Below are 60,948 nucleotides of genomic sequence, written 5' to 3'. Positions count from 1 at the left end.
GAACACCATCTTATAGAGAAACCACCACTGTACTCGCTAAAACGGCCACGGAGCTAAAGTAATCAAAGCACACTGTGCTAGAATCAAGAGCCTCATCGACAGGCAATAACAGATGAGCTATCATAGATATAGTTTTTCATTAAAGTGTCCTGCATCATAAGATGGTCTTGGTGTATGTCCACAAAATGGACATACACCAAGATATACCACAAACAAAATACATGAACAGTTACTTATGGATTCTCCTGCCATGCCTGCAAAAAACTTAGTGAAACAGCCAACTTAACATACAACATTCAGACATCCAAAACAAATCTGGATTCATATCCTGGATTTTTTTTTGTCAAATAATCATAGTACAGTGGACATAATGGAAAGGAAAATAAAACTCATCCTCCAATCATCATGTGTATTATGAGTGAGACCAGAGGTTTAAATGTGTCAAACATGGATGCTGCTGCGTGTTAAACCTTTTTAAGAAGCTTTCAAATGGATCTGGTGTACAAGGCGGGGACATAATATCACCACCATCTACGTGCACAATCCAGATAACACACACATACAATCTACTCTAGCGGTTGCTGATGAAAAGGAACAGAGAAAACACAGGGGTCTACAGGGGGGAGTCTATTCCCCAACGCTGACAGAGTTGATAAGGATAGCTCTCAGAGAAAATCCATAGAATTGATTCCGCACAGGTGTTGGGAACAGGTCAGGAGGGCTTTAAAACCATAGTGTAACTAACAAAAAAAATGTTATAAATAAATAAAAATATGTGAAATACAAAACAAAAATGGCACAGTACAGCACTATACAATTGACGTTGCATCCAACGCATGAGGTCTTTACATTGTAAAACATGAATGTGTGTTGAATGATTATAGAGTGTTGTGATGGTCATGCAGCTCTATACGTCAAGCACCTTCGTACGAAAAAGCTCATACAAAACCATTATATTGTTTTTCATTGTATCGTTTTGTATTCGCTCGCCTCGGACACAACCTTTTCTGGGGGACTCGGAGCATATCTGGACATGACTATAAAGGGGGAGGGTCGGCAATTAGTGCTGCACAATTAAGCGATAAATGATTGAGATCTAGATTCAGACACCGATCTCATTTCTAAGAATCATGCAGCATTGGCTGTCATTTGAGTTAATCTTTAAAGAGAGGTTCAAGTCAAGCACTTTGATGTTGTCTGTGTAAAGCCACAGTAGGTGGCTCCATGTGCCACATTTTGAATGTAGTAATGTTGAGTAACTATAGACATAAAATATATTCATGAATTTTTTTTGAGTGGTGATAGGCAGCCACTCCTATAGAGCGTCGCAGTTGCGTCCGCCCCCTTTCATGACGACGCCAGGCCCAGGAAATAATTCCCAAGGCATTTTCCCCATAGACATTTCAAAAAGTATTTATTTAAATACCTTTTAAGCGTCGTACGAAGCCAACTCGAGTCGTGACAAATCATGACAACAAACACAATATTTTGGACCAAACAAATAATTACAAAGAAGAAAAACCACAAAAAAAGTCTTGCCGTTTTTTCTTCTTTCTAATTATTTCTCACGACAAGAGTTGGCTTTGTTCATGGCGTAAACGTCTTTAAATAAATACTTTTTTAAAACAAAATGAACGGGGGATTATTTTCCGGGTCTATCGAGGGGGCAGGACTGCGACACTCTATTGACAGCAATGTGTGTCCCTATGTCTACGTACATACGTATGTGCATGTCTGTCTGTCCGAACACAGAAAGCTGAAACATCTCGTCAATACCACTGGATGGCACTGTTGCGCAGCGTCTCTCACACACACACACACACACACACACACACACACACACACACACACACACACACACACACACACACACACACACACACACACACACAGGTCTGGGAGGAGAGCTTGTACAGTACAGTACAACAGCACGGGTACAGTACAGCACCAATCAGTTCAGGCGGGTCTGATTTTAAGATTAACATTTGAGCAAGAATCGTACAGCACTACTCAGCAGTCTGTCTGTCTGTCTGTCTGTCTCAGCACGGACAGCTGCAGTAGTGCTATGTGACCTGGGGACCTGGCACTGCTGTGTGGCACACACACACACACACACACACACACACACACACACACACACCCATTGCCCACTGCAGAAGCTTAGCAATGTTAGTTACAGTTAGTACAGTACACACATTTACCAGTGACCACTGGTCACTTGTCAATTGTACAGCAGCAGTACTTTACTACTTGTACTACAGTACAGTACATATATTTATTCACATCGTGGCAAGAGTTGCCAAAGAACTCTCTATGACCAACAGACACAGACAGTATTGCCCAGTGTCCACCAGTGGGGAAGTCACTTGAAGTAATTCAGGACGCAGCGGCGTCAACTCCGGGGGTGCTCAGGCGCAGAAGCACCCACGGTGCGGCGCCAATATCAATATGCAGAAGCAGAATATGCACCCACTGTCCTGACTGAAATGTCCCTTCCTCAGTGGTTTCATGCACGTAGTCACTGTAAGTCACATACCTTTACGGGGGGTTGTGGGCGCTTGGGCCAGATAGGTGTTGGGCCGCCGCCCATGGGCATTCAAATGCTAATAAGGTGGCTTTTGTTCTGCTGCCAGGTAGAGCGTATAAATGTTGTATACAGTACAGTACAGGATTAATTTCCATTTGACTACGATGATGAAGCACCCTCCAGCCAAGAAGAGATTCGTCCAGTCCATGCTACAATTCGGCGCCGCCGCCGCCGGCTAAAACATACCCTAACTAGTCCTTAATATCTACGGAAAACCCACCAATAAGCCCTTATCCACAAGTAAGACGCGCAAACGCGTGAAGCGAACGCAGCTTGTGTGTGTGTGGTTGTGTGTGCGTGTGTGTGTGTGTGTGTGTGTGCGCGTGTGCGTGTGCGTGTGTGTGTGTGTGTGTGTGTGTGTGTGTGTGTGTGTGTGTGTGTGTGTGCTACAGCTGCGCCCTGTGTGTGTGTGTGCTACAGCTGCGCCCTCTGGTGGCGGGCGGGTGGTGTAACAGTGGGACAGACACACACACAGACACACACACAGACACACACACACACAGACATTCAGCCCTTGCTGTCATAGTAAGTGGCTCACTGCGTTCGCAAACACAAATTAACACATTTTTCTCAAGCCGCACAATTTCACTGGAGCGCAGCTCTTATATGCACGCAGACAGCACATGATACAGGCCTACACATGTCCCGTCCCAAACACTGAGGACAATGAGGAGGTAAAGTAAACTTGTTTATAATGTGGCAAGAAAAATATATTCCAATTACTTTTCGGTGCGCACTCACCATGAATCCAAGCAGAGGTCCTCACAAGTATAGCCGCCACAGTCCCAATGGCACCGAGCAAAAAGTTGATAACTTTGGCTATAATCAGCCAAATCTCAACCGATTGGCATAATTCCAAATGGTATACACTCAATGAAATTTATATTTTCCATTTTTCATGGGTGTATAAGTCATAGAGCCAGAGAAAGGAGAGATATGGTAGGGGAAGCACTAACCCCTGTTAGCCATGCAGCCTATATGTTTCATGAGCTGTGGTGGCTTGCACTCTCTCAATTAGGGATTTAGTGGTTAATTTCACTGATGTGTACAACCTTTATTCAAATAGTTGCAAATGTATTAATTAAAAGACTGAGCATGTATGTTTGATATAAGGCCAAATTTAGAGTATACTCTTCATTAGCAAACTGTAAATAAAGTACCAAACGGAGAAAAAAAAAAAACGTTTTTCCCCACACGCGGGGGGGGGGGGGGGGGGGGGGGCGTGGCTGGGGGGGGGGCTGCACCCACCGCCGTTATAGGAACCTGACGCCTCTGTCAGGACGGGAAGCCCTTTTGGTGTTTTAAGCATCATGTTGCATTATGTTATACTTTAGCTATTGAAAAATAGCAGATCTACAAGCTCATAGCGCGACACTGAGTGGCGAGCTACGAGCTTGTAGATCTGCAGTTTTTTTTTTATCGTGAAAATGTGTCGCAAATCTTGAATATATATTCTTTCAGAGCGAACGTTTTTAACTCAAATCTTTGCTTCTGGGGGGTCCCTGGAACTACATATTTTCAGACGACATATTTACAGATAATTCTGGGGGTCCTTGACATGAAAATGGTTGAGCAGTGCCACTTAGAAACAGGTTTTTCAGAAAACCTTCAGGATTTGGAAAGTCTAAATGGGTTAAACTGAATCAACCTGGTCAAAGACGTCTCACAGTTGTCCCTCCTACTGTACCACTATGACAATCAATGTCATATTTGACAACACAACAATAATGGGTTTTCTAGAAAAACAACAACTAGGTAGGTAGGTAGGTATGAATGTAGGTAGGTAGGTAGGTATGTAGGTATAGGTAGGCTACTAGGTAGGTAGGTAGGTAGGTAGGTACAGGTAGGTATGAATGTAGGTAGGTAGGTAGGTAGGTATGTAGGTAGGTATAGGTAGGCTACTAGGTAGGTAGGTAGGTACAGGTAGGTAGGTATGAATGTAGGTAGGTAGGTAGGTATAGGTAGGCTACTAGGTACAAGGTAGGTAGGGAGGTACAGGTAGGTATGAATGTAGGTAGGTAGGTAGGTAGGTATGTAGGTATAGGTAGGCTACTAGGTAGGTAGGGAGGTACAGGTAGGTATGAATGTCGGTAGGTAGGTATGTAGGTATAGGTAGGTTACTAGGTAGGTAGGTAGGTAGGTAGGTATGAATGTAGGTAGGTAGGTACAGGTAGGTATGAATGTAGGTAGGTACAGGTAGGTATGAATGTAGGTAGGTAGGTAGGTATGTAGGTATAGGTAGGCTACTAGGTAGGTAGGGAGGTACAGGTAGGTATGAATGTCGGTAGGTAGGTAGGTATGTAGGTATAGGTAGGTTACTAGGTAGGTAGGTAGGTATGTATGAATGTAGGTAGGTAGGTATGAATGTAGGTAGGTACAGGTAGGTATGAATGTAGGTAGGTAGGTAGGTATGAATGTCGGTAGGTAGGTAGGTAGGTATGTAGGTATAGGTAGGTTACTAGGTAGGTAGGTATGTATGAATGTAGATAGGTAGGTACAGGTAGGTATGAATGTAGGTAGGTACAGGTAGGTATGAATGTAGGTAGGTAGGTAGGTAGGTAGGTACGAACAGGGGTGGGTATAAGGCAGGTGGTAGGCAGTAGATAGATAGATAGATAGATAGATAGATAGATAGATAGATAGATAGATAGATAGATAGATAGATAGATAGATAGATAGATAGATAGATAGATAGATAGATGTCTCACTAAAAAGCATTGTATGAATTGTGCTTTATAAAAAAGAAACTTGACTTATCTTATCTTGCACAATTAGGCTAGTATAGCCTAGTATAGACTACAGGCGACCTACAAAACCTTTAAAAATAAAGGCAATTCCAAAATATGTCGGCCAATGGTAGCCTATAGTTTCAACATTATCTACTATGTTAAACTATTAGCTTATAGAGAAAACTTTTAGTCGTCATAAATCATATCAAACAGGGCGTGCTTTATTTTCAGTTTGAGTGAAAGACATTTCCACGGAAGGTGCCCCCTTGCAGACCCGGTCAGTTCGACTATATCTGCCCTTAAATTAATGTGCATGGATATCAACAGTCATTAATGACTGTCAACACCCTTCACGTGACAACTTTGCCGTGCAACAAAATAGGCTTAAATTGGTCAGTTAACTTAAATAATTGTATTTTTCATAGCAGTATAAGAACGTAGGCTACCTGTAGTAGGCCTAATGCTGGCTAATTTAAAATACGTGAAACACATAGCCTACACAGTACACACTATACACAGTAGATACTGCAAAGAGATGTTGCTCACCTGTGGCGCTTGCATGCAGTTTGGAAATGGAATTAATGTCAAAATGTTGCTGCTTTTTTACAGCGTCTCAGCAGGAGTTCAAATCAGAGCTGTTGTTGTTGTCTGCTGTTCTCTCTGAAGTCTCAACACAGGACATTCGCGCTGTCAACTTGTTGTGCAGCAGAAACGCTCCGAGATGTTTCTCTTTCTCGTGTGAGTGAGACAACAACACATTAAAGCTCTCATATCTTCCTCCGATGTGCTTCCCTGCACTCCGCCGCGCTCCTCGCTGCTCTCCAAATATGGCCATAGGAAGTGCGCGGCGCGGCGCGGCACTTTGAGCGCCTCGAGCTGTTGTTGCTGAGGGATGTCGGAAGGAAAACCCTGCCTGCACCCACCTGCTGCCACCATCCCAATCTACTTGTAGCCTATCAGTCCGTCTCATTAGCCGACCTATTCAATTAACCACTTAAGCGCTATAGCCATTGTTATATTGAATAGGCTATCATCAGGCTATGGACCCCAATGGAAACAATGAAGCCTTTCTTTTAAGGCTTTCTTGGGTTTAACAATCCTTTAGCAAAGTAAGCAGACCGTCTATGGAACTGAGGGTATAGGCTACTTTGCTGTGCTTTTTTGTGTGCCAAAAGTATTCATTAAATCAATCAATCAATCAATCAATCAATCAATCAATCAATCAATCAATCAATCAAAGCCAAGTGTTTCTCAACCTTTTCTTTTATTTCAAGGACCCCCAGTTAGTTTGATTAGCCCTTTAGCTTAGTATAGCCTATAGGCCAGTGGTTTTCAACCAGTGGTCCTGGGACCACCAGTGGTCCTTGAGGGGGTTCCATGGAGTCCCCAGCTAAATGATGATGGCAACCAAATGGACCCTTATAGATATTTAATTCTTGAGAGTGGAAAATGAAACTAAATGGACCCTCTCAGGTCCATTTGGTTTCATTTTACCCTCTCAAGAGTTCCATTATTGACTGTTACACAACAGCATTACTTAATTTACAAGAAGTTTACACATAAGTCTTCTGCTTTAGTTTTGGGTCTGCAAGGCTACATCTCATCAAATGGTGGTCCGTAGCTCAATGCAGAATAAATAATGGACCTTGATATGAAAAGGGTTGAAAACCACTGCTATAGGCCTATATAACACAATCTTTAACTCTGAGTGTATGCCCTACCCTCACAGACCAGAGTATGGGTCCATTTGGACCCCAGATTGTCCCCGACCCCCAGACCTTACATCGAGGACCAGTAGGCTATAGGCCTACTGTCTATTCGTTTCCATGCAGTGAGATTTTTAAGTGGTGCAACCACTTCATTACGGAGCTTTGTGTGTCCCTGGCTGGGTCTGTCCCTAGCAGCTGGCTGGGTCTGTCCCTAGCAGCTGGCTGGGTCTGTCCCTAGCAGCTGGCTGGGTCTGTCCCTAGCAGCTGGCTGGGTCTGTCCTTGGCTGCCTGCCTGGGTCTGTCAGTCTGTCCGAGCACGAAAATAGTGTTTGGTTGGTTTTCACAACCAAGTGTCACTGTAGCGCAGCCTAACACACACACACACACACACACACACACACACACACACACACACACACACACACACACACACACACACACACACACACACACACACACACACACACACACACACACACACACACACACACACACACACACATTATCTATATGGTTTTGGGTGTGACAGTACAGTACAGTACAGTACAGTGAAGAGGGACCCCCGGGGACCTCCACACGGTAACTCTGTCATTTCTTGACACGGGGCGGCTCACCGGAACCGGGCCGGCACCCTGGGCGCGTTCCTGTGGGTCTGGAAGTTCCGGGGACCACACACGGAGTTGCACCATTTACTTCACACAGATGTGATAGATTATTCTTTTTTTTTTTTTTTTTTTTTTATGGACTTGAGTTGATGTGACAGGACACAGGACTACTGTAGACCTACATTAATTGTATAATTCAAATCAGAAATGTTTTAAATGATGATCCTCATCTTTTTCTATAGCAAAGGTTTCCATACTCATTATGTTTGTTTGGACATTGTTTTACTGGGCATATCTTATATAATCATATTTTCTTATACACAATGTAGTACTTAAGTTAAGATTCTCCATGTACAGCATAGCACAAATCAGCAGGTTGAGGATATAAGTATATGAGGAGTCAAGTCTGCCTTGACTCCTCATAGTGAAGGGTAGGCATAATAAGCTTCACTGCTTCAGCCTACACCTTTTTGGTGTCACCTCTGTTTATGTAAACACAACAGAAGTATTTAACCATGTAATTGTAAAGCACCAAAATAAACTTTGCATTCATTCATATACTACAGACTAGTACACTGTAATGTACTGTATCAAGTGATCAAGTTCAACACTGAGGATTTTGCAGTGTGCATATCATCACTCTCTTCTCTTTTGCACATCAAGACATGAGGGGCACGTGCACAGATTCTATAAATAGGTATATGGGAACATTAATTACATGCTTACAGGGTAAGGCTGCCTTTGTAACTGTATACTATATACATTATTCCTTGACAAAAGCTCCAGCACAATTTGGTACATGACGGATGCTTTCTGAATGGAATCAGACAGCTGATCAACAAAGCCCAGTCTCCTTTGTGTTCAATAATTACGTATAAGCTACATAAGTATTTCTGAGGTGTTCTGGGGTGAACAACCCCAGAGTGATTTTAATACATTTGTAGAATTCTGCTGATTATTGTCAGGTGACATAAGCTCAAGATTGTGTTAAAATGTGAACTGTCTTTGACAAAGACAAATTGCTATAGAAAGCTATTGTCATGTTGATTTCATAAACCACCACAACCCTACAACATCACATTCCATGCATACTGTATAGGCTCATCAGCTTTGTTCCATACTTCTAATCAAAGAACACATGTTCAACCACAATTAATTATTATTATTACTTGCACAAGCAGAGTGCGCAAGTACCATACATGGCCTATTTGTGTGCAAAGCGCAAGTTGGAGCTCGACAGAGCGCATTTCTAGTTTACTTTTAATTCGACTACAAGCTGGACTGTTGGCTGTTGCAACCTTTTTTGATTTTTAAATTGCTGCCCTCAGGGCAGCAATTTAACATTGGTGCTAGAACAGAATTTAGCAAGTGCTACTTTCATTTAGCTAATGTTTGCTTAGCAAGGTGCTAATTTCATTTAACTAATGTTAGCTACTGTAGCTATCTGAGACCAGCATTCAAAAGCTGCCCTCAGGGCAGCAATTTAACATTGGTGTTTGTATAGAATTTGGCTGCCCTGAGACCAGCATTCAAAAGCTGCCCTGAGAGCAGCAATTTAACATGGTTGTATGTATAGCATTTAAGCTGCCCTGAGACCAGCATTCAAATGCTGCCCTCAGGGCAGCAATTTAACATTAGGGTATGTATAGCATTTGGCTGCCCTGAGACCAGCATTCAACATTGGTTTATGTATAGCATTTGAGCTGCCCTGAGACCAGCAATTTAACATTGGTGTTTGTATAGAATTTGGCTGCCCTGAGACCAGTATTCAAATGCTGCCCTGAGAGCAGCAATTTAAGTGAGATTCCACAAACAATCGGATGGATATTGAATTATCTTTATTGAAAAGAATAGGAGAAGATAGCTAAACCGAACTTTTTCGGTTTAACTTTGTTTCTGTGTTGTCTGGTTCGGTGGTTCCCTGAGCTGGCTTTGCGCGTGCACGAGCCGTCTTTCACAGATGTTGTTTCAGGAAGGGGGCGGAGCTATTTTCTCCTATTCTTTTCAATAAAGATCATTCAATATCCTTCCAATTGTTTGTGGAATCTCACTTGTATGAAACAGTGACAACATGCACTTATAAAACACAGTCAGAATGATGTTTTGATAGTCTGTTATGACATGCTTGTCAGAATTTAAAAAGAAAAAAGGAACTGAATGAAGGCTTTTCTGCATAGGCCTACAGTGTGACCCTCTGCTTTGTTTCCATGGACACAACTTCCCCAGCTGGCTTGAACTGCTTGATGAGTCTCTGAAACAGAATCTTTCAAATATCAATCGTCCATATAGTATGCATGGATAATTAATTAATTAATAATTTTAATAATGGAAAACCTGAACGAAACAGTATAGATAGATAGCCCAAGTGCAGATATGGAGTGATTGAACGTACTTGACATTTTAGCTTTAGATTTTTTTTTCTTACCAATAAAATGCAGTATATAAAATATAATTTATGAATTCATGAGATTCTATGAATATATTGACCAGGGGTATATAGGCTGCAACATTGGGCATGGGTGCCATCATTGGCACAGAACCTTTTTTTTCTTCTTTCTTTCTTTCAAATATCAAGCATACGTCAAGGCAGAGTCAATACAACGTGATGTGTCCAGGTATAGTAGACCATCACATTTAGAAATAAATGATGTGAATTCTGACCTCGCATTGGCTGATATAGGCATGCTATGATGAGTGCGTCAACCTTATTTACCTTATACCTGTAACCTAGCAACGGCCACCAGCTGCTGTTAGTAACAATGTAGTTTTCATTTTATTATATATATTTATATATTCATATAGTAAATAACTAAATATAATTACATAATGCAACAGTGGTATCGTATTAGTAGCCATACACTGGAGGTCGGGCACAATATTGACAATGGTGTTGTAACTGTTGCCACTATGAGTAATATAATTAGTTTATTTCTCTAAGACAAAGTTCATAATGAAGAAGTTCATAATTAAGTTACAGTTATGTTAAAACATTATTTCATTGCTTTTCTTGTCAAGTTGTTGTGTCTCGTTTGGTCTGCGCATGTCAATTGGTTACACAGAACTAGCCACAAGCAGCAAGGTGCAGCAGCTCCTGCACTGGTCACACAAAGAGACGTTAAAGTTCACAAGAGACTGTCTAACTGTCATTAAGCAAAGGTTACAAGGACCCAAGTCTGAAGAGATTCCCTTGCTTGTTATGCACGCAGCCAATGAGGTATTTGTTGTTTGTTTTGTCTGTATTTTACTCATGTGAAATGTTTTGCATCTACATGCTGGTGTGAGGGAGGAGGTAGGTTGTCGTTCAGACCAATGCTCCGTCGGATGAAAGTACTGCACTCCACATTTTCACGATTTTTCAAATAAATCAGTAGAGGAAACCACATGTGTCCGTCTGTGCTCGGAGGGAGTTACAGGTGTGCTTATATGGCTTTCGGATTTCGGCCTTGGGCTTTCGGCCTATCCGGCACCGTGGGCACGGCTTGGGGTATCCGTGGATTTGCACGGCTTTGGACATCCGTGGATATGCACCTGGGAGGATATGCACGGCTTGGGATACACTGCCATGTGGGAATAGGCATGCATGGCTTGGGAAGCCGACATCCGTGGATATGCACGGCTTGGGATACACTGCCATGTGGGAATAGGCATGCATGGCTTGGGAAGCCGACATCCGTGGATATGCACGGCTTGGGATACACTGCCATGTCTTCCTTCTCAGAATGCATTTCTTTCATGTGGATTCCAATTCCAAGGGATTCGATTTCCCAAACTGATCATCTGACAGTGCCTGTTCCTCTCCAACGCTGATGTGCATCACTTCAATCAATGTCCACAACTTATATTTAGCGTGGTGACTTCTCCTTGCACCAGCCATCCAAATACACTTTCCAGTGCAACTAGTGTTATATTTAGTAAGTGTGACCCAAGTGCACAGCAAGAGAGGAGGCGTAGTTCAGGTTTAGTTCAGGTTTATTCACAAAGGTTTGTATGGAAGGGAGTGGGGTAGTAGTGGATCAGTGGCTCTCCAGGTTGGCCTAGCTCAGCATGGGATTCCAAACACTGAGGAGGAGAAGGAGAGGAGGCGTCAGTCTTCAGAGAAATAACAAAGGCAGGAACTGCAACCGTGTAAAGCTGCACGGCTGGGCAATAGCTATGTAAGGCTAAAACAATAACTAGCACTATACTCAGTTTAACAACACATAAAGGCTTGAGCTGTACTTTACCATACATGTAGACATGTGAAGCTCTGGCGTGGAATGAAGGGCAGACTGGGTTATTGTAGAGGCAGTGCTTGATTGCAGGATGGAAGACAGGTGCAGAGGATTGGTGCAGGAGAGCAGGTGTGCTGAGTAGAGCCATGGAGTAGTCAGTGAGGGGGGAGTGGCTAAGCCGTGCTTGCATGTGAAGGTGAGGAGGAGTGAGCCGTAACAGTACCCCCCCTCCGAGGGGCGCCTCCTGGCGACCTCCCGGGGGCGTCGGGGTTGGCCCTGTAGAAGTCCCGAAGGAGAGAGGGATCCATGATGAGCTTTCTGGAGATCCAACTGCGTTCCTCGGGGCCGTAACCCTCCCAGTCCGCCAGAAACTGGAAACCTCGACCTCTGCGCCGAACCTTCAGTAGCCGCCGAACCGTCCACTGGGGATGCCCGTCGACCATCTGAGGTGGCGGAGGAGCAGGGGCAGAGGGCATGAGCGGGCTCGAGGACACAGGCTTGATCTTGGACACATGAAACACGGGATGTACACGCAGGGAGGCTGGGAGCTTGAGACGCACAGCCGCCGGACTCAGGACGTGGTCAATCTCGAAGGGACCGACGAACCGGGGAGCCAACTTCTTGGAAGGCACCTGGAGCGGTAGATCGGCAGAGGAGAGGTACACACGTTGCCCAGCCTGGTACACCGGAGCAGGAATGCGGCGACGGTTGGCCCCACGGCAGGAACGCTCGTTGGAGCGAAGCAGGGCGGCGCGGACTTTCTTCCACACGCGCCGACACCGACGGAAGTGGGCCTGGACAGAAGGGACAGAGGCCTCCGACTCCTGGAGAGAGAACAACGGGGGTTGGTAACCCAGAGAGGCTTCGAAAGGGGACCTGCCAGTGGCGGCACAGGTAAGGGCATTGAGTGAGTATTCCACCCAGGGTAGATCCTTGCTCCAGGAGGTGGGGTGGAGAGCAGAGACACAGCGGAGGGCAGACTCCAAGCTCTGGTTGGTCCGCTCAGCCTGACCGTTGGACTGTGGGTGGTATCCCGAGGAGAGGCTAACGGTGGCGCCAATCTCCTTACAGAAGGCCCGCCAGACCTGGGACGTGAACTGCGGGCCCCTGTCAGAGACAATGTCACTGGGAAGACCATGAAGACGGTAGACATGCTGGGTGAGGAGTGCAGCTGTCTCCGCCGAGGATGGGAGCTTAGGGAGCGCCACTAGGTGCACCGCCTTGGAAAACCGGTCCACCACAGTGAGGATGATGGTGTTCCCATGGGAAGGGGGAAAACCGGTCACAAAGTCCAAGCCAATGTGAGACCAAGGGCGGGTGGGTACAGGGAGTGGGCGAAGAAGGCCAGCCGGTGGCTGGTGTGACGCCTTGGCACGGGAACAGGTGGCGCAGGCAGCGACAAACTCCCGGACGTCAGTCCTCATGGACGGCCACCAAAATCTCCGGCTCAGGAAGGAGAGGGTGCGCTGGTACCCGGGGTGGCAAGCAAACTGGCTGGAATGGCCCCACTGCAGCACTCGAGAACGCACCGAATCAGGCACGAAGAGCCGGTGACGAGGACCATCGTCTGGGCCCGGCTCAGCTTGTTGGGCCTGTTTGACCTCAGCCTCAATGTTCATGGTGACCGCTCCTACGATACAAGCAGCCGGAACAATGGGTTCAGGCTCGGCTGAGGATTTCTCCGGGGCATGTTGTCGGGACAAGGAATCAGCCTTGGTGTTACTGGAGCCAGGTCTGTAGGTGATGGTGTAGCTGAACCTATCCAGGAACTGTGCCCACCGTGCCTGGCGAGAGTTGAGGCGCTTGGCCTCCCGGATGAAGGTCAGGTTCTTATGGTCGGACCAGACCACCGTGGGCTCTTCAGCACCTTCCAGCCAGTGGCGCCACTCCTCAAAGGCTGCCACCACAGCTAGCAGCTCCCTATTCCCAATATCGTAGTTCTCCTCGGCTGGGTCAAAACGACGGGAGAGAAAGGCACAGGGGTGTAGCTTCTGGTCCCTTACTGACCGCTGGGATAAGACAGCCCCTAGACCGATGTCAGAAGCATCTACCTCCACTATGAATGGCCTGGAGGGGTCTGGATGGAGAAGGACCGGGGCTGTGGTGAAGTGCTCCTTGAGGGCAGCAAAAGCGGCACCGGCAGCAGGCGTCCAGACGTAAGGATGCAGAGTGGAGGTGAGTCGAGTAAGAGGGGCAGCTATGCGGCTGTAGTTCCGAATGAAACGGCGGTAGAAATTAGCAAACCCTAGGAAACCTTGGAGCTGTCTGCGGGTTGTGGGTTGCGGCCAGTCGACGACGGCTTGGACCTTGTGGGGGTCGGGACGGATACAGCCGTCCTCCACAATGAGTCCAAGGAACTCCACAGAAGGCGAGTGAAAGACACATTTCTCAGCCTTAATGTACAGCCGATTCTCCAAGAGACGCTGGATGACCATACGGACATGCTGGATATGCTCCTCAATGCCCCGGGAGAATACCAGGATGTCATCAAGGTAAAGGACCACGAATACCTCTAGCATGTCCCGGAGCATGTCGTTCATGAGAGCCTGAAAGACTGAGGGGGCATTTGTGAGACCGAAGGGCATGACCAGGTATTCGTAGTGTCCACCGGGTGTCTTGAAAGCGGTCTTCCATTCATCCCCTTTACGGATACGCACAAGGTGGTATGCGTTCCTGAGATCCAACTTGGTGAAGATAGTGGCACCGACAAGGGGTTCAAAGTTGGAGCTCATGAGGGGGAGAGGATATTTGTTCTTGATGGTGATGTTGTTGAGCTGCCTGTAGTCTATGCACGGCCTCAGATCCCCACCCTTCTTCTTGACGAAGAAAAAGCCCGCTGCCACCGGGGATGTGGATGGACGTATAAGACCCTCAGCCAGACAGCCATTAATGTAACTGTCCATAGCTGCCTTCTCAGGTAGTGAGAGGTTGTAGAGGCGACTGGCTGGAAGCGGAGCGTCAGGACGGAGCTCGATGGCACAGTCGTAGGGTCGGTGAGGAGGAAGAGTGCATGCTCGCTCCTTACTGAATGCCTCACCCAGGTCGTGGTACTCAGGAGGGACCTTGGAAAGATCAGGAGGGGCAAGGCTGGGTCGTTCAGGCAGAGAAGGCGTCTGGGCAGACCGAAGGCAGCGGGCGTGGCAGGGAATGCTCCAGCTGAGAATGCGGCCCGAACTCCAACAGACGTGAGGATTGTGGAGCTCCAGCCAAGGTCTGCCTAGGATGAAAGGTGTGTCAGGAGAGTCGATGACGTAGGGGCGGATGCTCTCTACGTGATTTCCTGAGACAGTGAGGGTGAAAGCCTCGCATTGGTGTGTGACAGGACCCATGGGGTGGCCATCCAAAGCGAATGCAGAGAGGGACTTCTCCAGAGGCACAATGGGGAGGCCTACCTCCTGGGCGTAACGTTGGTCCACGAAGCTCTCATCAGCACCAGAGTCTATCAGGGCAGGAACGGTGAGTGTGTGCCCTGACCAGGCAAGAGTGACAATGAACCTGGACTTGCTGGAGCGGGACAGGGGGTCGGACAAGCGGCTCACTCGGAACCCCCGAGCGGGTGAGCCCTGTCTTTTGGCAGTCGGCCTGAGGAGGCTCTGGAATGCAGGATGGGGCAAGAGTCCACAGAGTGTGCTGAACCTGCACAATACATGCAGAGTCCCCGTAATCTTCGGTGGTCACGTTCAGCAGAGGTTAAGCGGGCTCGGCCCAACTGCATAGGCTCCTCACCGGCAGATGTAGCGAGATCAGGAAGGAGAGCAGGCCGGCTAAGGCTGGCTGAAGGTGAGGAAGACGGCCCAGCAGCAGGGCGAGACTGGTGAGCCTTCTCACGTTTGCGTTCCCGGTGACGCTCATCAAGGGAAATAGAGAGGGAGATGAGTTGGTTCAACGTGCAGGGCTTCTCTCTCCCAGACAAGGCATCCTTCACGGGCTCTGCCAGGCCCCGCCGGAAAGCACTGAACAAAGCAGGCTCGTTCCACTGGCAACGAGCTGCAAGGATACGGAACTCTGTGGCATACTGCGCCACAGAGCTAGAACCCTGCTGGAGGGTGGAAAGGACTGAGTCTGCATCCTGCCCATGGACATCATGATCAAACACAGTTCTGAACTCATCAGAAAATGCAGCATAGTCATGCATGTAATGTGCCGAGCCCTCACGACTAGCCATAACCCACCGGCGAGCCTGACCGGTGGTGAGATTTGCTATGTAGGCTATGCGGGCGGCGGCAGTGGAATACATGCTCGGTTGAAGTGCAAAGACATACTCACACTGCATGAGGAATTCACGGCAGTGGGCGAAAGACCCGTCATAGATAGCCGGTGCCACCAGATGGGGCTCTCGAGTGGCTGGCACGAGGGCCGGGTCTGGAGCAGGCCCAGATTGGGCAGAAGCAGGCACGGGGGGAGCCGTGGGTGGAAGGAGTCGAGCACTGAGTGCAGCAACCTGGTCAGCGAGATTCTGGACCACGGCAGAGAGCTGGTCCACCTGGGCTTGCTGTTGGTTGGCCTGGGACTGTTGATGAGCAGAAACCCCTTGGAGATCCTCTTTAATACTTATGACAGCATTGGAAGCCTCCTTTAATAGGCGAGAGTGTTCATTCAAAACTTGTCCCTGGGCCTGAAATGTCTTCTCCATGCTGGCTGGGTCCCGATGGCCAGAGCTTACTGTTATATTTAGTAAGTGTGACCCAAGTGCACAGCAAGAGAGGAGGCGTAGTTCAGGTTTAGTTCAGGTTTATTCACAAAGGTTTGTATGGAAGGGAGTGGGGTAGTAGTGGATCAGTGGCTCTCCAGGTTGGCCTAGCTCAGCATGGGATTCCAAACACTGAGGAGGAGAAGGAGAGGAGGCGTCAGTCTTCAGAGAAATAACAAAGGCAGGAACTGCAACCGTGTAAAGCTGCACGGCTGGGCAATAGCTATGTAAGGCTAAAACAATAACTAGCACTATACTCAGTTTAACAACACATAAAGGCTTGAGCTGTACTTTACCATACATGTAGACATGTGAAGCTCTGGCGTGGAATGAAGGGCAGACTGGGTTATTGTAGAGGCAGTGCTTGATTGCAGGATGGAAGACAGGTGCAGAGGATTGGTGCAGGAGAGCAGGTGTGCTGAGTAGAGCCATGGAGTAGTCAGTGAGGGGGGAGTGGCTAAGCCGTGCTTGCATGTGAAGGTGAGGAGGAGTGAGCCGTAACAACTAGTCTTTCATTCAGTCTCTCCATTTTTCCTGTGACCATTTTCCAATATTGGTCTCCAACTCCTAATTCCACTGCATCCATCCCTGATGGGTACATCTGCTATGGGCATTCCTTTTGCTTCCAAGTCCCTCCTTATCTTTCCGTTTGGCGCTTTAATCTTTAAAGCTTTAAGAGCTCAACTTCGGTATTTCCAATAAATGGACATCAATGCTTTTATTGTTCTTAATATTTCTCAAACGAGCCTTCACTTTCCGGGGTTGTTTTGGATCCAAAGACATACATATTCAACGTTTCTTTACCTATAACTGGCAGGTTAAGAGCTCCGGAAATATCCTCTTTAATGAAACTGCGGGTGCTACCTGCATCTAAGGCACCTCAGATGGGGGTAGCACGAGCCACGAATTGCACGTCCTCCAGCAAGCTGCAGACAAGTTGGACATGCTCAGAGGAGACATATCGTCTCTTCGTGAAGGTTTCCAGGCACTTTGGGAAAAGACAACTGCAGCAGCAAGGGAGTTGGGCATAAACCTGCCAGTTATAGGTAAAGAAACGTGTATGTGTTTGGTTCCAAAACACCCATCATAGGGATAGGTGCAGTGGAATTAGGAGTCCTAATTGGCGGAGACCAATATTGGAAAATGGTCACAGGAAAAATGGAGAGACTGAATGAAGGACTATAGTTGCACTGGAAAGTGTATTTGGATGGCTGGTGCAAGGAGAAGTCACCACGCTAAATATCATAACTGAAGTTGTGGACATTGAAGTGACATCAGCGTTATAATTGGAGAGGAACAGGCACTGCAGGCACTGTCAGATCAGTTACGCAACTTTTGGGAAATCGAATCCCTTGGAATCCACATGAAGGAAATGCATTCTGAGAAGGATATCCACGGATACCCCACGGATACCCCATGCCGTGCATATCCACGGCTTCCCATGCCTATATTCCCACTATAGCTGAGGAAGAAATGCCACTTGACAGTTTTCAAATCAGCCTCATGGTGGTGCTACAACAGGACAAGTTGCGTCTCACACACACACACACGCACACACACACACACACACACACACACACACACACACACACACACACACACACACACACACACACACACACACACACACTCACACACACACACACACACACACACACACACACACACACACACACACACACACACACACACACACACACACACACACACACACACACACACACACACACACACACACACGCACACACACAAACCCAAACAAACATGTTTAAATTACTCCTAAACATTTTGCCAAACATCACACACTCTCCTATCCTCCTGGTGGAGACCTGTGCCCAGAAGGGCACTTTTTCTAGTTAATTTCTACATCTCTTAGGGCCCATTTAACCATATAATGCACGTTTAATCAGTGGCACCGTTTCCATTGAGGTTCAATCATCCAGAAGATAAAGGCATATAATAACATCAGTCCGTTAAAATGTGAGCTAAAAGCACGCTAATATGTTTAAATAACTATAATAAAGGATACATTAAATATAATATCGCCTGGTGCGACCATCAACAGCCAATTCAAAAGGCCGTAAAATACACGGACCCTCCTCGATCCATGGCTTTATTTCGAAGCATCCTTGAGCAAGACACTGAAACCACCCTCTGCATACTTGAGCATCCTGCAGTCAATACCTTCTGTGGTTGCTTGCCTCCACCACTGTGTGTGAATGGGCGAGCGTACACACACAGGTTCCTTCCAGACAGGAGCGGAAAAAGATTTTGCGCTGCCGACAGAAAAAGCTGTGACGTCGTGTGCGCGGCTGTTTTTAGACAGCTGGTGGATGGGAATTAAGCTCCACCTCCGCCGACGATGGAAGCTGAGGAGAGCGTCAGATGTAAGCTGGCCGTCGCGGAAGTCGTCCGCGGAAGTGGAGCATTTTCTCCATCCACCAGCTGTCTAAAAACCCGTTTCTTCGGCTGCCGACAGCCGAAACTGTCGGCAGCGCAAAACGGGTTTCCGCTCTGGTGTGGCAGTACCCTCAGGGTGCCGCCACACCAGCTGTTTTTAGACAGCTGGTGGATGGAGAAAATGCTCCACTTCCGCCGACGACTTGCGCGACGGCCAGCTTACATCTGACGCTCTCCTCCGCGGCAGATGTAAGCTGCCGACAAGCATAAAAATGAAGTGTGTCACCCGGCAGTGATAGGCGCTAGCCAATGGAACAGATGCAGCCTGCAGCCCATCCACTGGGCGGTTATTCACTTGTAGTTTTCTTCTTCACAGAGTCAAACGCCCCCTGGGAGGGAATTGTGAAGCCATGTCGCGGGATACAGGTAGATATCTGGGCAGTGGGCACCTCGAAGTAACATTCTGTCCAAAACAAAACATTGAAAACTCGTCTGAAGAAATGTAAAGCAGTGGTTCTCATGTTTGCTTCAGATCACCCCTGTAATCTTTTCATCCATGGCACCCCTGGCTGAATTACATTGTCATTTACTGTAACCCTGATCCTTGATGACATTGAAAATAACTTTATACTTTATAAAATAGCCCGTTCTCTTCAGCCTCCACAGCCCTTCTCATCATCATCATAATAATCCTTCTCCGTGGTGGTCTAGTGGTTAGGGTTTGGCGCTCTCACCGCTGCGGCCCGGGTTCGATTCCTGGTCAGGGAACACTGTTTTATGATGAATTCCTGTTCTGTTCTTTAACTATATAGAAGTGTCTATTTGTACGTCTTTAATGTTTTGATGAATTGAACAATGTGGACCCTGTTGTAAACAAGTGTAATGCTTAATTGCGTCGTCCACTCACAGTTAACAGTCTTTGTATTGAGTTTGTGCTTGAAATGTATTGTAATTCTGCAAACTGTTAATAAATATTTAAATCAATCAATCAAAAATCTCCTTCTCCTTCTCACCGCCGGGTGACACACTTAATTTTTATGCTTGTCAGCAGCTTACATCTGACGCGGAGGAGAGCGTCAGATGTAAGCTGGCCGTCGCGCAAGTCGTCGGAGAAAACAAAACTAGTGTAGCCTCGGCCGGGAGGCGAACCCAGGTCCCCCGTTCCAATGGCACGTACGTTAACCAGTCGACTAGAGAGTCATGACTCGATAGCCAAGTAGCAACGCAGCACCATATAGTCTACACTAGAATGCGCCTTTGTCTGTGTCAACATCTTGTCACTCAATTGTCACTCTCACGCTAGCCTGAGCTAACGTGTTAGGTTTCTGGTCTAGAGGGGCGGGTCGCGGCTCAGATTTGCGCACGCCCTGATTGGATCTCATCGATCTGTCCGTCACCCCCGGCCCCTCCTCTCCCCCCTAGTGCAGCGCTATGTCACATCATTTGGAGCGACGCCCACCCGGAAGGGTTGACTCACACTTTTAGACCAGAGCGGCCAATGCGTTCCTCCAGGCTTTCAATTTTTGCACCAACAAAACGTGTGCACATACACGCACACGCACACACACACACACACTTGCAGTTAGCTGCTTTGGATAAAAGGTGATATAGAAATGCAGATTTACAAGGGCTGAATATGCTGTGAAGGTTTCATTCGCTAGTAGGCCTAAATGAGCACACACACAATGTGAAGCCAAACTGACATATTTTATTAGCTACTAACTTTCAAACTGTTCTCTCTCCTCCTCTCACTTTAATTTATTTCTCTCTTTTTAAAGAATGATAAAAGGTGCTATAGAAATGCAGATTTGCAAGGCCTGAAAATAATATGCAGTGAAGGTTTCATTCAGACATGCTATAGGCATGTCAGGTAACATTGTGAAGCTGCATACTAAATACCTTTTCCTTAGTTCTCACTTTCTCATTTTCTTTCAAGAATTTTCTAATTCTCTAAACCAGTGGTTCTCAAAAAATGAATAGAATCTTGGAAAAAATAAAACAGAAGACAAAATAATAATTTAGAATGGGGGAGTACTGACACAAAACATTTTCTGTTGTAAATCTTCCTCTGCTTAATGACCATGCACTGCACTCTGTCAAACAGAACTCCATCTTCTCAATAATTGAAGGACTCACTCATATTAAGTACCCTGCGGCTCATCATTATATCTCAGCCAGTTGCTTTACATCATATTTATTTAGGAGAATGCAAACTAGGAGAGACTCCAGTTGTGAGAGGGGCATGGTTTATTTTTCAAGTGTTGATTGTAGGCCTATTTATATCGACATTATATGAATTATTATCCAAATACCTAACCCATTCCCAGATAGACAGGAACTCTATAGCAACCAAGTCATGTCATCTTGAATAGATTGCTGTGTTTATGACCCCAAAATATATTACTGAAATGTATTTCAATGCAATGCAAAACCTTGATACAGCTGTTTTGCAGGATCTTAAAAGATTTTGAGAATTGAAGAGAAACCATACACAAAATTGAATGAATTTTGAAGATATGGTGCCCCCTGCAGCAAATTAGTGAACAGTGCAACCGGAAGTGGCCAAAAATGTATTGTTTTTTAATCGGTAAAAGGGAATTTATTTTCCGATTAAATGTAAAAAGTAGTAAATAGTAATACACATCATCAATCATCAACCAAAACAGATTTCCAAACCAAATCGTCCTTGTCAAAATTAAAGCATTGATAATATGTATTTTATTTCGCTGCCTACTTGTCATGATATAATTGACTATTCACATGATGTGAAGTGAATGAATAGTGAATTATACCGGTTTGAAAAGATAATATGGCTGGTTGTTTGTTTTGTTATTTTAGAACGAGTTATGTTTGTCATATAAATAACTCTTGTTTTGAAATTCCACTCAGACCGGACGTTTGCACCGTGTTTTTATTTTATTTTTTTGCCACTTGATATCCTTTTAGCCCAGCAGACAGATTTATGTCTCTCTTTAAAAAAAAATCATGTCAACATTAGAAAGTCAACCAAATCTGCGCATTATTTATTTTCCCGCTGCAGGCTATTGAGGAGGACACAGTGTCGTATCGCGGCGAGTTTTCATAATTTTATACGGAGAGACCTTTATGCGGAGAGAGAGAGAAGACTGTGAGTGTGTGTGTGTGTGAGTGGTGTTGTTATTGCAGCGTTAGCATCGTAGCTAACGCTGCTAGCTGCCAGTGTTGATTGATGCCGCGGGGCGGCACAGCGTTTTACATACAGGCAACAATAACTGGGTAACTTTGGAGTACGAAAACAATGCTGCAGAACAAGTACAGAAGAATTCTGGGGTCGGTGTGAACGGGTCGCTTAGTTTGTACGCCATGCAATGTTACCCAGCAGCAGCATATTAGTCACTGGTTTGGCTGCAGTGTTGTTACTGCTTGGCAAGTTGATCAAATAAAAGCAAAGTCAGCTACATGTTTTGCAACGAGCCACCTTGATGGAGATGTTGCTAGCCAAGGTTAGCTATAGCTGTGCACGATCTTCTGCTGGGTCTGACAGACAGACTGACTGACAACAACAGCAACATTTCCCCAACGTTAAGTTCATTTGAACGTGTTGACAATGATGATGATGGACCACCAGAAGAAGCCAAGTCGATAGCAATGGCTCTCATAATAATACCGCACAGGACATCTTCGTGATATTGTGCGAGTTTGTTTGGTTGTTGTTGTGCAATTTCGGATCGGAGGAGCAGCAATCATGTCTTGTAAATCTGCAAGCAAGGACAAGAAGTCGAGCTTCAGCAAGAAGCTCTTTAGGCGGGGTTCGGTGCGCTCTGTGAGTAGTTTTATGAGCAGGGTGCTGAGGACCCTGTCGACGCTGTCTCACTTTGTGTCCGAAGTGCCAGAGGACGACAAGGATGACGGGGGGTTCACCACCTTCACCAAGACTGGAAGTAACAAAGATGTGCCCACTAGCGTGGAGGATGGAGACATCGGGGTCTTCCTACTCGGGGAGAAGGTGCCCGGGGTGTCTGGTCTCAAGAACCACGGGAACACCTGTTTCATGAATGCCATTCTGCAGTGCCTAAGCAACACCGAGCTCTTCGCCGAGTATCTGGTTCTGGAGCAATACAAGGCCGAGGAGATGGGCGAGGAGAATAGACCAAAGCCAAACGGTTTAGGCCTACACCTACAGAGGAAAGGTGCCCCGGCCAGTGGAGAAGTGACAGAGCAACTATCTGGACTTGTACGTGCGTTGTGGACTTTTGAATATACCCCTCAGCATAGCAGAGACTTCAAAGTAAGTATGAGTATATACTGTACGAGTCAAGATAAGTATGACCAAATTAACCTGTTCATTCACTGCTTTCAAAGCTGATAGTGATAGTTGGACTGGGACATTATGCTTGTTAATGTTAACACAAATACAGTTCGTTACCGCTATAATGTTAAAAACGTCATAAGAAAAACGTCTTATGATGACAATATACTACTGACACACTAACTAATTTTGTATCATGGGAATCAAACACTTAACCTTATTGTATAGACATCACCTTGGGTGTCTATGCTAGGTCTGCCATATAGCCCCTTTTGGGACCCTTTACCTTCTCTGTATTTGTGAAGAATTCACGAATACAGAAAAGGTAAACTAGGGCCACGAAAGGGGCTAGGTCTTACAGTATTATTACCCTCCACTAAATCCTTTCTGTGAAAATGCCAGATCTACAAGAACACAGTGAGTCACAATGAGACACATTGTGAAGTTGTAGATCAGCTATTTTGACCGAATGTTCACCCTAGAATAATTTACACACACGCGGGTTCACGTAGCGGTTACGGTCTTGCCCTGCTGAACGTTGGCCGTGCGAATACAAAAGTTAAATTGTACTGACATTTTGACATCACAAGCAGTGTGGTTTTGAGTGGAGGGCATGATGTTGTTTTGTTTTGCAGAATGCTGTGTCAAAAAGCTGCCTACAGTACAGAGGGAATGCTCAGCATGACGCCCAGGAGTTTCTGCTGTGGCTGCTGGACAGAGTGCATGAGGACCTGAACACGGTCAACCCCAACACCAGACCCTCCATCAAGGTATAGGCTGAGATTTAGAACCAATAATCACTTAATCTTGCTCATGTGGGTTAATCGATTAATTGAAAAGCAATCTTTTTCATACTGTAAATATATATATAATGTATATACTTCCATTAATTCTAATCGAGACATTTTGAAATAATCGTGATTATCGCCCCACCCTGATGTGTCCTGTGTACTTGGTCACTCTCTTGCACTTCAGAGGTAGGTCGTAGAAAGATTAAAATTGACTTCCTATTCTGGAGACGTTGCAATCCAAGCCACAGGCTGTATTATGTTACCAATGCCTTTCTGAGTCTCTGGAATATAAGGTGGACTGTGTAAAAGTAGGTCTAATTTAGTTTGGTGTGGTCCCCACAGTAGCTCTCAGTCATGAATAATGTTTTGCTTGTGAAAAGGAACATTGAGAATAAGCTTCACACCGCCTTGTTTCAGAGGATTAGCTTGTGTTGCCTAAATTAGTAATTAAAGAAAATTAAATGACTAAAACAACCTTAGCTTTTATGGCAAATCTTACAAGAAATGTGAGGAATCTCTGTATGAACGTACGTCTGTAATCCACATATCTCGACAACCGTTCGACCGACCGACTTCAAATTTTTACAACGCGTCACAGACAACCCGAGTGAGTGCAGTGCCCGCCGGTGTCGAGTTGGACAGATAGGTGGTTGTCCAGAAGTAATTCATTGCTATGCATTTTTGGAGGATAGCCAATACGATTTCTGTAAAATTAATCCGATAACATGTAAATTTGAAAAGTTGCCCAACAGGCATATTTCTGGATCTCTTGGAAATGTTATCCCATGGATTGCTGATAATTCATCACATATTCCTTGCTAAAAGGATGGCAACTTGTTACACTGCCAAGTAGAGTGAAAAAAAAGTGCCTTCTGCTATACCACATCTAAAACAAAGGGACAACATTTTGGGATTATACAATGTAATTTGGAAGAAGTAAGATAGGTCTGATGATGCAAGAAGAATTTTTACCCCCTTTTCCCCTTCAATTTAGTCGTTATGCCAGTAAAACTTGTTATGACTGGTGTTGGACTCCGATTGACAGTTAGGAGCCCCTATCGGAAGGACACCGCACCTCCGTCCAACTCGTCCCATTCAACCCCCCTGCTGACAGACGCTGCCCCGGCCCATAGGAGTGGCAACAGGCCTATGTGTCTCTGTCAACTAATGTGGTGGGGATCAAATGTCAGATAATAGGGGGCCCTTTGTAGTCTTTGGCCTATAAATCTGGGAGGTTTATATTTGCTGGTTGACAGAGAGCAACCACAACTTTCCATTCCTCACTGGGACAGAAACCAAACGGCTCACGGACTCGCATACAAATGCGTATTGAATGTCTTCATGTTTTTCCACTATAACTTCTGCATCTTGCATCAGCATAACTGGCTCATACGAACGCCGCCTTTTACATAAAATCTCATTTTCTTTTCTTAATCCTTTAGCCGCCTGTGGAAGAGGATGACCGAAGCCTGGAGGGACCATCTCCTCCCCTCTCTGCTGGGTCATTTGTGCAAGAACTGTTTCAGGCACAGTACAGGTGAGTTGTTTCCCCTCAACAGAAAAATGGTATTCTGGCACTATTGCATTGTTAAATCTCTCTCTCTGCCAACATGGTGAGGTTCTACTTCGTTTTTCCAACAGGTCTTCACTCACTTGCCCGCACTGCCAGAAGCAGAGCAACACCTTTGATCCTTTCCTGTGCATCTCCTTACCCATCCCTTTACCACACACAAGGTGAGTGATGGCCTTCACTCCAATGTGGGACCTAATAGTGAATGATCCATGCTCTCAGAATTCTGGGTCCAATCATGCTTTTGGAGAGTCCTAGACAACCCATTACTGGGGAGAAATAATTCATTTCATTTAACCACCTAAACCCCATTAACCCATTTTGACCTGAGATCAGATTCTAAAAATGTCTTCTACATCCTGACAGTTTTCTGAAAAAGCTGTTTCTATGTCAGTTCTTCGATTTTTCTAAAATAGCAGACCTACAAGCTCGCGATGAGCTTGTAGATCTGCTATTTTTCAGTAGCTAACACCAAAATGGGTTAGACTTGTTAGACTTGAAAGATAGGAAATGAAGGCTTTTGGCCAATGGCAAGGGTCTTCAGTTGCAGATATGTACAGGATTGCAATTCTGTACATGCACGACTAGAAAACCCCCAAATCCGTACATATGACACTACTACTGTTTTGACCGTGACGGAGGCGTGGCTTTCACTAGTACGGAAGTGCTATTTCACCGTCGCTGGTTCGGACTGTATGAGTTCAGGTTTGACATTATTTACTATTCTGTCCATATCGGGTTACAACTCGGACGGGGCTGAGCCGGCTCTACCGAACTCCGCAACACTCGACACGGCAACTCAAGGCCGCTCGGTGGCGTCTCCCGTGGCTCAAGTTCGGTAGAGACGGCGCCCATCCGGTTTTCTAGTCGTGTATGTACGGAATTGCAATCCTGTACATATCTACGTATTTCTGTGAGATCAGGTTGAGTCTTTAGTACCTTTGTCATTGGCCAACATTTAATATGTACGGTATATCAATGATTTGTACTATTTTTACGCTGCCTTAAAATAGATTGTGGTGTGGTTAATTGATTTGAAACTGGTCTGAAAACTATTGGCGCTGATCTTCTCAAAAGCAGTTTTATACTAATCTTACATTCCATTCATGAATAAAAGAGTGATAGACGGCCCTTTCACTGCGGGTGTGTTGTGTGAGATCAGGAATTCACATGAATTCAAACTGGTGTTTGTGTCATCAGTACAAGCACACAAAACACAAATATTCCGCCGCAGCAATAAAACACTAAACGAGATCAATTTTCACAGTGATTAAAAGCATCAACCTCTGTGAACGAGGCATCACCAAATGAATAGTAGTTTGATGTGAAATATTTGCTGAGACATTTTCCGATCGTCCATTTATTTAGTACGTAAGGAGGGCGTTTATACTCTCAATGGTTTTGGGAAACTCAGCCTAGTTTATTCAGGTCAGTCAGATGCACAAAACAGGTTCTGGAGCCAAAGTTTACACAATTGAAGCAGTGTATACCAATATTCACATATTTGCATTCTATCTTATGTATAAAAAAAAATATCCTGTTCTTACTCGAGCTGTGGACCTGGCAGGTTTGTTCTGAGCATCAAAAAGATGGTGTGACATGAGTGCCGGTGCAGGCTAAAGAAAGACAGAAAGAATGTCATGCTGACCGTGTAACAGCAGCAGTGAAGGTTGAGAGCTCACTGCCGTCATGGCATGTCACAGTGATGACATTTAAGACCGTACGCTACTGGCTCAGGACAGATTATTGTTCTTCATGGCGCCCCCATGGCTAATTAAAGACTAAAGTGATGAGGGCAAATGATGAGTTGCACCACATTGTACAGTTCATGTCACTATACTCCTCGAGCAATTATGCTAAATGACACAATGATGCATTGAAAATGGCTCAGATTTCTCTCCATTGCCATATTCTTTCATTAGGTTGCTTCTTTAATTAGACTATGAGAAAATAAGTCCTACAACTCCTTGTATTGGACATTAAGCTGTAAAGAACACAATAATAATAATAAGCTGCAGAAGAGAAATGTGACTTGACATTTGAAAACTTAAATATCATCATCATCTTAATTATTGATATTGTATATAATCATTATTATAATATTATGTGCCTATTATTCGTTCACCCACAAATGGGCCTGTTACCCCAGTTAGCCATGTGGAGGCACTATAATTATAGAGCATCACTCACACTTTTTAGGTTCTAGGTGCTATTGTTACAGGCAGCATTTGGCACCCTAGTAATACATTAGTGACTTATATAACTGTGTGATAGTGCCCCATTCATATGAAGGTCCACTTCGAAAATGTATACAGTCTGCTGATTTGCTTTGTTGTGGGTTCTAATCAAGTCAACCGAGAAAAGAGACTGAAAGACTCCCCGAGTTGGCTCGCAATCGGATTCAGTTTCCAAATTACATAAGGATGTCGCCTCCTGTCCCTGCGCGGGGATTGGTCCGCACAGACTGCATTCATTTCAAAAGGCTGATTAAAATGAAGTATTAACTCTGTCCCCCAGGCCCCTGTATGTGACGGTTGTCTACCAGGGAAAGTACTCCCATTGCATGAGGATCGGAGTGGCAGTGCCTCTGAACAGCACGGTCTACCGGCTGAGAGATGCTGTGTCACGTGAGACCAAGATCCCCATGGACCAGGTGCCCTTTTTTTCCCAACCCCTCTTATCAGTCACGCTGCAGTGATACTGGGTTACACGCAGTGTTAGTTCAGCATTCCCACAGCCAGGAAGGATACAGCCTGTGAACAAACATTGTTTGGTTATGTTCTTCTGGCTGGCTGTCTGTCTGTCTGTCTGTGCTAGTGCTGCACAATTTTTGCTCAAATGTGAAGGTCAATTTTCCTCCCCATGAATTGAGATCACGATTCTCATTTTTGCCATGAAAATATTGATTGCCTTTTTGTCTGTAGTTGCTGAACATTACTACATTCAAAATGTGGCACATGGAGCCAACTACTGTGGCTTTTAAACAGACAACATCAAAGTGTTTGACTTAAACCTCTTACAGTCTCTCTCTTGTGGCAATAGCATAAGAGTAACTAAAATTAATTGGACAGCCAACTAGTGCTGCACGATTCTTGCTCAAATTTAGAATTGAGATCACATAGGTGTTTGAATCTAGATCGCAATCTTTTTTTGATTAATTGTGCAGCACTAGTCTGTACTATGTGTACAGTATATATACTAATATACTATACACACACTTGGAATCAAAATGAAATGCAGGGAAGCATGCATAGTAGTCAAGTGTGTCAATTTGTAACTCCCTACCTCCAAAAATGTACAGATGCACCTGCAGGAAGTGGAGGATACCCCCCTGGCTCTACAAATCAAAAATTTTCAAATCTGCAAGCCATCGATAACTGTTGAACATAAGAGCCACCAAATATAACGTGTCAAATTTGGCCTTGACCTGTTTGCTTTCTCCCCCTTTCAGTTTGTTCTGACTGAAATGTACTACGACGGTTTTCATCGCTCCTTCTGTGACGACGACGACGACCTCGACATCATCCAGGAGAGCGATTCCATCTTTGCCTTTGAGACGCCGGAGACTTTTCGACTGGAGGGCATTCGCACTAAAAGAGGTTTCTGCTGCATCAATAATTACACTGACATTATGTATTAGCGCTGGTCAAAGTATCAAAGCCTGTTTTCTCTTATCACTCAGGAAGCCTCCTCGCGAACTTGAACCAGAACAACTTGAAGTATGTGAATGAACTGGGCAGGACGCCATCGTTCATGCAGGGGGCGATGACTCCCGTCACGGCGTCGCCCAACAAGAACGTGGGACCGGAGAAGATTATTCTCTTGGTCTGCAACCGAGCCTGCACCGGACACCAAGGACGGAGGTACTGTTGCATCCCTCAGAGCAGTCACTGTCTGTCCCCCAGTGGACCCCAGTGTTTGACTCAGCATGTGTTTGGATGGCATCCAGGCGAAAACATAAGCTGTTCTGTGAGGAGACTGTATTCACATTTCAGAATACACTTTTTTTTGTCCCTGTGGCATTTCAGTCCAAAGACTGAAATGCTGCAATTGTATTGCTGCCTCCATAGTCATCAGTCAAACAGAGAAGCATATTTTGCCTTTTTCCTTGATTACAAACCTCAGTCCAAAGGTTTAGTCATGCCTTTTACTGTGCACTGTATGTGATTGTCTGACATGTGACAGTCTGGCTGCTGTGTTACTGTGGCTGCTGGTCTATGACAAACTGCAACTCCGTCACTAATTTGGTTTCATCAGGTATTGTGCAGGCTAAAAATAAGGCTGCACAAATCTCTCTCTCTCTCTCTCTCTCTCTCAATTAGCTATGGACCCAAGCCCCATGAATTTAATTACATCGTGTCTGTCTATGTACGATCCATTTCAGAACAACCACCAAATATCCTCTACAATTCTTGAGTGTCAGAAGATCTCTCTATAGCAAAATGAATTCACGCCTCACTAGGCTCACCTGGTTGATTTATACTTTTATAACTTGTTCGTTTCCTATTCCAAGGGTTTCAATAACTCATAAAATGCTCCTGATTATTATACAGGTATTAATATCCGTTAACCACTTATGCCTTATATTATAGCAAAAACTGTTCGATCTACGAGCTGTGAGCTTGCAAATCTTCTATATTTGACTATTTTCTAAAATAAATAACACATTTTTGCCTAAAATAATTGGACACCAGGGTTAAAGTGATTAACGGGCCTTAACTTACCTAAGAACACAATGTCGTTTCAGATTTGGTCTGCCATTTGTGCTGTACATGGAGCGCACGGTGAGCTGGGACGTCCTGCAGAAAGAGATCTTAGAGAAGATGCGTCATCTCCTGAGGCCTGGAGTCTACATTCAGGTAATAAGAGGACGGGGCAGTCCTGGCCTTATCCAGGAACACGGATTAAACAATTCATCACAGTAAATGTAAACAAGCCTCACTATTTCAGTTGCATTCTAATTATTTTAACCGATACAAAGAGCTTCTATCTGCACCCGGTTGCTTAATAACAAAGGTTATTCAAAATGAAATGTCGCAGTAAGATGTACTGTATGGGTATTATATTTGCAGATGGGGTGAAGGGGTTGCTGGTTGGGTGCCTTCTCATCTTGCACAAACGAGACAGGGTGGGGCAGTATGAAATGCCTCTTTCAGAAAGGTTGATGGGGAGACTGCGGTGCAGCTACTCTCATATTAATACACCTTAAATGTCCCTCCAGTGTTAAGGGCTGTGAACCTTTTTAGGATTTTACAGATTCCTTCATGACGTAAATTGACTGATTCCTTAATGTACAATACATTAACCGTTCCCTTTACCGATCTGTCTGTCTCTCTCTCTCCACTGCGTAATACAGTATATCCCCAAAGCACTTTCTGTGGGCATACTGCCCCGGCCAGATAATGCTAAAGGTGGTATTAATTCCTCACACCATTAAGTGATGCAGGTCCATTGTTGTGATTTGCCTGTGTCTGATAGAAACACTGGAGGGTCTACTGTTAACACCGTGTCTGTCTCTCTACTCTAGGTGGGACCTTTCAGTCTCAGAGTGGTCGGTGTTGTTGGAATCACATACCTGCTTCCCCAAGACGATCAACCACTGTGTCACCCGACCGTGGAGAGGTCTGTCTTTCCCTTTGTTTTAACTCTCCTACGTCAACTATGTACCTTAATGCAGTGTTGGTTGGTTCTCAACCTTTTCAGGATGTGACCCCCACCACCCCAAAAAAAAAATCATATTTAAACTTGACCCCCCTGGTCAAATATGACCCTGTTAAGCACTTGGAATGTAGTAGAGTGTTGAGGCATTCAAGTTTCGGTTCGACAGATACATATTGTGAACACAGCCTAATTTAAAATATTCTGCCTATTTTGGAGGGGTGCTACTGCTAGCCCCTCCACCGTCATATGGCAACCAAGTCTATGGACCCTTTAATGTTTGTTTAGAGCACTAAATGTGACGTCATGTGGAAGCCAAGTCTATGGACTATGTTTGTTTAGAGCACTTTTAACGGTAGCAGACAAGTCTATGGACTGTTTGTTTACAGCACTTTAAACAAACCTTACCAGGTGCCCCACTTCACATGAGTGTGATTTGGTATATTATTTGACAATTTGGCCAGTTTTTATAGTATTCTTTTCTGTCTTTTTGAAGTATTAACAAGCCCTAAAAGTCCTTAAAGTGTCACTTACTTCACTGTCATCTCTGGGGTCCCGACCCACAGGTTGCCTTACTGTATATCTCTACTATACCTACTGTCTTTCCCAGGTCTGTTGTTGTCACAGTGGTTACGCAACGCACCCCTCTAGCTATCTCTTCACATACTGTACATGCCCCGACAGATGATTACCTCTCCTGCTCCAGTTTGTTGACATGCCTCGACATGAATTTGATTCCCAGACACTTTTTTGATGCTTTTCCCACCAAATGGCTACATAACACAGTTGTTGATTTTCACCTGGGTCATGATGTTGTTGATGAATATCCTCTCGGCTGTGAAGATATATCCATTTAAAATGTCACTTCTTCTTTTTAAAGCACTACATGGTTTGGCCCCATGCACTCATTAATATATATAGGCCCCCGAGAGTACTTAGATCTTCTTGGGAAGGTCTATTAGAGATTACAGTTAATTCCCAGAAGAAAATCGGTTCACTTATGCCCCTAATCTGGGGAACACACAACACAGTACCTCAAGAAATAAGGGAGCCATTAAACAGCCATTAAACAGTCAACATCTTTTAAGTGTCAACTGAAAGCCCACCTTTTGACCTAGCATCTTATGATATGGTAGTTAAAAGATATCATTGCTCATTTGTTGTCGTTTTCGATTTTTGTATTTTCTTTTTCATCCGTTTTGATTTTGCTGTATTGTACAATTAATTTGTATGTATGATTATCATTGTAATCTAATCAATCCATAATCACATTAATCCTTTAAAAAAAATCACTCGTGTGAAGTGAGGAGCGCTCTTATCATCATACATCATCACATTCCGGGCAAATCACAATTGGCGTCCTCATTTTTCTGTCATTCCGGCCAATCACAATAAGGCGTCTTCAAATTTCTGCCCTCAAATTTTATCCTCAATGTGTACTTTGTTCAGCCAATCAAATTATCGCTATGGGGTGATCAGCCAATCAAATCATCGCTAAAATTCACACAAACAGACAAAGCTGGGCATAGGAGGGGCTCAAAAAAGAACGCCTCTCACATCATCACATGACATAACACAGTATATACAGTAAGCTTCGTCGTTCAGTCTATTTACGGTTTTGTGCAAGTATTAAAATGTGCATTTCCACATGAAATTTAACTGCGTATGCATTTAGCCCAGTGGTTTCCAAACGTTTTCACGTCAAGGACCCCCAAATTGACACTAATTAGGCCGTGGACACCCATTTGAAGACATATGCCAGGGGCCTCCTGTCACCTCCATAAGAAGATCTTTACGGCTCTAGCAGTGATTCTCAACCCGTTTCATTTCAAGGACCCCCAGTTTGACATGCATTAGTCTACGGACCCCCATATAAAGGCATTTCTATCTCTGAGACCCCAATTTATATTGTAAAATCAATGGTACGGGTCCATTTGGTTCCATCTGTACACTCAGAGTTGCAGACCCATAAGGGTCCATTTGGTTCCAAACTATCATTTAGCTAGGGACCCCCTGGAACTCCCTCATGGACCCCTGGGGGGTCCCCATACCCCACTTTGGGAACCACTAGTTTAGCCGGCTGTTCTGACACAAGTCTTTCTTCACAGAGCGTACAAGTCGTGTTCTGACACAAGTCTTTCTTCACAGAGCGTACAAGTCGTGTGGACAAGGGGGGCCCCCGCATGTCAAGATCGTGGTTGAGTGGGACAAGGAGACCAAGGAATAGTGAGTCAAACACATTGATGTTGTAGCTCTGCATTCCTGTGGTGTGACGTGCACGATGTGTTTGGTTTGTGTTGAATGCAGAGCACATTCAAGACAGTTCTACAAGCTCATAGTGCGGCACAAAGTGACGTGCTTTGAGCTTGTACAGTATATCTGCTATTTTTGAATAGCCAAAGTATAAAATAATGCTTTTTTAGCTCAAATCGAAAATGACACAGGAGCTTTCCTGGTTTTAACGGGTTAAAGAAAGATTCGACTAAGTGAAACTTGCTGCACCAAATTAGTGTTTGTTGGACAAAAGATCCCTTATACTGTATGTAACGAATGTTTTTGTTCACATTGCCGTTTTAGCAAGCTACTAAAATGTACTACAGGAAAATTGGAAAACAACATCATAACTGTCCTTAATTTAATATGTGTATAATTAAATCTAAGCCTATACCAGTACAACTACATATATATTATTTGTGTCAACAGGCAACAGTCTGCTTGATGTTATAGTTCCACACAGTGAAGGAAGGAAGACATGAGGGGAGAGAGAGAGAGAAGGAAGGCCGGGAGACTTGAGAGGCAGGAACTAGAGACAGGTGCAGGAAGGGCAGCGCTAATTTAAGATATGAAGTAATAAGAGGGAAACCAGAAAACATTGATTCAGAAGCAGAACACGAGTCAAGTGGTGGAGAAATTGATATTAGTTCTGAGAAGATATTTGTGAGAATGGAGAGGTAAGAAAAGGAACAGATTACGGTAATAATGAACCACTTCTCCATTTTGGAGGACCATCTATGCTTTAAATTAAGTGAGTGGTGCAACTCCGTGTGGGGGTTCCCGGGGGGAGTGGGGGGGTTCCAGACCCACAGGAACACACCCGGGGTGCCGGCCCGGTTCCGGTGTGCCGCCCTGTGTCCGAAACGGTTGAGAAATGACAGTTACCATGTGCCGGTCCCTCTACTGTACCCTCTACTGTACTGTACTGTACTGTACTGTACTGTACTGTACTGTACTGGCACACCCAAAATCACCATATACAGTTAATATGTGTGTGTGTGTGTGTGTTAGGTTGCGCACAGTTGTAAATAATAAATGAGGCCTTAATTGCTGTTGGACATTAAACTGTGATGCAGTGCAACATCCTCGGCTCTGGACGGTCAGTCAAAACTGGCCATCCTGTCTGAAAAAGCCTGTGCATCTGCCTCAATTACCCCCCCCCCTCCACTAATGTTGGAAGCCAACTTGGCAAACTCTGAACATGAATATGGGGTGTGTCGGGGACTGACATAAAGGTGAAACGACCCACACTGCCCCACACAGAAATGAGATCGGAGAGTGCACCGAGTCATGATCTCAACCCCGTCGAACACCTTTGGAGTAGAATTGGGAGCCTGGCTTAATTGACCAATATGAAGCGTCTGACCTGACTAATGCAAATTGCAGCAGCAATGTTCCAACTTCCAACTAGTGGAAAGCCAAATGATCAGAATAGAGGAGAATGTTTTAGTACTAGCAAAGGGGCGAACCAACTCCATATCAATGCCTGACCACAATGAGTGGTTAGGACTCACCATGATGGCAAATAGATGCAAAGAAAGTGTGGGAAATGTGGTGACTGTGATTTAGTCGATGAAAATCCAGCGAGGTCACTGTGAAATATGCATGCCACTGTTCTATTAGGATCCTACCATCCATGCCGCTAACTAGCAGGTGCGATTAATAAATACTCTCTTGGCTTTGTATCCCTTGGAAATTATTTCTTCAGTTGTAGCTGCAGTACAGTATTTCCAGACGTTGGTCTAGTCAATCTTTCATTTGAATTTTAGCTGCTTATTGTCTTATTTAAAATTGTGTGTATTTTGTTCCACATTATTAAATTCTATTCCATTCCTAACTGCATTTTTTGTGCAAATAATGGTCAGTTGAGTCTCAAAACATGTTAATATCAAATTGATATATACCACATTTGAAAATATGTTGTCTCTGGGAACCCCATAAGAGGATATGTGAATAGTCATTGTTATACATTATTTAATTGGGCTAACTACCGTACTAGCTGGTGATATAATAGTGAAATTCAACCACTCCCCAGCCAAATCTGTACATTTAACAGCACTTAACCCGTTAAAACCCGGGATAAGCATCTGTCATTTTAGATTTGTTTGCGTTGGCTATTCAAAAATAGCAGATATTCAAGCTCTCAGTGTGTCATTTCATGCGGCGCTGCGAGCTTGTACATCTGCTACTTTTTGAGCATTTAAAAAAAAAATCTTGAAAGTGTGAACCACCGATTCTACATGTGTAGAATCGCCCTCGGGTTTCAAGTCATTAAGTCAAACAGAAAATGTGACTCAAAGGTCCGCATAGACCAGGGCTTTCCTCTGCGACATGCGGCCCGGCTGAGAGGCACTGTAAGAGTACTGTAAGCAGCCAGCAGATCCTCTCATTTCATCTGGAGATGGTGTAGCTGACCACGCTCCTCTCACTACTAGTCTGTTTGGAAGAGTACATCCCTTTTTTCTTTTTTTACTTACATTTTTATCCCACAATTTTGTAACCCAGTTTTCTTTTCACCCAGTGCCAATTATCTAATGTAATCCTGGGCGCTACACTTCCTCTGCCAACCTGGGGGGGGGGCAGCGGACTGACCTCATGCCTCCTTCTATGCATGAGGAGTCCAAGCTGCTTCTTTTCACCTGACAGAGGGGAATTTCCCCGGCCGGACGTAGCGCGTGGAAGGGACACGTTATTCCGACCAGTTCCTTTCCCCTCCATCAGGCGCCCCGGCTGGCCAGGGGGAGGTAGTTTTAGAGACCAGGATTACGGCATGTTTTTGTGAGGGTATCTACCCTAGGCCTAGGGGACACGGGGAGAACATGCAAACTCCACACAGAAAGGCCCTATCGCCAACCCCCCCTCGGGTATGGGCACTGATGACGCGAAGAGTACATCCCTGACGCTGAGAGCGTGTATCTGACTGTGCTCTTCTACCTTCCTCACTAGTCTGTTCGGATACACGGAGGAAGAGTACATCCCTGACGCTGAGAGCGTGTATCTGACTGTGCTCTTCTACCTTCCTCACTAGTCTGTTCGGACACACGGAGGAAGAGTACATCCCTGACGCTGAGAGCGTGTATCTGACTGTGCTCTTCTACCTTCCTCACTAGTCTGTTCGGACACACGGAGGAAGAGTACATCCCTGACGCTGAGAGCGTGTATCTGCACAGAGAGCAGCACCACCAGCCACAGGCCTGCACACTCGCTCAGTGCTTTACGCTCTACACCAAAGAAGAGCAGGTAACACATGCACACACACACACACACACACACACACCGTGTTTTTTATGTGCCTAATGTGTATTGTTTTGTTTAGATTTTCTTGTATTTGCACAAGCAGTGAGCTGTGTGTTTTTATAGTTAAACCCTTCCTCCCGAGCGGGCCGTAGCCCTGCCTGCCTGCCCGGGGCTTTGCATGTTGTTGTTTCATCAAACTGCCTTTCGGTCCTTTCAGCAGGTTTTTACTGCATATCGTGGCGCTTGTGTTTGGATTAAAACACAACTTCTAGGAGGACACCGGGAAAAGTCCACATATAGAGTGCGTGTGGTTTGGCTTTCCTGGCAGAGGTCTGTTAAAGGATAGCGTTGAAAAGGAGCTCTGGTGGTCAGAGGAAAGTGTGGGTTTGGTGGAAGGGAAGCCTCCTCCGTTCTCTGTAGTGATTGGAGCCTGTCCTTGACTCATTGATGCAGGCTACTGCCAGCTGGGCGCTGTGTGTGCAGTGCTGGATGAAGTACTCAAATGTTTTACTTTAAGTAAAGGTATCAATGCTGCCAGCTCAGTGGCCTTGTGGTTAGAGTGTCTGCCCTGAGACTGGGAGGTCGGGGTTCAATACCTGGCCGGGTCATACCAAAGACCCAGTGCCTCCCTGCTTGACACTCAGCATCAAGGGTTGGATTACGGGTAAGTCCCTGCGACATACTAGCATCATGTCCAGGGGGTGTACTTGTACATCAAGCTGCCTCACGCTACAGAAACAGGAGATAGGCTCCTGCCCTATGGGCCTCATGGCTCGGCAAGGCTACTTATCAATGCTGCCCACAATGTGTGGCGATCTGCTATTCTCAAGTTGTTGAAATGTATATAGACTAGAGGTGGTTAGTTTGTAATGATGATCAAAGTAACTAAACTTACTAGTAACTAAAGTGTTGTGTGTGTGTGTGTGTGTGTGTGTGTGTGTGTGTGTGTGTGTGTGTGTGCGCGCGCGCGCCTGTGTGTGTTTGTGTGTGTGTGTGTGTGCGCGCGCCTGTGTGTGCGTGTGCCTGTGTGTGTGTGTGTGTGCGTCGGTTCCATCCCAGCTGGCCCCTGACGATGCGTGGCGGTGTCCCCACTGCAAGCAGCTGCAGCAGGGTCGCATCAAGCTCAGCCTGTGGACGCTGCCGGATGTGCTCATACTGCACCTCAAGAGGTTCCGACAGGTACTGCACCCTGAACCGTCCCAAACTACAGTGTGACTATTACCTATTTACTGTCACCATTCCATTGTGTTTTTGGCGTCAAACGTTGGATCATATGAATACAAATTACATTTCTGTTTGGTTTTTAGGCTTCATAATCACAAATTGCACAGGGCAGCTATGAAAAGTTACTGACACATTATGCAAAAATAATAATAATTAAATAGCAGATCTGATCTACAATAGCTGGTCTACAAGCTTACTTGTTTTAAGCTTGTAGATCTGCTATTATGTTTTTTCTGGCATTACGATTATGTCTATGACAATGCTATTATCTGAAATAATAATTGTAACAGGCCTAAGTGTGACACCAGCTGTATTCTGTGTTGTTATCCCTCCTCCTTCCTGTTATATCTATTCCAGTGTTTCTCAAATTATTATATCCTATTTTATTTTCCTTTATTTCTTTTTGATTAGCATTACAAAAAGAAGTGTCTATTGTTTCCAGTGCAGTGAACGGAATAATTGTCTTTGAGTACTTTGAAAAGCACTGCAAACAATTAATGTATTGTCATTGTTAATATTATTATAAGGAGGACTTGGTTGTTCTTTTTTCTCGTTGATGAATTGAAGTGAGGAGTTTTTTTGAGCATGTCTTCTGTGGAAGCAATGTGAAACATGGGGTTTTCAGAAAACTGTCAGGATTTAGAATGGCCGTCACGTCTAAATGTGTTAATCCATGTGCTGTGTGACAACACCACAACGTGCTGTAGGAGGCCGACAGGAGGGTGAAGATGCAGAACATGGTGCGGTTCCCCCTGATGGGCATGGACATGGCGCCCCACGTGGTGAAGAGGAGTCAGAGCAGCTGGAGCTTACCCTCCCACTGGTCGCCGTGGAGACGACCCTACGGCCTGGGGCGCAACCCAGACGACTACCTGTACGACCTGTACGCCGTGTGCAATCACCATGGCAACATGCACGGAGGACACTACACAGGTAACCATGGCAACATGCACGGAGGACACTACACAGGTAACCATGGCAACATGCACGGAGGACACTACACAGGTAACCATGGCAACATGCACGGAGGACACTACACAGGTAACCATGGCAACATGCATGGAGGACACTACACAGGTAACCATGGCAACATGCACGGAGGACACTACACAGGTAACCATGGCAACATGCACGGAGGACACTACACAGGTAACTATGGCAACATGCACGGGAGGACACTACACAGGTAACCATGGCAACATGCACGGGAGGACACTACACAGGTAACCATGGCAACATGCACGGAGGACACTACTACACAGTTAATTCCAAAGTGTGTACATTGTTTAAGTGACGGATGCATGGTTTTCATATGGTACATATATGAACTTTGGCTCAAAGCTTGTGTTTAATTCACGTGGTTTAGTGACTATAGCGCTCTGAACAGCACAGCTTTCCCTTTTAAGTTTCAACAAAGGTCATGGTAGCTTGGTTACAACCGAAACGGACCCTCCTCTGAACTTCCTCTTCAAAATAAGAGCCACTTGAAATGATTAGTCAACACTAGTTTTATTTCCAAGTGTACTTACAGGACATATAGATGGACATTTGAGTGCCTGGCATAATGCAACGGAATGTCAGTTGTGTCAGGATTCTGGGGACATAAATTCCTGTCTCAGCTCTCGGGACGCAAAAGCGCTTCCGTGCCTTTGATCTGCCACGCAGCAAGCATTTTGACGATGCATGCGCACTGTCGCACCAGTTATGTGCTTGTGCACCACCCCTGTATATAATTAAGTCCCATCTCTTGCTGAAAATGTTCTAATGGGCCTGGGCCGTGGCTCAGCGGTCCAGGCACCTTGGCTGGTAACCCAGTCTGGCAGTGTCCCGCAGGTTCGACTCCCGGTCCCGACGGCCTTTACTGCATGTCACCCCCCCCCCATCTCTCTTCCCATTTCCTGTCCCTCCATAAGAAATATAAAATAAAGGCGAAAGCCACAAAAAAAATACATTTAAATAAAAAAAGAAAATGTTCTAATGGAAATTGGAAACCCGTTTGATCTCTCCCATGCACTCCATTCTCTCTCCTCAGCCTACTGTAAGAACTCTATGGATGGTGTGTGGTACTGCTTCGACGACAGTGAGGTCCAGCCCATGGCTGATGAGGACGTGTGCCAGCAGACGGCCTACATCCTGTTCTACCAACGAAGGACCGCCATACCCTCCTGGTCCGCCAACAGCTCAGTGGCCGGTCAGTGGGTTTTTTTTCCCCGCCCCGCAATCGCATCTGACGTCAGCCTGTTGTATTTTACAGCAGGAGATCTAACACTCCAGAAGGAAACCTTCACAGGATTACAGGCCTGTGTAGAACACACATTCCCTCCTGTATGAACCATACTATTAGTTAAATAGTAGGTTGTGTTAGGACTGTAATCTCTCAAGAACAGATTCTGTGCTGCGACCCAAGGAAACAAACAGCAGAGGGTGCTGTTTTTTCTTTTTTTTGCCAATGGGTTCCCACATTGGGACTTACTGTAACTATAACTAATTGTAATTAGTAGTGAAATTATATATATATAATCAGATGTGAAAGTATTGTATGATGGGTGTATATGGTCCTTTCTTTTATTTGTAAAAAAAAAAGTATCATTTCAAGTGTATTATGTGTGTGATGAATGAGATGTGTTTTGGTAGTTTATTATGTAGCTAATGAGTTGCACCTGTACGGCATGGAGGTGTTGGCCCAGAATTGGTTGGGAACTAACCAACTATTTTGGTCTTTGTTTAATGCAGGTTCCACCAGCTCCTCTCTCTGTGACCACTGGGTCAACAGGTTGCCAGGGAGCAGGCCTGCTAGCTTAGCATCCGGGGCGTCTTCCAGACGCACATCTTTAGCTTCGCTCGCCGAGTCTGTGGAGTTTGCAGCCGAACGCAGCGAAGATGACGGTGAGACATTCTGAAATGTATTATGTAAATGTGAGAAAGTCCGACCTCGGGCACATGCATCCAAACAATAAAATCCAAGGTTCTTATAATTAATACTACGCTCAGTGACTCGCACTGGGAAAGAGCGCCATCTGGCGTGATCACAGAAGCATTATATGATAAGCTCCCAGACAATTTAATTGGCTGGGTGTAAACCACGTGGTCCCTGCATGGCCCACCCTCCCTCCTTATATGCAGGAGCCCGTGGTTTACTCCCTCATTCAAATTGCACTTCTGTTGAAGACACAGAGCATAAAGCATTATCCCCAGACTGCGAGCTTTTTCTTTACAAAGAGTTTCAGACAGGACGGAAGCGTATTCCGGGACCGCGAAACGAAAGCTTGACAGAAATACTGAGGGTATATATATATATTTAAAAAGTAAAAAGATTGTAGCCATTAACGCTCTCTTCAAACTTATAGCTAGCCTAGGCCACTAACGCCAAACTAGCCCGAACAGAGATTGTAGCCTATAACGCTCTCTCCTACATAGCCTATAGGCTAACACGTGTAACGCTCACAGTTAGCTCGGAGCTAATCTAGCCACTAACGCTACTAGCCCTGGGGCTTTTCGCGTTACACCCGAAGACGGAGCCCTTCTTTGTGTTCACCGAACACCGGCGACGGGGAAGATGGCTCCACCAGCTTCACAAGGTAGAAAGCGGAGGGTGAACAAGGATCCTGTTCCCCAGAAGGAATGTGACCGATGCGGTTCAAAGATGTCGGGCAGAGACAAACACGGCACGTGTCTGTACTGCCTTGGATACAACCACGCATACATGGCAATAAACGTCCCAGGCGGCTGTAAAGCGTGCTCCACAACTGAGTTACGCTACCTCCAGCGACGACTGAGCCGCATGAAGTCCCTGCAGGACGGCGACCCAGTCCTAGGGGCTACTGGAGGCTACTTGGAAGAAGAGGACGAGCCGGGGCACGACACCCGAGACGCCGCATCGACCTCTCGTGACGGCATCCCCTGGGGCGATAACATGGACACGTCCGACCCCATGCCGGACCAGGGAATACAGGTCGACGACTATGAATACGACCCCATCTACGGGGATGAGGTCCCATTCCACATCATAGATGAGGTGTACTACGATGATGATGCTCCCGAAGAGGGAGAAATCTTCTACGGGGACGAAGACTCTCGTATTATTCCCGCCGACATGGCTGACGATACGGAGCCCCAGGCAGCGGCTGCTGCCGCCGCGCCAGCCGAGGGCACGGCAGAGCGAGCTGGCGGAGGACCGCCGGCGGCGGAGGACCCCGGCGCTAAGCTGACTGTGGACATGTCCGATATCCAGGACATATTCAGGAAGGCGGCCCTGAGGTGTAAGACACCATGGCCGGAGGAAGAAGAGACACAAGCAGAGGCGGAGACCGACATTTTTCAGTGTCTCGGTCCCACTCCTTTAAAACAACCCACGAAGAGGATGCTGCCCGTGGTGAAGGGCTTCTACGAAAATCTACAAGCAACGTGGGACAAGCCCAGATCCAATACCCTGCCCGACACACGCAGATTGGACTGCGCCGACATGGCAAAGAACGGATTGGATGGCCTGCCTCCGGTGGACGAGGCAATGGCGATGCATCTACTAAAATCCAAACTGTCGCTCTCAAAAGAGCCCACGTTCGCTCTGCCGGGAGACAAAGAATTCTCCGACATAAATAAAAAGTCATACAACACACTGGCCTCGGTGGCGAAAACTATGGGCGCAGTGCTGATGCTTCAGGGCTCTATGACCGCCATGTACAAGGCTGTAGGAGACGCTCCGTCCCCCGAGGACATGGCGGAGTTTCGAAGACTCCACAACGAGATGCTTCTTTTCTCGAAGAGCATTCTAAAATACACGGGCCGCGCCATGGCTTATTCCGTGGTAATGGAAAGAGCCAGGTGGCTGGAACACTCAGAGCTGCTGGGGGAGCAGAGAAGGGTCGTTTTGGACCAGGCTATTAACCACAAGGGCCTTTTCAAGACCACAATGGCCACAGCAACAGAGCGCTGTTCCGAAGAAAACAAGGCGAGCAGAGAAGCGCTCAATATGGCTATCCCCGTCAGGGGTGGATACCGCACGTCGGCGTCTTCCTCTTACCGCCGCCCGTACGATCAGCAAGCTACCTCCCGCGGCCGTTTCAGAGCGCCGCCACCGCCTAGAACCGCCGCCTCCACCAGCCACAGTACTCCCCGCTATGAGCGAGCTCCGAGGCGGGAGGAGCAGCAGCCGCAGCAGCAGCGGAGGAGGCCGCCTTCAGCCTCCCCTTCGCGGGGCCCCCAACGAGGCTTCAGGGGCAACAACAGGAAGCGGGGTGGCACATAGCAAGCACCGCTATGTCTGGGGGATTCGACGGGCACCGTCTCCCCTGTACCACTTTCCCCACAGGTTCGAGAACACGGACATCATGTAGTGGCTACGGACCTCACATGCTGCCCGGAAAAGAGGAGAAGAATAGCACACAATTGTTTTATCAATGTCAATGCTTATACTGTCGATACAATGTACGATGTAATACCTCCTGTTTGTGTATTAAAACGTTTTGTAATAAAGAATTTTACCCCGGAGCACCCCGTCCGTGTGGCGGGGGCGCGGAGGAAAATAAAACAAAAACAAAAACAAAACCAAATGAACCCAAGGGGAATGAGCCCGATGCTATGGGGGTCAGTCAGACACCCCATAGCAGCGGGACAGACGCAAAACACGGCGACAGAATCCCCATGTTCTGTCCCGGAGCGAACTCGTCCAGGCCAAAATTTCCTTCCCCCGGTAGGGGGCGCTGTATCACCACGAATGCCTGCGACAACAGCACACTGTCTAACACATCATTATCCGGACCATTCCACCCCCCCCTCGTTAGGGGGCGCCATGTCTCTGCCAAAAACTTTGGCAGTAATAGACAACCCGTTAGCACGGTGCCTTCCTCAATGGATGGAATGCAAAGCACATCCATGGGTGGTCCGTACTATTTCTCAGGGTTACAGACTCCAGTTTGCCTCGAAACCCCCCATGTTCGAGAAAGTAATTTTCTCTCAAGCGCATGGGCAGGCGGCCGACATACTTCAGACAGAAATAGCCTCTCTAATAAACAAGAAGGCTATACAGGAAGTTCCGCCGGATCAGAGTCGGAACGGATTCTACTCCAGGTATTTCCTGGTTCCAAAGAAAGGGGGAGGGCTACGCCCCATCTTAGACCTGAGAGCCCTGAACCGTTATTTGAGAGTGTTCAAATTCAAAATGTTAACGAGTGCGACACTGCTTCGCATGATTCGCCAGGGAGATTGGTTCACGTCCGTGGATCTAAAAGACGCTTACTTTCATGTAGCGGTTTACCCGCCGCACAGGAAGTTTCTACGGTTCGGATTCCGAGGACGGATCTACGAATACCTAGTGCTGCCGTTCGGACTATCTTTGAGCCCGAGGGTTTTCGTGAAATGCACACAAGCGGCTATCGCCCCATTGAGACAACAGGGGGTCCGCGTAGCGAGCTACATAGACGATCTGATGGTCCTCGCAAGCAACGGACGGATGGCACATCAACACACCAGGTTGGTAGTGAATCATTTGGTTTCTCTGGGTTTCAATATAAATCACGAGAAAAGCATGGTGGTGCCGACACAAATGATAGATTTCATAGGCATATCGCTGGACTCAATCACGTCTATGGCCCGTCTATCACAGGACAGGGTTACGTCATTCAGGAAATGCGCAGCAATGTTTCAACGAGGCAGTCGAGTGTCGTTCAAACTGTGCATGAGAATGTGCGGACTCATGGCGTCGGCTATATCGCTAGTACGACTAGGCAGACTGTATATGAGACCATTTCAGAAATGGATGCGATCGCTGAATGTACCCAGCAATCACCGTTCTCGCCGCGTTGTGGTCACAGAGGAATGCGTGACAGCCCTACAACGATGGAGAGACGTGCGTTTTCTCTCGGAAGGCGTGGCGATGGGAATAGTTGCATCCAGGAAAGTAATTACCACGGATGCCAGCATGACTGGGTGGGGTGCCACTCACGAGGGCAGGATGGCCAGAGGTGTGTGGGGTATTGGTCTACAGACCTCCCACATAAACTACCTAGAACTCATGGCAGTACTGTTAGCCATGAAGTATTTCCTGCCTCTTATCAGCAACTGTCATGTCCTAGTCAGGACAGACAATGTGACAACGATGTGTTACATCAACAAGCAAGGGGGACTTCGGTCCCCAACACTACACACACTAGCACACAAGCTGACTGTGTGGAGCGACAGACACTTGAAATCGATCAGAGCCACCCACGTTCCGGGAGTCCAGAACAGGGGGGCGGACTTACTGTCCAGGGGTGTATGTCACTACGGGGAATGGTCCCTACATCTCGCGGTGGTGGCCCAGATTTGGGACAGATTTGGCCAACCGCTAGTGGACCTGTTCGCTTCAGAGGAGAACACGAAGTGCCCGCTGTTCTTCTCCATACAAGGAGCGGCCCCTCTAGGGCTGGACGCCCTAGCACACAGTTGGCCGAGAGGGCTGTTGTATGCATTCCCCCCACTGTCCCTGATTTCTCCCACATTGGAGAGAGTGAGAGCTCAGGGCCTAGAACTGATTCTGGTGGCTCCGAGGTGGGGCCACTGGATATCAGAAATAATGCCTCTCCTATGCGGCCATCCGTGGCAACTACCACTACGCAGAGACCTGCTGACGCAGGCGAAAGGAGAGATATTTCACCCTCAGCCGGGACATCTGGCTCTTTGGGCCTGGCCCGTGAGAGGCTGAACTTAGGCACTGTGGGCCTCCCTCAGCGCGTGATTGACACTATCCAGGCAGCTAGAGCCCAGTCAACTAGAGATCAGTATGACAGGAACTGGCGGGTGTTTGAAGAATGGTGTGAGACGTCCAATGTGGCGGCTTTCGAAGCCTCGAAAGTGCACATTTTGTCCTTTTTACAAGAATTAATGGACAAAGGCAGGGCCTTCAACACAATTAAGGTCTATGTGGCTGCTATCTCAGCGTGCCATATAGGGTTTGAAGGGAAGCCAGTGGGTGAGAACCGTCTGTTACGTCAGTTCATGAAAGGTGTTAGACACCTCCGACCAATCCCAAATCACCTGGTCCCAACCTGGGATTTGGCTGTAGTGTTGGATTCATTGTCACAGCCTCCTTTTGAACCATTGGAGGAGGTGGACATGAAGTTCTTGTCGTTTAAAACGGCACTATTGGTAGCACTGACGACCACGAAACGTGTCAGTGATATCCATGCACTCTCGGTGAGCCTGGAGTGTATGCGTTTCTTAGATGGGGGACACAGGGTCATTATTAAACCTAATCCAGGGTTTATACCTAAGAATCCTTTGGCAAAGTGTGTTCCTGTCGAGTTGGAGATGTTCTCTCCTCCTCCGTTTTCATCGACAGAGGACAGAAGGTTACACAACCTTTGTCCAGTAAGGGCTCTGAGAGTGTACACGGACAGGACTAAGGTCTCGAGAAAGTCGGATCAACTGTTTGTGGCATATGCCCCAAGATCAGTGGGAAAACCCATAACGAAAGTAAGGCTCTCCCAATGGATAGTGGAGGCCATACAGATTTCTTATACCAGTAAAGGAATGTTGCCTCCCGAGGGGTTAAGGGCACATTCTACAAGAGGTATGTCCGCATCCTGGGCTCTTTGTAGAGGAGTCTCGATTCAGGATGTTTGTACTGCTGCAAGTTGGTCATCACCTTTGACCTTTGCTAGATTTTATAGACTGAATGTGGCTGCATCGTCCCTGGGACATGCCGTCCTCAGTGTAGCTTCCAGACATGGGGATAACCCTTAAGCTGTGATTTCGGGATAACAATCAGGGAGTTTATTATGTTCCCAGTGCGAGTCACTGAGCGTAGTATTAATTATAAGAACTATAGGTTACAGACGTAACCCCGGTTCTTTAATAATACAAGCGAGGTGACTCGCCAAAACGCCCTTCTTGTTTACTTCAACGAGAAGGTGCAAATGTTATCTTGAATGAGGGAGTAAACCACGGGCTCCTGCATATAAGGAGGGAGGGTGGGCCATGCAGGGACCACGTGGTTTACACCCAGCCAATTAAATTGTCTGGGAGCTTATCATATAATGCTTCTGTGATCACGCCAGATGGCGCTCTTTCCCAGTGCGAGTCACCTCGCTTGTATTATTAAAGAACCGGGGTTACGTCTGTAACCTATAGTTTTAGCCAGAAGAACAAAGAAATGAGACTGCACACTCGATCGAGCTCCAAAATGCATTTTAGTGGGTCACCACCACTGGTGACATTTGGAGCGTGCCACACTCTTTTTCAGTGAGACGTTAAGACACAAATCACGCTAAAGTCCTAAAAAATAAGGCATGACACACACAGGGAAATAAATGTGTGTAATTTTTTTTTTTTTAATGTATTTCAGAACAGCTGTTCATTTCAATATGTTATTAAATGGCAAAGCAGTTTAATGTTGTCGATCTAGGGCCAGTTTTACGTATCCACACGATGTGAGCAAGTAAGGTCAATCTGAAGCTAAACGTTCTAAAAGCAGAACGTTTTTGTAAAGGTAAAAATGGTGAGATAAAGAAAGAACACACACAAACACGTTTTAAGATTATCCTTGGGCATGTTTATCTTTATAAACAACACAGTATAAAGAAAATGAAAATTCATGGACGGAGGAGGGAGGATTGCCCAGAAACAACAACACAGGTCCCCGACCCCAAGTCGAACCGGGGGTTATTGCAATTTTATGGCTGCTGCTCGAACCATTGCACCGTGGAGGCACCCTGAGAAAGGTCCTCCTCTGCATTAAGAGAGGGTTATGTAACAGCCTCTCAGTTGACTTCTATGGCATTTAGAACAATACTCTCTGTAGGGCCAGGCAATAATATATCAATATGATATTCATACAGTGATATGGGACTATGGAATTATGGTTAAATCAAAGTTTTTAGCAAAAAACTTAACGCACTATTGTGGATTTGTGATGGTAATCATTGCTATAGAGTGCTGTTCATTAGCTCTTTAACTTATTGACAGCCAAAACTACTATCTGGTGTCTGAAAAGGGTACTCCAGGACCGCCGCCCAGTCAGTTAATACGGGGAAGCTCTTAGTTTGAAAGCCATTTCACTCGGAAGCCGAGACCCAGGAAGTGAATTATTGCTATATAACGGGTGCCGTTATACAAATCAAGCTTGTTTTGAGCCTAAGAAGATGAATCTGAGATATTACGATTGTAAAAACGGTGCTTTTTGTCATCATTCCAAATTCGTTTATCCTCTGTTCTGTTCTGTGTGAGTTCTCTCTCCTGATTGGATACGATTGGTATCCCGACCTGAAAATGCATTTCTGTTTAATCAAGAGCTGGAGGAACCCTAAGCTCTATTTTATAGTTTATAAAATGTACGGAAGTGGCTAAACTAGACTATCTGCAAGCTCACAATGTGTCACATTGTATTGTGGCACGTTGTGAGATTGCAGATATGTTTGCAATTTCTGAAACCGTTTGAACGTTATCGTCATTACAATTACAATACCTTACAATATTGCCATCAGAATATTGATATGAAGGTATTTGGTCAAACATATTTTAGTTTGTCCATATCTCCCAGCCCTAGTGTCTAAACTATTGCTACTCCAGTGAGTCATGATTCGATGGAAAAAAACTAGTGGTGGGCATAGATTAATTTTTTTAATCTAGATTAATCTCACTGCAATTCTGGAGTTAATCTAGATTAATCTAGATTAAAATTGCTCATTTGAACTCTGCCGAAAGCATTGAAAATATGTGTGCGCTACCTAAATAATGACCAGAAGTAAATCCTTGAACGGGCCACGTGGCCCATTAGACCAGGAGCCCTATCATAATTGGTAATGAAAATATAATAATAAGGTTCAATACGATGTACGTGTGTTATACATTGTTTATTCAGTTAAACACGAATAACCATAAACACGTTACCATACAGGCAATTTGAAACAGTGGGTGCAAGAACAACCCCCTTTTCTGGGATATGACATTAATTAAACTGTAAACCTAGGGGTGATGAAGAACTGTTTACAGTCAGTAGTTTGACGAACACTTTTCCCCGAGGTCACATTCTCACCTAATACTTCGGTAGACTCATGCGTATGGGCGGAGATTTGGGGATTCTTGCATATTTAATTTGCTGCGGTTTGCCTTCACACTGTCATCCGTAGCAATTGGAAACGCAGCAGGGGGGACCTTTATCAATGTGTTCCATTCATAAACCTAGCCTACAACACAGCCTACAACACAGTGAAATCTATTGTGATAAAATTATACTCATAACGTGCATGTGTCGTGCCGTCTGGGACTGGACCCCCCCCCCCCTCTCTCTCTCACTATACGCACGCAGCCACAGTGCCACACACTGTTCTTTTTGGCATGGAGGCACAGCGCTGAGCGCACTGATATAACAGACATTAGCGCAAAATGTTTACAGTTTATTGAGATGAAAGTTCCAGTCCCCAGTCCCACTAGTCCCCACACAGTGACAGCACTCCATGTTTACGGCACGCACAGACAGACAGAATATTCTGTAGGCTATAATACTATTACACTGCACTGCAGTGTTCTTCTTTCTTAAGCAATTGATTAATGTACACCTCGCGACCAGGGCTTCAGTCTCCTCATTTGACCACGTCTATCCACGGTAACGGGACATCTTTGCGCTGCGTAAAAAAATATTTCTCCGTCTCCAACTGTGTTCAGCTCCTCACCCGCCACATTGTTTGCTTCATTTCCTTTATTTACTGCGGATTGCACCGAGGTTTCCATTGGGAAGCTTCTTGTAAAGAAATTTCCCCTGAAGCAAACCCGGGTTCACAGAGTCCTGCATGCTGACGTTTGATGTGGCACGCCGCACTGTTCATTAATTTCACCCGTGTCTGGTTAGGTTAGGATTTGTTACCGCCCCGCTCTCAGAGTAATTTATTTCACCTTGTCCCTGTTAGGTTAGGACTTCTCCCTCCCACAGAGTAATTCCGCCAGGTAAAACTATCAAAGTGAAATTCCTAGTTTGCTCGCTTTATGCAGTCAATGCAGACCCAGCTCCCAGACCCAACTTTGAGAATAGATTAATGGCGATAATTCTTTTGACGCGCGATAATATTCTCGCGTTAACGCAGCACGTTAACGCCGATAACGGCCCAGCATTAAAAAAACATATCCTATTTTTATAGGAATTGGACATTGGACACTGTTATCAAAATTGTGTAGAACCTTGTTGACAGTGTAGAGTTGATGAAAAAAATAATGGACCGTGCCAATGTGTGAAGGAGTACCATCTATTTTCTTTTCTTTCTTTTTTTTTGTACCAGGCGGATTTTCCACCCGGCCTTTTGTGAGAAGCATTCAGCGTCAGAGTTTGTCCTCCAGGTCGTCCATCGCCAGCCCTCTGGCCATCAGTGACTCGGGACTGAAGCCTTCCTGGTCTCTCTCTGGCAAGCTCCACATGAGGTCCAACTCTACCAGGTCCAACTCTCCGTCGCGCTTCTCCCTAGACTCTCGCTCCTCGCCGCCTCTAGAGAGGATAGGTGAGGCCTGCGACGACAAAGTCTCCACGTCATGTTTTGGCAGCTACAGCAGACACGAGCGTTACTTTGGCAGCAGGTCTCCCCTGTCCATGATGGAGAGCTACAGTGACCAGGAGGGCAACAAGCGTTACCTCGACCACGTCTACAGCAAGTCGCTTCCCACCGAGAAGAAAATCATCAATACTGAACCGAGCGAAAACAACAACCAGATAACGGCGTTGGACCAAAACACACTACCGCCCCAGGCCACCCCTTCCAAAGAGCAGAAACGCAAGAGCAGCATCGGAGGATTTGGCTCAAAGGCAGAAAGCTCGGGGTCGTCCAAGAACTGCAGCAAAACGGAGCAGGACCGGACCTCCAAGAAACGCCTGTGCTCGTCCTCTGCCCAGAAAACCTCCGCTCCCCAGTCGTCTTCCAGTACTCCGGTTAAAGGCTCCAAAACGGCCAGTGTCAAGGACAAGAGCACCAATGCCAAGAAAAGCAGCTCCACGCCCAGCGGGACCCCTTCCAAAAAGAAGGAGCCATCTCAGCCCGCCGAGGGGACGCTGCAGCGTAAGCAGTGCACCTGCGCCACGGCCCAGTCCTCCGCCTCCCCCTCCCCGACCGCAAAGAAAACGCCCACCGGCAGCACGGACAAGACCTGCACAAGCAACCGAAAGAGGCTGGTGGAGAGGAGCTACAGCCGGGACTCGATCCACGCCGCCAGCCCCCTCGTGGGCAGTCCCCGCGGCGGCCCCACCGTGGCCCGTCTGTCCATGTCCAAGAGCGGGGACGGCCGGCCGGAGTGGAGGTCCTTCAGGAGCTCCAGCAGCAGCTCGTCCGTCACCAGCCTGCGTTCCCCCAGCGTGTCCTCCAAGGACCTGCGGCGCGGCAGCAAGTCCGAGGACAAGGGGCTGTCCTTCTTCAAGAATGCCCTGCGACAGAGGGAAAGCCGCCGGTCGGCCGACCTGGGCAAGAGCACCATGCTGTCTAAGAAGGCCGCCTCCGATAGGACAGGCAAGCCGTGTGGAGGACAAGGCAAGGACAGCGGCACCGACGGCGACGCCACGTCAGACAGTGTGTCTCTGCAGGCGTCCCCAGACAGTCACGCAGGTGAGAAAAAGTCTGCGTCAAAGGAGTCTTCCAGTTCCAAGCCCCCCGGCGGCTCGCTCAGTCGCTCCCTGTTACACGTTGGCAAGTCCAAGTCTTCCAGTTCTGAAATGAGCCTCAAGTCTCCCTCGAACGGGAACAAGCCTCTCGAAAAGAAGGCGTCTTCCAGAAAGTCCAGCATGCAATCTCCTGCACGTCAAACACAGAGGCCTCAATGATATACTAATCGTAGTTCCATTTTAAAGCAATGCAGCTATTTTCTTTGTGCCTAAGTTTAAAATGAGCGCCAAAAGTATTTGCCAAGTGACAGATTTATTTTTCAATGTTGTGGACACGTACACTAGCTGGCAGTTGATCCATACAAGGACTCTGAGGTTTTCCTATGATACAGTCATCTGGAATATAAGTATTTCTCCACATTGGATGAATGGTAGAAAATATGCAATATTTTTTGCACTTGTCCCCACTTTTAAGGACACAAAACCTATTTTAGTTGAGTATATACGTATAATGAAAGGTAAATTAATGATGAATTTGGCTCCTGTGAGCAAATTGCAAAAAGCAGGGTATGGAAAGTACACATGGCAGTACACAGGAACATGCTAATTGCATGCCACATGTGTAGTTATTGTGTACGATACAACTTTTGTGTGTAGTGCACACACACGGTAGTGTAGTGCACTACTGCTATATATTTGATACGTGTTTATTCTAATTCTAAACAGATTATTACCGACTAACTGTATTCAAACCTCTCTGTTTTTGTATCAGTCTCTCACCGTGTACAGTGATAACAACGACACAACCCATACATTGAAAAGGCACCTTGGAAATACTAGAGCTCACATTTGTACAGTTACAGTATATACATAATAATGCTCCGCTAGTGCACACATACATTAAAAAAAAAAGAGTTTCATTCCAAAATGTACGCAAGTGAACATTTTCAAGAATTGCCAATGTTTTTGATCAATTACTTTAAGTAATTCAAATCAATCCACACAGTAAAATCTAGTGCGTCAGTAGTCCGTTTGGTTACATTTGCACACAATCTGAGTTGAATTAATTAACACTGAGGATCTTACTGTGTGGGCTGTTTTAGAACATTGGCTGTTTTGGAACATTTATCATTTTATATCATATAGAACACGTATTACGAGGTAATGGGGGGCGTGGGGGGGGGGGGGGGGGTGGGATGGATTAGGTTTTGCCAAACATCAAGAAGGAAAGCACTTTGCAAAACGGTCAAGTCAATGGAGAATATCATATGCGTGCAGTATATCAGTATATCCACTTTCTTTTGGCCATGTGGAACATGAATCTATTGGCACTAACTACAGTACCATTGAGTTTTAGGTACTAGATGGCAGTGTCACGGTACACATGTCCATGTGGCTGGCACGTCCCATGCTTTCCCATTACTGCATATGACCTTAAGCAACAGCTAAATTAATATTAACGCATTGCTTGATCGCCGAGTGCAAAATCTAAAAGCATGCTTGCTAATAGTTTGAACCTGGCATTTTCCGACTCTTTTTCACCTCTTGCACCACCATTCTGGCTAATTCACTTTTTGGATTACTTTCCTGGCATTCAGCATTCCAGAATTATTCTATTGTTCTCTTTTGGGCAAGAACATTAATGTATTCACTAAATCATTCCATGTTCTGACACTAGGATTAGAAGCCGAGAACCCCCTTTTTTTGTGTTAAATTAACTAAGTGAATTCATGCTCAGGATTTTACTGTGTAGAACTTTGATTTTAGATTTATTTTGCCACCATATGCCAACAATGTGTGATTTGTGATCATCAGGTGATGAAGTGTAGCTCCGTGCTGTATTCCAACCATACACAGTACTATGGTTTAATGGACTAGCTAGACGAACACTCTCAAGTTTCAAGTTCATGATCCTTTAATATCCCTTAGTGAAATACCCGAAAGAGAAATGGCTCGGATTCCATTTATTGTTTTCAGAAGCACAGTGTAATGTTTAATTTATACTGCATCGTACGCCGATAATGGCAGATCTACACGTTTTCACGGTATAAATCAGGCTTTTAGATTCACTGGTGTTTCTGCCATGTTGCAATCTCCCAATAATATGCCCCGAATGCTGTGCTCAGCCTCGGGTACGCGTCACGGTCTCAATTTCTCAAACTGTACTTGCTTGGAGGTGGGCGTGACCATTTACTCCCAACGCAAAGGCGATGCAGCACTGGCCTCGGGTACACCTGACAGACGTGTCGTGCCGTGCCTTGCAGATAACCGTGGGAAATAATTCGCAGCAAGAATATTGATATTTCTATCATGAAATACTAGTGTATGAAGTCTGTACATTGCAGCTGGAAAGGCTCAAATAAGTCATTGGTGGAATGTCACTTACCGTATGAGTCAGGACTGTCACTTAGGTCTAATTTACTTCTCCACAGCTGAGGGCCCCTTTTAAACGGATAAATCCAATATTGATATCCTATTTATTATTTTATGTAATAAGTGCAATATTAGTTGTGGATTTTAATCTAGCTTCATAACCTTGATGTGAATATAAAAGCAGCGTCCATATTTAATATACTTATTTTGTCCATTGTATTTTGGCCAATTGTGACTTATGTTAGAGATTACTATGAAGAAATTAGGGCTATTAAATATCTATTTCTTTCTACACACATTTCTTCACGGAGATGGTCACAACAGAATGTTGTGAGAAGAGTGGAAAGTAGCCGATCTACAAGCTCACACAAAGTGTCTCAGTGCGATGCGGTGTGAGCTTGTAGATTGTCCGTTTTTGGTGCATAACACTGGCATACAACCTGTTGATTAATTATGGCCCATTTCTTCAGACCAGATAGACACATCCTTTGAAAGAAAAAATGTGTTTCTTTAATAACTTGAGTTATTATAAAAACCCTCATAATAGTTTTTTAGGATAGAATCAAATGTATTTTTATTAGTCAAATGAAATAGGCTAGATGTAGCTTTTCTTTATATAGCAGATATATATATTGTATTTTGGAATGAAACCCTTTAAAAGAAACAGAGAAAAACATATGTGTATATGTACGTATAGACAATATAGATACTATAAGCGGAGGAACTAGTATACGCATTTTCCTTTTTTCATGAGAAAGCGCCTTTCAGTACCGTTATGGAGCTAAACCATGTAGTCGACTGCTGTATGCATCGCTGAGTAGCAAGGTTTAATTGTATATAGTCTACTGCTGTATGCATCACTGAGTAGCAAGGTTTAATTGTATATAGTCTACTGCTGTATGCATCACTGAGTAGCAAGGTTTAATTTTATATAGTCTACTGCTGTATGCATCGCTGAGTAGCAAGGTTTAATTTTATATAGTCTACTGCTGTATGCATCACTGAGTAGCAAGGTTTAATTTTATATAGTCTACTGCTGTATGCATCACTGAGTAGCAAGGTTTAATTTTATATAGTCTACTGCTGTATGCATTGCTGAGTAGCAAGGTTTCATTTTAGCACTTTGTATATATTATATTTTCAAAAAAATGTTACACGATAACTTCATGGATCAATATGATCATTTTTTTTATTTTGTTATGTGTTGCGTGTAAATAGTTTGACGACACATCTTAACGGATGTGTGTAATGGGGCCTCAGACTTGAAGTGGTAAAAGGGTACTTTCATCTCTTGTGTATGTATATGAGGTATTATACTAGGTCACTGTTCCACTGCTATACTTGGTGCTGTCAAAATAAGGTCTGTGCTGCTCCTGCACTGATATTTCTTAAAACTATCATATTTTTTTAAATGCTGACTTTTCAGAACTGTGACCACATCTTAGCGAACTGAAAGAATATCGGTAGCATTAATCATAACCTGTGGTACCTCATTTGAGAAGACGGTAGTTTGCCTTTTTTTCTGTTTCAAAAAAGGTTTTATTTTGTTTACTACATTAGATCATCCCCCCACCCTCATTGGCCGGCCTCTAATTGAACATCACACTGCATGGATAGTTACTGTATCATAGCTAGCCTGGAAACCAGACGTATCTGACACAGGAAACACAAACACAAAACCTGGGGAGATTGGTCTGGCTGGCACTCCTCAGTTTATATTACATTTCCGCCAGCCCAGAGTTGTGGGTGACCAATCAGAGCCCACTATTCAAAGTGAGACTTTTTTGTTTGTTGCTGTGGCACGTTGTAATCTGTTTGTAACCACGTCCCTAAGTTAGAATCTGTTTGTAACCACGTCCCGAAGTTAGAATCTGTTTGTAACCACGTCCCTAAGTTAGAATCTGTTTGTAACCACGTCCCTAAGTTAGAATCTGTTTGTAACCACGTCCCTAAGTTAGAATCTGTTTGTAACCACGTCCCGAAGTTAGAATCTGTTTGTAACCACGTCCCTAAGTTAGAATCTGTTTGTAACCACGTCCCTAAGTTAGAATCTGTTTGTAACCACGTCCCTAAGTTCCACGCTATTATCTACAGTACACATTGATATTAGTCTGGCCATGCCAGGCCATATCCTATTCCTAGCAGCTTCACCCCTTAAACCCCGGCATTCGCGTTCTGGTGAAAACGTTCACGGATACTAGTTAATGTAGAGAGAACAAATAGAAACTGAGGGACTTCAGTCCAAAAACCTGGGGGTTTAAGTGCTTAAAGACTTGCCAAGTGTGAGGTCGTGCCACCATGACTGCTGACCTGTGGGTTTTGAACTGCCACTGATCTTTTACATGTCCACCTGCAAGTGCAATAATGAATGTGAGGATTATGTTGTGAACGTTTGCGCTAGATACCAGCATACTGTATGTTGTCCGGATAGAAATGAGCATGGTTATACAACATTAAAGGCCACCCTTATGCAAATACTCCAGTCTTTTAATCGTACATTATTTTGAAAGGAAGACCAGTTTCCAATTGACCAGTTCGTTTTAATGGGAAATGCCACAAATGTATGGACTTGCATGTGTAGTTCCAACAACTCCGGTAGCCCAAATACCTACAGTGTATGTTACTGTTGTTTGACAGATTGCTTGAAACCTCGGTTTCCTCTCTCGACTATTTTTATTACTAAACTGTGCCTTTGCTGAATAATTGCAGCTAAATAACTCCAGTGACTTTTGTACGTGGAACACGTAGTTTTTTACCAAATTGCATCTCATAATTGGCTTGGCAAAGTAGTCTGTATGAGCCGGCAGGTGAACAGGTTTGCTTGCTGACATTTATCGTTTCGAGTCGAGCAACAAATGTCAGTGCCAAGAGGGGAAAAAAATAATTGTTATGCAGCTTATGCCCAATTTATATACTTGACTGTTTGTAGTGTCGCCCACCAAAGATAGCCGATCTGCAAGCTCACAAAGCGTCACGATGCATTTTGTTGTGAACTTGTAGATCTGCTGGCCCAAAAGACTAAAGCCCAATCAGGCTTCGGTCTTTTTGGTCTGTTGAGCATATTTTTTAGGAGAGCGGTTTGTTTGGCAGCCAGCCAACATGCAACACCATGATTAGCAGCAAGTCAGTTTTTTTTGGCAGGCATTCAGTTTGGCTACAAATATAATGAAACCTTTAATGTCTTGTTATTCATGAAGGCTTAAGCCCAATTTACAGTATAATGAGGTTTTAGTTATGGGGTCGGGCTCTGGAGTCTTTATATTTTGGTTGCCCGATGGGAGAAAAATGTGTTCACCCTCACTTTATATTGTAACAATGCAACATGGTCTGCCTCCCCATAAGAGGCAAGAGAAAATAAGCATCGTGTCAGAGCAATGTACACTACAGTACATCCATGTAGATGAGTGGGACAGTGAGGGTTCTCATTTGTGAAGATGGAGTGCGCTAAGGAATCTGCCCTTTAATGATGAAAGTTGAAACTACAGTAACCTCCGTCTTGGTGGACATTGTGTTTAAATTGGCTTTTGTCGTAGGAATAACACTGTGGGGATATTAAATTGAGTGGCATTCCCCTGTGAAGCGGATCCGTCCTGTTCTAATTTCAGTCTGCCAGGAAATCGTTTATTTTGATCATTTTGAACGACATCTTAGCAACCTGTTTATTGTCATTGTCCTTGTAAAGTCTGAACTGGTAGTTGGAGCTGGTGGGGAACACAATCTATAAGGTCTCGGCGCATGTGAGCTTGTAGATTTGGCTCTTTTCAGTCAAGAGATTTGTTCTTTTGTTGCAGAGGGAAGAAAATGGAGGATACCCCTGTGGGGGTCTGGTACTCTGGTTATCAAAGTGTATATAGTGGTTAAACATACTATAATATTTATTGGGGCACATTTGTCAGGCCATTTTAGGGGGGGGGGGGTAATTATTGAGTCTTTCTTTTGTAGCAGCAGATGGCATAGATACCAAAACTTATTTTTTAATAATAGCATATGTTGCAGAAAGTTGTTGAAAAAAAGACACCTTTGTTTTAAATCCTCTGCATCTTTTTGTAAATGGATTTATATCTCACTTCATCTGGGTATCCATCCAGCTGTACCTACTGGTGGTCAGACTGAGATTAGATTAACATTTGTTTCGGAGAAACGCGGTTACATCAAGTAGTTATTTGGGTACTAGCTTACATATTCAGGGAATCGGCCAGCCCCGTTTCCATTTCAGGTCACTGTTCTCATGGATTCAAGTTCTCAGTCGCCATGACTGATTTCAGTCATTTGGATTTCATACATGCGTGTCTTCTGTGAAAGCATGCTGTGCACCGAAAATAGCCAATCTACAAGCTCACAACACGTCACAGTGCGACATGTTGTGAGCTTGTAGATTGGCTATTTTCTGTCATTAGTTATTGAACGATGTATGTACGAGTATTTGAAGTGATCAAACTAGCAATAGAATACAAGTTTAGAAGCTTCTTTCAGAAACATGAATGGTCTAAAAGTGATTTCTTCAGCTGGTCGGCCTAAATTACATTTTCAGTCTTGAGATTTAATTTTGCTTTATTCCATGTGTTACTAGTAGTAGTTTTTGAGGTTTTCCTTTCCCATGCAGCGCTAGCCAACACTAGCAAACACACAAAAAGGCTGTCCCTCTCTGCTCCGGGACTAAACTTAACATTTCTCAGTTTGTTGCTGGCTGGTTTAAGAATGTGACTCTCAACTCCACGTTGCGTTGTTGAAGAGAGACTAGTGGGGAATGGATTGAGTAGTTGTTTGGTTGCGCTCTGTGTGTAGATCAAGCTTGTAGATCTGCTATTTTCAGCATGCAACCAATTGTAAAAATCTGCCATCATGGCACCGCCAAAATATAGTTTTTTGTCAACAAATGTAAAGACTATGAAGACTATAAAATTAAATACAAATTTGCTGTCAAAAATCAACATGGGGGATATATGTGCGCACACACACACACACACGTCACACACACACTATACAGAATTGAGAATTATTATGGAATGCAGTGTTGCATGAAATGGCTAATGCACGCGCACCTCCTCAACTATGCAAGCCTGCTGCTCTGCAAGCCAAACAAAAAAGAGGAGAAACAAGGCTGGTAACTTTCATTGCTTTTATTTGCACAGCTCACACTAATGCTCGGAAATCTTTAAAAACACAGAATGTTTCAGCATTGCAGTCAAAACAGTGATCCATAATTGAGCCTACTATATTTACATTTTATATTTTGTCATTTGTCTTCAGTTTGTTTTTATAGATTGTTTTTTTTATTATGATAATGCCATGTTTTGTTTAGTGTTAAATACGGTATATGTTTCCTGGGTGCTCATACCTATCTGGTGGAGTTTCTCTTTTTTTCCATGTTCACCAGCGGGTGCATTTACACTAGGCCTACAGTGGCTATAATCTCTTCCATGATATACTGTAACCCATTCATGACATGTGTATATAAAGCTTGCCATTAGTTCACAATGGCAAAAAGAAACCCTGCTAATGTTGTCAAATGATATTGTGATTTGACAATGTTCAGTCCTGTTATAAAGGCAAGTCCTTTTATAATAGAACTTCAAGGAGAAGGGTAATGATTTAATTACAACATGTACTGTTTTGTTATGTAAGCAACACGGAGGCCATTAATATGTAAATAGTATTGTTCATGTATGGTGTAAATTATTTATGCTACAACAGCGTTTTGGGACTTAAACCTGAGTTATGCTGTAAATCGTCTATTTTCGGTAACTAGCCTACGTATAAATCAGGCTTAACGGGCATATTTCTTGCGTACATAATAGGTCATTCCATGAAATAATTGGCAGCAGGTCTAAAAGCTGACATAGCTACGGGATGCAATCTGGTTTGACATATTCCTATTGGCTTGAAAGACTCGATCATAAGCAGTCGCGTGTACCTGCATTATGCTTCGCCCAAGCAAGTTGCGTTCTACTTTTCGTGGCATTACGGAACGGACGAGGCATTCATTTCAGCTGACTGGCATCAGCTAAAACGCAGTCTCTTATTTACCATCTTTACGTGGTGTTTTTAACGACACATGTATTAACGTTGTATTGACACATCATACACACACATGAGCCACGGGATCCCTGCCGGGGGTTCAGCACAACGCTACTTCTCAATGGCTGGTCCAGGGACCCCAAGCGGTCCATTATGCACCCTTATGAGTCTGTATTAACCCCCCGAGAGTGTACAGTACCATGGGCTTCATCTCTGGGACCCCCGGTCTATACACTGTAAGATCTGCCCTGCTAAATTAACTCTGAAGACCCTTACATTTGTCTCATCTCAGAGTTAAAGACCCGTAAGGTTCCGTTTGGAGCCCTGGTGGTCCCTGGGCTCTCACATGTTGAGAAGCGGTGGTTTACAGCAATAGCAGTGCATCCACGGAAACCGGTGTGCTTGTGTTAAAAGAAAAATCTACATGCTGAGACTCATTTACACTTGGGTGAAAATTGCAAATCATTTCATTTTCAAAGTATAAATCGGTCTGTTACACCTCCATCTACATCTCACTACAGATGGATGGGGAGGCTGTTGTATATTCATACTCTGAGCAATACGAAAAAAATGCAAATAAACTGCGCGTATAGGATGGTTTAGTAGCTTGGAAAACCCCCAAATGAATGTCCTTGTGAACCATGTAGAGACTTAAAGGACCACTTCACCACTTTTCAACCTATCTTCATATAATAGGTCTTCACTAATAATCATGAAAAAAATGGTGCAATGTTTTTCTACTCGGTCTGTGTCTCATAGGAGGACTGTGGGCAGTTCAGAAACCGTCTTCCAGTGACATCATCGATGGGGAATACAAGCTAATAGAAACTGCAGGCTTTCTAGTCCGGAAAAGTTGCAATGCGAAAATGGAAGCCATCGTTCTCACGATAATGAAAATCGAAATATTTTTGTAAAAAAATAACTGCCTAATGATGATGTCACTGGAAGACGGTTTCTAAACTGCCCACAGCCCTCCTATGAGACACAGACTGAGTAGAAAAAAATCGTGCCATTTTTTCATGATTATTAGTGAGG

The 60,948-nt window shown here is 45.2% G+C and overlaps 1 protein-coding gene across 1 annotated transcript; it reads left to right on the top strand.

The window, feature by feature from the left end:
• Positions 1–21,876: 21,876 nt before the first annotated feature.
• usp31 (ubiquitin specific peptidase 31) lies at positions 21,877–53,658 on the top strand. The gene is made up of 16 exons (XM_083780826.1): positions 21,877–23,198; positions 23,855–23,989; positions 25,453–25,547; positions 25,652–25,744; positions 28,098–28,233; positions 29,032–29,179; positions 29,263–29,443; positions 30,328–30,439; positions 31,108–31,202; positions 33,387–33,464; positions 36,623–36,752; positions 37,809–37,928; positions 38,681–38,906; positions 40,006–40,164; positions 40,707–40,859; positions 50,219–53,658. Exons 1-16 carry the CDS (start codon positions 22,656–22,658, stop codon positions 51,739–51,741), a joined length of 3,927 nt encoding a protein of 1,308 aa, XP_083636952.1. The 5' UTR covers positions 21,877–22,655; the 3' UTR covers positions 51,742–53,658.
• The last annotated feature ends 7,290 nt before the right edge of the window (positions 53,659–60,948 follow it).

Source organism: Protomyctophum parallelum (assembly GCF_964188405.1).
Source record: "Protomyctophum parallelum genome assembly, chromosome: 13".
Classification (NCBI taxonomy): Eukaryota; Metazoa; Chordata; class Actinopteri; order Myctophiformes; family Myctophidae; genus Protomyctophum; species Protomyctophum parallelum.
This window is presented reverse-complemented; position numbering and strand designations above follow the sequence as displayed.

Coding starts and splice junctions, on each gene's coding strand:
- usp31 (XM_083780826.1), top strand. CDS start 22,656: ATGTCTTGTAAATCTGCAAGCAAGGACAAGAAGTCGAGCTTCAGCAAG. Junction 25,745..28,097: donor ATCCCTTTACCACACACAAG/GTGAGTGATGGC, acceptor TCTGTCCCCCAG/GCCCCTGTATGTGACGGTTG. Junction 40,165..40,706: donor CGCCAACAGCTCAGTGGCCG/GTCAGTGGGTTT, acceptor TGTTTAATGCAG/GTTCCACCAGCTCCTCTCTC.